We start from the raw sequence: 72,089 nt of genomic DNA, 5'->3' as shown, positions 1-72,089 counted from the left end.
CATTTGAAGAAATGGCTCGGGTCACAGCAGTTTGATGACGACGAAGAGCTCAAAGATGCGGTCACAGGCTGGCTCCAGGCACAAGCGGGTGATTTTTATGCAGAAGGAATTTCAAATCTTGTGAAGAGATACGATAAGTGCCTCAATCGCTATGGAGACTATGTAGAAAAAGAGTGCAAAGATGTAGTTGTAAGATGTATATATTAAAATATTTTTATTTAACTTGGTGTATTTTTTTAAATCAACCGGAGGTTACTTTCTGAACGGCCCTCGTATTAACAATAATGTCTTCTCTCAGTCTAGACCATGACTGTTTTATCCACTGGCACACTTGTTTGATTGTATGTAATTTTAAAGCTCCCTCCAGCATGAACTCATGTTGGGTTTCATCCATCATCCATATGTTCCGTTGCTCTCTAATACACACTTTAAATGGTTTATTTATCGAGACATAAAGAGGTTGCAATGGTGAAGTATGTTCTACCAGAATAACAGTGAGCTCTTTATTTCCCTGTCTCATTTTCTCTTTCAATAAAGCATCTTTCCTTCTCTCCCACGCTCTGTTAATCCAGGATTTCATACCAGCATCGTCCGCCCCCGGTAGATGCGTGGTCAGTGCAACAGAATGTCAATCCTAAGGGCCCGGGTTTGATTCCCAGCTGGGTCGGAGATTTTCTGGGTGTTGTGTTGTCCTAGTCATCCGCATTTGATCCCCACTGATGCACAAGTCGCCGAAGTGGCGCCAAATCAAAAGATTTGCACCCAGTGAACAGTCTGCTCAACAGGAGGCCCTAGTCACACGACATTTCAATACCAGCATCGTCCACCCAACCCTTGTCATGTACATGAACCACAACACCTGGCAGTATTACAGAAGGTTTGGGTATTGTTTTGCACTTGGAAATGATCATTGGGCCACCACAACATGAAAGGACAACACTGTGGTGCATTTTTTGGTGTCCTACAGTTTTTATAGTAACAGTTTTAACACCTTTCATGGCAACAGTTCTGTTACCTGGCACATCAGATATTCAGAGGAGTTTCGTCCATATTTGCTATTTGACTTTTTTTCACACTGGTTTTCTTTTGAAGTTGAATAATAAAGTGATGGAGAGAGAACATTTCCAATTCATACTCTTGTGGTATTTTCCAAGATATTTTGATTTTGGTTTGCATACTAGGTCCATGTGGTTCATAAACCTGTAGCACCAACCAGCTCCACCCTTAAAGTCATTTAAGTTCCACTGTGGCACTAGCTTATGAGCATGTATTTAAATCATTTTTTTATTAATTCCAATGCCATTTTGATGGCGTCCTCAAGTCCATTTCAATACGACGTATTCTAGTTTTGGCCATTTTGCATTCAGATCTTTATTTGCACATTTAGTCTTCCTCATTTTTTCAGTTCCTCTTTACCAGCCCGCCATTTGGAAATGGTTTTATCTGTTGGTGGAGGGTCAAAATGCCACTCAGCTGCTCTGTTTCCATGTTCTTCTGCATATGCTGTTACTTTCGATTTATAGCATGCATCATATGAATACCTTTTATTTTTTTCCATTATGAAACTAGCTACTAATAAAAATATTGTACTGTTACCAATAACACAAATCACTTTCACATGAAGTTCACTGGTGCCGTTAACTGCAATGATGCATCATTCGCTAGACAGTGTTCTTGGTTTGTGATGGCAGGGTGGGAGGGAGAAAGTGTTAGCAGGCTTGTGAATTGCCACAACTCATTTTCGTGACATTGATGCACTGCTGCTGGTAGTTGAATCCACTGTTGCCAGACAGACAGACAGACAGATCAAACACTAGACATTTCTATGTTAATTTTGAGTATAAGAAGCACCTCAATTTTGGAGACAGTTTTTCAAAGAAAAAAGTGTGTCTTGTAATGCATTAAATACAGTAATGTTTTAAATGCCCTACTATCGTAGTTAAAACGGAGTGTGAGAAAGAAAACAAACCACACATTTTCACAGCAGAGTACAGCACAACGTTTTATTTCTCACAGTCACTTTTAGCAGAAAACATCTAACTTTTGTTAAAAAAAAAGTAGGCTATGTTTATCTGAGTATTCATTAGAGTACTGTGTAAAAATTTGAGGTAAATCAGTCAAGAAATTTTCCTTATTGTAGACTACATATATATATTAAAATTATATAGCCATTGTGTGTCTGAATGTTCATTAGAGTACCATGTAAAAATTTGAAATAAATCAGTCAGTAACTTTCCGAGATTTTTGGTAACAAGATTTTCCATTTATACATTACATATTCATACATTATTTGTGTATTAAAATATATAATCCACATCAACCTGAACATTTATTAGAGTAACAAATTAAAATTTGAAGTCTGTCCCCTCCAACAGGTATACAAATAAACCACATGAATATTCAAATGCAATGTTGTGTCAAAATTTGAAAGCACTCAATTCAGAACTTTCGTAGATTTAAGATTTTGAATGAAAAAACATTAACATTTTTATTTATAGAGATTATTGATGTTTTTTGAAAGACTACATCTGTGTTGTTAATAATTTAAATAATGAAATACTACACCAGTTGTGCTTTTATTTTTACTGGTTCAGAATTTTATATTTAATTCATTAACACCTGGTGAGATATGACAAAATTTGAGTCTGGTGCAACGACTGGCAATAAGCCCTTAATGCAGAGAAATGTAATGTCGTGTACCTCATAAACAGCAAAAAAACTAGTGGCCTTTGATTACAGGATTAATTAGTACAATTGTGACTTGTATAGTTTGATTGTGTGTTGTACAATTTCAGCAAGGTTTCAATAAACCTAGTTACTTATTGTTATTGTAACATGAGATTTTATTTAATCACTGCTTTTCCTGGCTGATGATCGCTATTTTGTTAAAGAAATCTCCACCTGGGAACGTGTAGCAATGTTGTATATCAAGCAGTGTAAATGACACTAATGTCATGTACAAAAGTAATCATACGTAGCCAGCAAACAAGCTAGATGTATGATAAGTGATCTGACCTAAACAAGAGTAATAATTTTTAGTAATTTTCACTGCTGTTGTATAATAGTCTCTTTACTAGTTGCAGATTGTTTATCGAATTTAAAGCTACTGTTATTTGAGGTGGCAACACTTTTCCTTAAGCAAAATGAACAGTTTTGTCACGCAGTACCACACGCACACAACACTAATGTATTTTTTCCTGTCAAAACATTTCATAAAAGTTGTTGCAAAATAACCAGGCTTCATACATCAGCGGATAAGAATTTATGTCATGGAAGATACTGTTTGCATTCATAGATGTTCACTGTACTCACAATCTAACTGGAATTTTATTATCTCAGAGTGGGTTCTGGGCCACCAATACACAATTATTATAGCAGTTATGACCAACAACATTTATGTTTGAATAGAAAAGCAACTTAAAACTGCCGCTGCAATATTATACTAAGATGGCAGCTGACATAAGAAAATCACTTATCGACTCTGCTGCAGGTCCTGTTTTTACTACTAACAAATAATATACATTAAATCTTTTTGTACCTTCACGATATGCATTAACATTTGAAAATATTTCTTAATGTTAATCGCTTCTTTTTCAGCATTTGCCAATAAACATCACCATAGACCAATAGCTCTAACGGCTGTGCTCTTTTGTAGCTGAGCAGAAAACAACATTTATATAGGATGAGAATTACAATGAAATAAAACTCCAAACAAAGAAGATTCATTTCAATAGCACATAAACTCCATTTTTTTAATATTCAATTGGCAACATAATACTGTTTTTTTACAGACCTCTGTGTTATGAGACATCATTCACAGCCTATCAGTATAACACTTAGAACAAGAAGAAGGACTTTTCTAGAAGAATCCTAGATAACAACAGATTGAGATTTTCATTATCTTTTTCCATGGGTATTGTCTGGGATATAATTTTTTACAAAATGTTAAATTATGTCACTGACAATAATTATTTATTATTTTATTAACGATGAAGTCCTTTTTTATTAATATAACGAGAATGCGATTAATGTTCATTCACATTCCACACATAATGCTGTCTCGAATATTATTCTGAATAAAATATAGGTGTGGATATTACAACATGTGGCATGGATCTCAAATAAACTCAGTTCTGCACAATGCAAGTGGCAGAGTTTATTGGTAAAATACTGATATACTGCAGTTTGTGTATGAAGGAAACACACAAATGTGATATCAGTACGAGGTCAAACAAAAAGGACATCAAAAACTGTAATGCAGATGATGACAAGCTTCTTTACAGGAAAGAGTAAAGGAAAGCCTGAAAAAATTGCAGCTGTGAAATATCTCACAAATACTATTTAGAAAATCCCTGAACCCATTTTGAGGGTGGAGTTTATGCACATTCTTCATCCCTCAACCAGTTGATTCTGTTGAGAACACAAAGTGACAAAGCTGTACTAATAACAGCAAGAATAAGATTCACATAAGTAATTATTTTTCCTGTATATGTTCCATGAACAGAACTGAAAGATATCTGAATATATGATACAGGAAAGTATCCCCAGTCTACAGTTCTTATTGATTTTGCACTACAGACGACCTAATTTCAGCTCTATCTTAAAGCACCTTAAAATTCATTGCTGCATTGTCCTATGCATATGGTAAATATACAGGATGTTTCACAGTTCCTATTACAGGCTTCTAGGGGTCGTAGAGGGGACACAGTAGATAAAGTTTTGATAAGGAGTCCATGTTCCTAAATGAACTGTTTGGACATAAAATAACTTTGAAGACTGGATCACTTTCAACTCTCCCATTTCACAGCACACCTACAGACTGATGAGAATTCCCCCCCCCCCCCCCCCCCCCTCCCTACATAGAAGAGCAACAGGTCAGAAAGTGATCTAATATTCAGAATAATTATACGTCCAAGCAGTACACTTCCAGACACAGTTTCTTCATCAAACTTCATCTACATACCCCTCTGTAATCCCTAAAAGCCTGTAATATGAATTGTGAAACATCCTGTATAATTGACCAAACACAGGATAAGATTATTTGGTATCTCGCTCAGTGTTCTTCTTGACTTGGTATTAATGGAATGTGGAATTCAGGCAAAACACCCACATAGAAGATAACCAAAGACACATCCAGTGCCTCATTGGTAATATTTTATGTTATACAAAGTCATTGTCACTCCAAAAAATACTGCCCTCATACCAATAATGTGGCTGCATTGAGCAAAAACTTATTCTCTTGACATAGAGATGTTAATTTTCCAGAATAAGTATCAAACTTTTTATGATCCCATTACACATTGCCAAAATCAGTTCAGATGTGAAGAATAGGATAATCATTATACATTGTTGCAAACTAGTGATTTGTGGATTACCAAATGCATAATTATTATGGGATGGTTAAAAAGTCTTTTGAACTCAAAAACTGTCAAAACACATATTTGCACTTGTCAAGACAATGTTATGGTAATCTTAGTAACTGGATACTTGGAAAGAGAAGCATAATACATCTTTAATGTATTATACAAGCACAAAGTGTTACTTTCTCTCTCTCATGATGTATTTACATTAATTTTCCCACATTGTTTTGGCACATCTTTAAAAATACACTGCCTCACAAAAAAAGTGAAGCACCCAGAACACACATCTACATCTACATCTCTACTCTGCAAGTCACACTGTCACTTTGCTCTTTCCCTGTTCCAGTCACATATTGTTTGCAGAAAGACCAACAACTGATAAGTTTCCACATAGGCTCGAAACTCTCCAATTTTATCTTCATGGTCTTTTCAAGGAATTCATGAAATGGGACTACCTTCCCATCCCTATCTGAAATTCCTTCCTCATGTCAACATTCTCTGAAGAGGTCATTTTTGGCTTGAATTGTTAACTCTCTGGATTTTATACTGTTATATGTATACCCAGTTCCAGAAGCAAACTGCCCTTTAAAATGAGTTTATTATCTCAGATTAAATTTCACGTTAATATACTACACAATTTATATTAGCAACTAAGGGGAATAACCCATTTGTTAATAATCCAAGTTTGAAATTTTGTGATATCAATTATGCAGTCATGCTGCACCAGCCATTCTTGAAAATTTACCTCTCCCTTATTTCTGAAAAGCTATGATGTTTAGTTATTATGATCACTTAAACTGACAGCTCTACTTGATAGAAAATCAAAATACTGTTAGTAATTTTTATTCAAAGTAATTTGTTTATAATTAACTAAAATGTAACTTAAATTGTTGTACTGTAAATTCACTGAAATTATATATGAATTTTAGTAACCTTTTCCAAATTTAATATCGGAACATGTAGCGCAATAGTGACCCATTTTTTGATCCAAGTAACTAAAATTATCTCGTGACTTTTGTCACACAGGTGCATTAAGCTGTGCGGCCTCAATCAGCTAGAAACTGTGGAACGTGGACAGTAATTGACTGGCATACTTGTAATGTGGTCTGACATATCAAGTTTTTGCCTATATTCAAGTGATGCGCATCGTTGAGTGCACAGAAGGCCAAATGAAACATTTCACCCCAAATGTAAGGTCAGATTCAAGCCAGAGGTGGGACTGTGATATTTTGGGGGTGTTTTTCTTATGAATTGGGGCTACTCACTGAAATTACCGGTAACATGAACCAGCACATTTATTTAAACATTCTGACTGACCAGGTGTTGCCTTTCAATCCACACCTGCTTGTCAATTACACTATTTATATCCCAGTTTTTCAAGACAATAACAGCAGAATTCATTGAGCTGGAAGAATATGTGACTGGTTTCCTCACAATATAATCTAATTGGATAGATAAGAACACTAACTCACTGAGTGTTGGCAGGAGAACACACGTAAAAAAGGTTTTACTTGTGCAAGTTTTCGGAGCCCGTTGCTGCTTCTCTTCTGGCAGAAGTGGTGAAGGGGAAGGAAGAGGGGGCAAAGGAAAAGGAACTGGAGAGGTTTAGGACGAAGGGTAGAATTTGGAAAAGTCACCCAGACCTCTGGGTCATGGGAGACTTAGCATACAGGATGAGAAAGAAAGACTGGTTTTCTGATCATTCCCCACTCTATTACATCTTGACGGGCCAATAAAATCACCTGACTTGAACCCCATAGAAACTCTGTGGAATATGTTGGAACAGTGAGTAAAGTGCCAGCATCAACAACCCTGCAGTTTAGTGGAATTGTGTGATCAAACTCTTAGTGAATGGCTTACCCTGGATACAGCATACCTGCACAATGTTACGGACACACTTCCTATCCTAATCCAGGCAGGTATCACGTCCATGGGTGGAATTACATGGTATTAATGGTGTAATGATTTCTTTAGGGATGACTTAATTTTTTGTATGGCAAGCTTACTTTGTTTCATACAAAACTGTACTGAACTTCTGTCATGCAAAGACTTTAGCATCTGCACAACTGGCTAGCTTTATATGAAGTGCACTGTTGAATGGAAATGTAATAGTTGTATGCTACTTCACTTATCATATATAATGCTTGAAGTGGTGTATGCAGATTATATTGTGCTAATAAACTGCATATACTACGCACACTGACATACAGCCACTTTATCTTGACACTGCCACCTAATTCTTAATTCTATGTTTTGTTTTTCTCTCTCATGTCACAACACACAGTTTCTCACTATTAGTTTATGAAACAAACAATACACATAATCCATCTAATCTAATGTAAAGCTTGGCTACAGTAGTTTTTAGTTGTTTGTGGCAATGAAGCCGAGAAGGACCTCAATTTAAAAATTTGGCTGCATAACTTGTGGCATCATCTTACTCCATATTCACTTTCATTGATTTATGTTTTAAATTTTCCCATTAATTAATTTATGGGTTAACAAGTCACGGCTGCAAAATACTAACATGAATTCTTTACAGACGAATGGAAAAGCCGCCAGAAGCCGACCTCGGTGAAGATCAGTTTGGATTCCGTAGAAATGTTGGGAACACATGAGGGAATACTGACCCTATGACTTATCTTAGAAGAAAGATTAAGAAAAGGCAAAACTGTGTTTCTAGCATTTGTAGACTTAGAGAAAGCTTTTGACAATGTTGACCGGAATACTCCCTTTCACATTTTGAGGGTGGCAGGGGTCAAATACTGGGAGCGAAAGGCTATTTACACTTTGTACAGAAATCAGATGGCAGTTATAAGAGCCAAGTAGCATGAAAAAGAAGTAGTGGTTGGGAAGGGAGTGAGACAGGGTTGTAGCCTACCCCAATGTTATTCAATCTGTATATTGAGCAAGCAGCAAAGGAAACAAAAGGAAAATTTGGAGTAGGAATTAAATCCAGGAAGAAGAAATAAAAACTTTGAGGTTTGTCAGTGACATTGCAATTTTGTCAGAGACAGCAAAGGACCTGGAAGAGCAGCTGAGCAGAATGGACAGTATCTTGAAAGGAGGACACGAGATGAACATCAACAAAAGCAAAACGAGGATAATGGAATATAGTCGAATTAAATCAGGTGATGCTGAGGGAATTAGATTAGGAAACGAGAGACTTAAAGTAGTAGATGAGTTTTGCTATTTGGGAAGCAAAATAACAAATGATGGTCAAAGTAGGGAGGATAAAAAATGCAGACTGGCGATGGCAAGGAAAACGTTTCTGAAGAAGAGAAATTTGCTAACACTGAGTAGAGATTTAAGTGTCAGAAAGTCTTTTCTGAAACATGGCTGATAAATAGTTTAGACAGGAAGAGAATAGAAGCTTTCGAAATGTGGTGCAACAGAAGAATGCTGAAGATTAGATGGGTAGATCATGTAGCTAATAAGGAGGTACAGAATAAAATTGGGGAGAAGAGGAATTTGTGGCACAACTTGACTAGAAGAAGGGATCGGTTGGTAGGACATGTTCTGAGGCATCAAGGGATCACCAATTTAGTACTGGAGGGCAGTGTGGAGGGTAAAAATTGTAGAGGGAGACCAAGAGCTGAATACACTTAGCAGATTCAGAAGTATGTAGGTTGCATAGGTATTTGGAGATGAAGAAGCTTGCACAGGATAGAGTAGCATGGAGAGCTGCATTAAACCAGTCTCTGGACTGAAGCCCACCACCACCACCACCAACAACAACAATTGGCTAATTAGACTAAATCTTTGAGGGAGTGACTGTCGCACACTACTAAACTAATTTGGACAAACCTTCAAGTTTTGTTAATAAATTGGATAGCTCTTAGTGTTCTGGTTTATTCTTCTTTAGAAGTGTTTATTCATTAAAATGACCTTTTGCGATACTGCCATATTTTTCAAGCAGACAATAGAATAGAATCTTCAGCTGTGAAACCACTGACATCACCAGCCTGAATACACCGTACAAAACATATCTTTGTTCATTGGTTTGACTGGTGCTTTGAAGTCTTTTTTGTTGTGCCTGTCTGTAACTCAAAATCTCCACTGTATGGTGAGTTGCATTCTATACTTTTCACAAGACTGTCATTATTCCATCCTGGATTTTCCATTGCTTGATTCTTTTAATCCTTTTTTTCTCATCCCATTAGCATGTGTCAGGGATTCAGTCTTTCTCAAGTGCAGCTTGTGACTTTTGTATTGGGGAAGGCTATGACATTTATTGAATGGAACTAAATGGGACCTTGGATTCCGCTATATATCCGCGTCACCACAATTGATTTCAGGGTATCATGTTCCCTCACACTATCACAACAAATCATACTAAATGTCATGTTTTAGAAATATCTTTAATGCGTTATATGTTAACTTTACTGCATGCTCAATGTTTGCATCTTTAGCTCTAAGCTTTAGACATTTAATGTTTTGTGCATGTTCAGGCTGCAGTTTTAGTTCGCATGATTAAACAGTGATGTTTCCATGGTGTCATGGATCTTGTGCTGTGAATGACTGACAAAAGCATACTCAGCAGGTGCCATGTTGATCTAAGCATCTATGAAACTACCATACAGTATTTGTTGGTTTTCAAATTTATGCTTGTGTACTATGAAAATGCGCAGTTTGAATGATACACCACATTAATGAATTCTCCAAAACACAATTTTTTGTACAGTTTGCAGTGGTAAAATGTTAGAAAATGTGACATTGGTGGATAAACTTGTTACAACCCTTTTTTATGCACTTCATTTAGTAGGCTAAATAGGTAGTAACAACAAAGGAATTACTTCTATCACCTATTAATGCATGTTTTTCTTACATTAATTCATTTCTTCACAGATGAAATCAGTTCATCTCCACTTCTGTGCTGCAAAATCATCTGACCGTTTCACCAAAATTTGTATGGTTCAATAGAGCTTTTTGAAGTTAAAAAACACATCACAAATGCACAAAGTCTGTCCTCATTCATGGTGTTTTGTATGAATGTTTTCACCAATTCTAATGTAATGACGCAGTGTTTTGCTTCTCCAATCATCACTGGGAAGGTCAAAATTATACGCATTTGTCTAACACTTTCAAGAGAAGCATTAGTCAAGTTGCATCTATAAAAAATGTTTAATAAGATCAAAGCCCCTGATGCTTTCATGAAGTCCCTCATCTTTTAATATCTTTAGGATGCAAGTCTGAAGACTTCACGTGAAATAAATTAACAGCTACTTTCAGTTCTTTTTCTGGGGAAAAAAATTGTTTCAAAAATGGCAGTCAAAACAGCTGTGCATCTGACAAGTGATCATTAAAACTGTATCACTCACTGATCAAAGTCACAATGTGGCTACAGACATCTCATACACACACCTTTCTTGATTCTGTGAAATGTCTCTGTTATGAAGGTTGTCCTTCTTGCTCCCAGCGGTGGACTATGTCACGCGAGGCCCTGAAATGCTGGACAGATGCTTGTAAAGTAGCAGGATGGGATGACCCTCGATGAAAATTGCAATTCTGATTGTGTTAAGTACCCAATACTATACCACGATGTTTACACATACTAGTGCATGCACTAAACAATACAAATTCTATATACTAATGTGATTAGAATACCTGGAACGTAATTATCATAAAATACAACGAAAATGTGACAAAACAGAGCTACTACTCAAAAATCAGTACAATAGATGTAAACAAACGTTAAAACCTGTACTTACAAAATTTGTACACACAAACTTCATTATAATTATTGTTCAACTACATGTAAGGGTGCAGGATTCATGTTAGTATCAAATTCAAACCTGTACTTAAAAAGTTATTAAGAATTCTACATAAAACATTACTGTAAGAAGATATTTCAAGTACAGGGTGTTTCAAAAATAACCGGTATATTTGAAACGGCAATAAAAACTAAACGAGCAGCGATAGAAATACACCGTTTGTTGCAATATGCTTGGGACAACAGTACATTTTCAGGCAGACAAACTTTCGAAATTACAGTAGTTACAATTTTCAACAACAGATGGCGCTGCAAGTGATGTGAAAGATATAGAAGACAACACAGTCTGTGGGTGCGCCATTCTGTACGTCATCTTTCTGCTGAAAGCGTGTGCTGTTCACAACGTGCAAGTGTGCTGTAGACAACATGGTTTATTCCTTAGAACAGAGGATTTTTCTGGTGTTGGAATTCCACCGCCTAGAACACAGTGTTGTTGCAACAAGACGAAGTTTTCAACGGAGGTTTAATGTAACCAAAGGACCGAAAAGCAATACAATAAGGGATCTGTTTGAAAAATTTCAACGGACTGGGAACGTGACGGATGAACGTGCTGGACAGGTAGGGCGACCGCGTACGGCAACCACAGAGGGCAACGCGCAGCTAGTGCAGCAGGTGATCCAACAGCGGCCTCGGGTTTCCGTTCGCCGTGTTGCAGCTGCGGTCCAAATGACGCCAACGTCCACGTATCGTCTCATGCGCCAGAGTTTACACCTCTATCCATACAAAATTCAAACGCGGCAACCCCTCAGCGCCGGTACCATTGCTGCACGAGAGACATTCGCTAACGATATAGTGCACGGGATTGATGACGGCGATATGCATGTGGGCAGCATTTGGTTTACTGACGAAGCTTATTTTTACCTGGACGGCTTCGTCAATAAACAGAACTGGCGCATATGGGGAACCAAAAAGCCCCATGTTGCAGTCCCATCGTCCCTGCATCCTCAAAAAGTACTGGTCTGGGCCGCCATTTCTTCCAAAGGAATCATTGGCCCATTTTTCAGATCTGAAACGATTAATGCATCACGCTATCTGGACATTCTTCGTGAATTTGTGGCGGTACAAACTGCCTTAGACGACACTGCGAACACCTCGTGGTTTATGCAAGATGGTGCCCGGCCACATCGCACGGCCGACGTCTCTAATTTCCTGCATGAATATTTCGATGATCGTGTGATTGCTTTGGGCTATCCGAAACATACAGGAGGCGGTGTGGGTTGGCCTCCCTATTCGCCAGACATGAACCCCTGTGACTTCTTTCTGGGGGGCCACTTGAAAGACCAGGTGTACCGCCAGAATCCAGAAACAATTGAACAGCTGAAGCAGTACATCTCATCTGCATGTGAAGCCATTCCGCCAGACACGTTGTCAAAGGTTTCGGGTAATTTCATTCAGAGACTACGCCATATTATTGCTATGCATGGTGGATATGTGGAAAATATCGTACTATAGAGTTTCCCAGACCGCAGCGCCATCTGTTGTTGAAAATTGTAACTACTGTAATTTCGAAAGTTTGTCTGCCTGAAAATGTACTGTTGTCCCAAGCATATTGCAACAAACGGTGTATTTCTATCGCTGCTCGTTTAGTTTTTATTGCCATTTCAAATATACCGGTCATTTTTGGAACACCCTGTACTTTGGTCATGACAACTGTATTATTTTGGCATGCTAACCATTTTAAGAGGATTACGAAAAATTATAAATCTAAATTCAGAAAATAGTTTCAGAAAACCAATCAATTTTTAATTGTACACTTAAAAATTACTGTTTGAAACAATGGATGCTTTCATATTTGATTGTTAAAACATTTATAAGGACCAGAGGCAACAGCTGTGATATGGCTAGTAGTCTTAGATTTTGTATGGGCTATTTTATGTCATCTTTGTGGTGCAAATAATTTTTTTAAAAGCAAGCCATTATTTCTATTTGTTCAATTTGACTTTATATCAGGTGGAGACAATTTGCATTGAAGAGAGAGACACCTCAAATTACGAACTTAAAAAAAAAAATGGAGTGTCCAGTTCCGGTACCCTGAAAGGTCGTTATGCTTTATGTTGCAAAGGGAGACACACATTCAATAGTTTTCACTGCATCAGCATTCCTTTTCTGTAGTTCATCACACAAAATTCCACAATTAGGCATGACTTTATTTTTATAAAATTGTTACCAGAAGAGGAAATCTTTGTCTTGGAGCATACCCTTCAGCCTCACTTAATTGTGTCATCTTAATATGGCAGTCAGTAATTTTTTCCATGGACAACAAATCCCTTTTGGTATTTGTATATACAGGTTACATTCTGAGATTTCAAATTCCATCTGATAGACTGAGAACAGGTAGGAATACATTTCTTCACTATCTTGTCAAGAACTGCTGAGGAGTTAGGCAACTGGGGGAGAAAAGAGAAATTTCTTTCTAGTTGCTGAGGGAGATCCATATTTGACTATTGCCTGTTACACAACATTCAACAACTAAATTATCTGGTGTGCCTAGAGATCAATAAGTGAGCATTTTGATACACCACTTCAACCTAAACTTTTAACTCTACTTGTGACCAATCACAAGAAAAGTAATGTCATACCACTGCGCTGCCAGTTTTTTAGGTGTTTCATTTTGTCCACCTCACTGAGAACAGCTGTAGTTACACTGTCTACAGTGCAATTTTTTGGTCATACAAAGGAAATAATCTCAACTATTTTCCCGAGTACCATCTTTTGGAGTTATTTTTAATACTTACTCTGAAGCCATTCTGCATCACAACAATAACTGGAAACACAATAAAATGTATTCCAAAATTTGAGGAATGTTCCTAATGGAGTTTTTCTATAGGTAATAAAATTGTAGGTCAATGTTTTATGTTACAAAAACATGAAAATATGGGTGTTGCAAGTTACACCTTGGTAGGGGGTTTCTTGAAGCACTTCTCTTTCTGACATTGGATCACATGTTAAAAACATCAGGTGTTAGTGGTAACAATGAAGGAACATTTACAAAAAAAATTTAACTGTAAAATTATTAATTACTGTAGTAGAAGACATGAGGAATCTAACAATGTAACAACTGGACACTTGACTAATGACTTCAATTGTGAAGAAATTTGTCACCTGGTGCTTTACATTGCTCCACACACTTGACAGCTAAAGAAAGCAACTAGCTACCAAATTTGTTTCTTTTTTAAATTTGAGAAACAAATCTGTCTGTAGTTTCCTTCTGTAAGCCTTCACTGCACTTTAGGGACATTACAATATCATCAGTCACATTTGGATTACGAAATTCTTAAAAATTATATTTTCTGACTTTTTCTCAGTTATCTTCAAATTCAGCACTAGATTATTACTGAACTGTAGTCAGCAACGCAAACGTGATCATGATGATCATGACCATCATCATCATGTCTCATGACTGAAGATGAAATGCAGTATTTATAGTTGTTCCAAATTACCTCACTTTATATAAGCCTGGTGAGATAAAGAATTGTTAATGTGACATCAGCACCAACAAGGTAGGCTATGTTTATATTTTCATGAAACTAACAAGGATTTTCATATGGTGGCTTTTAGAAAGGAAGTTTTCAAAGGTAAATTTTCACATCTAAAATTGTCAACAGGATATTAACATCATTCACTTACCACAACTTCTTGTTCAAACTACTGGTCATCATATGGTTGTTCAGAATCAGACACAAACTATTATAGCACCCACACCATCATGTCAACATTAAAAATAAGATGGTTGAAAATCACATCAAGTTATCCTGCAGTTTCAAGTAACCCCATTTTACGATAGCTCATACGAAATTATTAAGACCAGTTGAGACAAAGTGGCACATTCAGTGGTTTCATCAACTTCAATTGTGAGGAAATTTGTCAGTTCACTCCTGATGTGGTTGAGACACACTGCAAAGACTCATCCCAGGAGTTCATTTTGGGCAGACCAATTAGCCCCCAAAAAAATTCTGGGTTCTTGGAATTTTCTGTTTTGTTCTGGCCCCATAAGGCAAGCTTGAATTTTCACCCGTTCTCTGATACATTTTTATTACATGTTCTTATATGAAGGTGGCCTGCATCTGTGGTCTAGGAGCAGCATCTTTGATTAGTAATCAAAACATCCTAGGTTCCGCATTCAAAACCCGCCATTGCTTGAATTTTGATTAACAAATCAGCATAGTGGCTGAAGACTTCCAGCATAAGAAGTCACCCTCATTCTGCCAACGGGCATGCCAAAGAGGGCGGAGGAGTGGACCGGAGTTCAGGGCACTCTTGTGTCCTTGGGATGGGAAATTGCCCCTAAAGGTGGGAGAATCAGCAATGGTCAATGGCATGAGGATGCAGAAAGCAATGGAAACCATTGCATTAGAGACACATAATATGTATCTACAGGACACGTGGCCTCAAATTGATCTCTCCATTGGCAAAAGATTCCGCAGTAGTCCCTCATTTGGATCTCCCAGAGGGGCAGCCAAGGGTAAGGTGACCATGAGAAAAAGACTGAACAGTCAAGAAAAGGATAACATCCTATGAGTCAAAGTGTGGAATGTCAGAAGCATGAATGTGGTATGGAAGCTAGAAAATCTGAAAATGGAAATGCAAAGTCTCAATCGACATATAGTAGGGATCAGTGAAGTGAAATGGAAAGAAGATAAGGATTTCTGGTCAGATGAGTACAGGGTACTATCAACAGCAGCAGAAAAGGGTATAACAGGTGTTTGGGCTTGGCAACTCACTCCAACTGCCATCTAGCAGCAGCTTCCAAACTGGGTAGGTAGATTGTCCAGTATAGTCTGCTCCCTGTCGGAAGACCTTGTAACCTGCGGCAGAAGTGGATCCCCCGTGTCCTTTGGGGGCGCAGGTAACATTGGCGCCATTGTAACAGCCAAGCAGGTAGCTTTGAGACCCCGTAACGGATGGGCGTGTATGTCTCTCAGCTAAGACAGGAGCCGCATATGGTGTGCTGCCTCTGCACATTGTAAATGCCATTACAATAAAAATTTATACTATATACTGTGTTCCGTCTAATTATTGTTATTGGGAATAGGGGGAGGACAGTGAGTCCTCTCGCACTACATGATCAAACTGAAATGCGCCACCATGGGAGGAAGAACCCATGTGTACATTTTTTGGTCCTCCATGTTGCATACAATGACCATGTGAACTTTAAAAAAACCACGTGTGAGCTGCGCACATTATCAGTTTCATTGGTGACCGCTATCGAGTGTCCCAAGGACTGTTCGGGACTTCGACAATAACAGCCTTAACAACAGTGACAGGGGACATATTTATGAACGTTTAATGTGTCTCGAACTCAAACGCGAGACACACAGAAACGTGTCAGTGCCAGCATCATTGGTGGTGTCACCTCCTGTTCCCGCCAAAACTTCGTGCCATCGGAGACAGCAACGCCTGCCACGCCAGCTGCCACTGCCTGTGACGCCCCTGCTATTCCAGTCTGTACTGCCTCATATTGCCACTGCAGCCTAGTAAGTCCAGCTGTTGGCTTCCTGCTAACATCTTCCCAGTCCTAAAATGGAGGGTTGGGTTGGGTTGTTTGGGGGAAGAGACCAAACAGCGAGGTCATCGGTCTCATCAGATTAGGGAAGGAAGGGGAAGGAAGTCGGCCGTGCCCTTTCAAAGGAACCATCCCGGCATTTGCCTGGAGCGATTTAGGGTAATCACGGAAAACCTAAATCAGGATGGCCGGACGCGGGATTAACCGTCGTCCTCCTGAATGTGAGTCCAGTGAGTTAACCACTGCACCACCTCGCTCGGTCCTAAAATGGAGTCCTCAGAGAAAATGAAATTAGTCAAGCAGAGAGGTGTAGCAAAGGCCACTCTTGCGTGCTTAGCAAGCTTTGTGTAGTCTGCAGACAGTAGTCAAAATGCTGGAATCAAAATTAAGTCGACTGACTTGGATTCAGACTGATTTTGAGTTGTCTCAAACATGGCTGGAAACTGAAGACAAATCAACAGATCATGGTAAGGACAGGGCAGAATTCAAGGATTTGTGGGGCTTTGTTGAATCCACTATCAAGGTTTCAATGAAGATGTGCACCCAGCTTTCACAGCCTTTGAGCTATAATCCATCAGGCAGTGTCAGTTCTTTGAAACTACCTGCTATTAACTTGCCAAATTTTGAAGGCGACAACCTTAAGTGGTCATCATACAGGAATGCATTTTTCAGTCTCATTACTAATAATAATTCAATTGATGACATTCAAAAACTTCATTAACTTAATTTTTCTTTGTGACATGAAGCTAAATACCTATTGAGACATATACCTGCCACAGCAGGAAACCTATCTATAGTCTGGGGCCTTATTATGCAGAGGTATAACAACTCAAAAATAATAGCAGCCAGACATTCTAAGGCTTTGTTGGCCTTACCTATGGTTGGCCATAGCACAGCGAGCAATTATAGGCAACTAATTAATCACGTTTGTAGCCATTTGAAGGCCTTTGAAGCTCTTAAAACATGATGTTCCTCTTCATGAAGTTATTCTTTTGGAAGCAGTTCTGTCTAGTACGTGACCCATGGATCGTCATCAGTGGAAGGCAAAAATGTCTGGGTTGACATTCACTACATTAAATCAACTGATAGATTTTTTGGAAACAAACTGTCAGGCCTTCGAATTGATAATTTTTAGGGATAACACCTCAACAGATCTGCAAGGAAATGCCAATAATTCAAATCAAATGAGACGTGAGGAGGGCTCATATGGCTGATACTGATGAGTCATGCAATTTTTGTAGTGAACCTCATGTTATCACCAAATGCAAGGGATTTCAATCACCAAATATTGATGAGGGGTGGGCATATATGACAAAAAATAAGCTTTGTTTTTTGTGCATCCGCTCTGGTCATTTCTTGACTAAATGAAAGATTTCTCCTTGTAAGACCTGTAAGGGAAGGCACAACATACTGCTCCTCAAGCCTGCTGATCCAAGGAATAGGCAGAATAGTGACTCCAGAGACCATTCCTTGGCCCATCAAGCTACGAAGGGGAACGCAAACATCCACTGTAATGTTTTGCTGGCAACAGCTGTTGTCAACATTAAGGACAGCACGGGCAGACAGCAGGTTTGCAGAGTTCTGCTAGATAGTGCAAGCCAGCCATCCTTTATATATAAGGGCATGGCAGAGAAATTAAAACTGAAACTAAGTAAACATTCGTTTCCTGTGAAGGGCATAAACACCTTTGGACCTCAGTGTCTTAAACATGTAATGTTGAACTGTCATCTAGGCTCAACGACTTTCATGTTAGAACTACCTGTGCTATCATAGACAATGTCACCAGTAACCTACCAGCGAGCCCTGGAGTGTCCCATGTAATCTTCCGCTCGCTGATCCAGAATTCAACGAGCCTACCACAGCAGATTTAATTCTTGGTGCTGGGGTTTTCTTTGATGTTGTACAAGGAAAGGCTGTGAAATCAATTCATCTTTCAATGATGAAAACAAAATTTGGCTGGATTTTGTCTGGTAGGATGCCTTCAGCTGCATGCTCCGAGCACTATCAGCACCACACAACACAAGATGAAGGGAGATCTGTGTTCGACTGCAAAACCTGACTGTAAATCTTTCGATGAATCATGACAAGCCTCTTAAATCCTTAGATGAATCATGACAACAAGCCTCTCAGAGACTGGAGCATCTTGAGAGGAAATTCAAAAGGCAACCGAATCTGCAGAAGGAATACACTGCATTCATGCATAAATATGTTGAACTGGGGCACATGGAGGTCTCCAATTCTCAAGGTATTGTCGGTCCAAGGCATTACCTTCCACATCACCCTGTCTTCAAGGAATGCAGCTACACTAAGTTGAGGGTCATTTTTGATGGCTCTGCTGCCACTTCTAATGGAGTACCTCTCAATGATATTTTGTCTCACAGTCCAGTCAGATTTATTTTCATTATTATAAAATGTCACTCCTTTAATGTGGCTCTGACAGCTGACATAGCAAAAATGTATCGTCAAGTGTCTCTCCGTCCTGATAAGAATTTCCAGAGAATTCTGTGGAGGGTGTTCCAACAGTCACAAGCTCATGGAAAAAATACCTGTGCAGGACAGAGAAGTGCCTTTCGTTGTCATCTTTCTGGTGAACAAGCCATAAAAAAGTTAGGAATATTATGGCACCCTGGCTCTGACACATTCCAGTGCCATGTGCAGCTGAAGTCATCGGCTCTCTTAAGTTACCAAGCGCAATGTCCTGTCTACAAATCAATCTATGACCCACTGCAGCTTCTAAGTCCAGCAGTCATAAGATGTAAATTGTTCTTGCAGAACTTGTGGCAACTAAGCATTGATTGAGATGAAATTCTTCCATTCAACCTGACTGACAAATGGAATCCGATTTGTGTGAACCGGCTTCCCTTAATGGTATTTTGGTTAGCAGGAAGATCACTCCTTGCTCACAGTATGTTAAATTAGAAATTCATGGTTTTTGTTATGGTTCACAGTTGGCACATGGTGCGTGTGTATACATCAGATGTGTTCTTCCCAATAACAATGTGTTAGTCTCATTGGCTGCAGACAAATCTCGGGTTGCCTCAGTAACCCAAGTCTCTTCTACAACTGGAACTATGTGGTGCTCTGCTTCTTGCTCAACTCATTCACAAGCTGGCCAATGCCTTAGACATCACAGATAGTGGTGACAATCATTTGTGGATGGAATCCACAATAGTTCTCTGTTGGCTGCAGTGTAGTCCTGGTCATTAGAAAACTTTTGTTGCTAACAGAGTCTCTGAAATTCAGAAACTGAGTTCAGTAGCCAAGTGGAGACAAGTCAAATCAGAGGATAATCCTGCTGATCACTTAGCACATGGTATTAATACAGCTGCTTTGAGTTCACTTGTTCATTGGTGGTGTGGCCCATCACGGCTATCCATTTGTGATCTTGACTGCAACACCTGTACTTCAGTTAGTGTAGGAGATGCACCCAACAGAAGGTGTACACAAGTATCCTTGATGTCGGTCATTAAACTTGATGATTAACTGCTATGTAAATATTCATCATTCAAGAAACTTACAGAGTTTTGGCCTATGCACTGGGGTTTGCTAATAATACTAGGCTTCAGCAATGACATGATAACAGGGCCACTCACTCCACAGGAATGCCAAAAGCACTATCAAAAGGGCCATAGGCACAGCTCAACACAGTGGATATGGTAGTGAGATCGCTTTGTTGAAGGCCAGTTCCGCTATTCCGTGTAATAGCAAATTAAGGGATTTGCACCCATTTGTTGACGCCGAAGGTATTTTACAAGTGGGAGGGAGGTTAATGAATGCTGATGTACAATATGATGAGCACCATCCTACTATCGTACCATCTAAGCATCATTTGACAAAAATTCTCTTAATATATGAACATGAAAATCTGTTGCACACTGGGCCACAACTTTGTTGGCTATATTGCATAGGAGGTTTTGGATCTCCAATGGACGTAACAAAGTCAAAGGAGTTATCAGGAAACGTTTAAAATGCTTTAGGCTTAAGTCTAAGACAGCAGTCCACCTCATGGGTCAGCTAGGGTAAACCGGTCTCGTCAATTCCAACACTGGAGTAGACTATGCAGGTCCTATTGCTGTAAAGCATGGTGGAAGACAGTGAGGTTATCACCAAGGCTTATATTGCCTTATTCATTCGCATGGCAACCAAGGCCATCCACTAGAATTAGTTACTTGGTAACAAGTTCATTTTTGGCCACCCTCAGGAGATAAATTGCAAGGAGAGGGAAACTTTCTCAAATGTACAGTGACAATGGCACCACATTTGTAGGTGCAAACAATGAACTTAAAGGTGTTTTTCTCTAATGATGCTACTGTGAAGGTGTGGTGAATTTTTCGACCTCTGAGGCAATCAGTTGGAGGTTCACTCCACCTAATGCCCCTCTTTGGTGGACTCCGGGAGGCAGAAAAAAAAATGTATGAATTCACATCTCAAAGACGTCATCAGCAATGCGGTACTGACATTTGAAGAACTTCATACTGAAGCAGGCTTGAATTCAAGGCCCTCCTGCCGCTGTCACTCCTGGTCATTTCCTAATTGGACAGGCCCTTTGTGCTCATCCTGAACCGCCTGTCCTTGAGGTTCCCGCCAACAGGTTGCACAGATGGCAACTTGTACAGCATTTGCATCAGTGCTTTTGGAAGAGGTGGTCCACAGAGTATATGCATGATCTGCAGCCATGCAGGAAACGGATGTGCAAGGATAACTTGCCTCCTCCTGGTGTGGAAGCTGAGTGTCACTGACCAGCTGTTTCCTGGTCCTGATAGGTGTGTGCGAGTGGTGGTGATGAAAACTGCTAATGAGCAGATTAAGAGGCCTATAGCAAAATTGTGTCCTCTGCCTAAGCAGTGAAACAGTTCAAGTGTTCCTCAGATCTGTGTAATGGTAAATGATACAGACCCACTGCCAAATTGCCATTTACAGGAATAACCGATCAATTCATAAGATCAGCTTATCAGCTTGAGAAGCTGTGGATGTTTTCTTGTGGACTAACTGCTGTTAGTACTGAGTTTTATGTCTCTATGCATTACGATATTAATACTTTATTGTTTTGAGTCCTACATGTTAGTATCCATCATGTTTCACGTGCAGTGTGACAGTGGTGTTGGCATCCCAGATGTTAGTGTATTAATGTTTTAAGTCATTGATATTGTGTTTAGTTATATTTTTGTTTTTCCTTGTTTTGGATTTGTTGCTTGTTAAAATTATGGTTATTTGTAAAATTAGAAGACTCATTTTAGACTGGGAGTATGTTTGGCCTCTGCAACTCACTCCAACTGCCATCTAGTGGCAGCTTCCTAACTGGGTAGGTAGACTGTCCAGTATAATCTGCTCCCTGTTGGGAGACCTTGTAATCCACACGCGGAAGTGGATCTCCTGTGTCCTTTGTGTGGAAAGGTAAAATTAGCACCATTGTAATACCCGAGCAGGTAGCTTCAAGACCCCGTAGCGGACGGGTGTGTATGTCTCACAGCTAAGCCAGGAGCCGCAGATGGCATGCTGCCTGTGCACATTGTAAAGGTTAACATTTATACTAAATTTTGTGTTCCATCTAATTATTGTGAGTGGAAATAAGGGGAGGACAGTGAGTCCTCTTGCACTATACACTCAAACTCAAATGTACCAACATGGGAGGAAGATTCCATGTGTAGAACGGGAGTAGGATTTGTTATGAATAGGAAGGTAGGGAAGAAAGTCTGTTACTGTGAACAGTTCAGTGATCCGGTTGCTCTTGTAAGAATTAACAGCAAACAAATACCGAGAATGATAGTTCAGGTGTATATGCCGATGCCACATGCTGAAGATGAAGTGATAGGCTAAGTATATGAGGATATTGAAAGGGTAATACAGTATGTAAAGAAAGACGAAAATCTAACAGTCATGGGGAACTGGAATGCAGTTGCAAGGGAAAGAGTAGAAGTGGGACAAGGAATGAGAGAGGAGAAAGATAATCGAGTTCTGTAATAAATTTCAGCTGGTAATAGCGAATACTCTGTTGAAGAATACAAAAGGAGGAGGTGTACTTGGAAAAGACCGGGTGATATGTGAAGCTTTCAGCTGGATTATGTCATGGTCAGACAGAGATTCTGAAATCAGATACTGGATTGTAAGGCATATCCAGGAGCAGATATAGACTCAGATTACAATGTGGTGGTGATGATGATGAGTAGGCTAACGTTCAAGAGGCTAGCCAAGAAGAATCAATACACAAAGAAGTGTCATAAAGAAGTACTAAGGGATGATGAGACACCCTTGAAGTACTCTACGGCTATAGATACAGCAATAAGAAATAGCTCAGTAGGCAGTACGTTTGAAGAGGTATGCACACCTCTAAAAAGGGCAATCATAGAAGCTGGAAAGAAAAACATAGGTATAAAGAAGGCAACTGCAAAGAAACCATGAGTAACAGAAGAAATGCTTCAGTTGATCGACGAAAGAAGGAAGTACAAAAATGTTAACAGAAATTCAGAAATACAAGTTGCTGAGGAATGAAATAAATTGGGAGTGCAGGGAAGCTAAGACGAAATGGCTCCATGAAAAATGTGAAGAAATTGAAAAAGAAATTCTCAGAAAGTCTGACTCAGCATATAGGAATGTCAAAGTAACCTTCAGTGAAATTGAAAGCAAGGGTGGTAATATTGAGAGCACAATGGGAATTCCACAGTTAAATGCAGAAGCGAGAGTGGATACATGGAAAGGGTACACTGAAGGCCTCTACAAGGGGGAAGATTTGTCTGATGGGACAGAAGAAGAGGCAGGAGTAGATTTAGAAGAGATAGGGGATCCAGTATTAGAATCAGAATTTATGAGAGCTTTGGAGGACTTAAGATCAAATACGGCAGAAGGGGCAGGTAACATTCCATCAGAATTTCTAAAATTATTGGGGGAAGTGGCAACAAAACAATTGTACCCATTGGTGTGTAGAATACCTGCACCATCTGACTTTCAGAAAAATATCATCCGCACAATTCTGCAGGCTGCAAGAGCTAACAAGTGCAAGAATTATCGCACACTAACAAGTGCGAGAATTATCGCACAATCAGCTTACCAGCTCATGCATCCCAGTTGCTGACAAGAAAAATATACAGAAGAATGGAAAAGAAAATTGAAGATGTACTAGATGTACTAGATGACTAGATGATTTTGGCTTTAGAAGAGGCAAAGGCACCAGAAAGGCAATTCTGACATTGCAGTTGATAATGGAAGAAAAAAAAAACAAGACACACTCATAGGTTTTGTTGAAACGGAAAAAGCATACGACAATGTAAAATGTTGTAATATGTTCAAAATTGTGGAAAAAACAGGGGTAAGCTATAGTGAGAGATGGGTAACATACTATATGTACAAAAGCCAAGAGGGAATAATAAGAGTGCACGGATTAGAAAGGGTGTAAGACAGGAACGTAGTCTTTCGTCCCTACTGTTCAATCTGTACATTGAAGAAGCAATGATGAAAATAAAAGAAAGGTTCAAGAGTGGAATTAAAATTCAATATAAAAGCATATCAATGAACGATTTGCTGATGACATTGCTATCCTGAGTGAAAGTGAAGAAGGATTACATGATATGCTGAATGGAATGGAGTACGGAATATGGACTGAGAGTAAATCTAAGAAAATGTAATGAGAAGCAGCAGAAATGAGAACAGCAAGAAACTTAACATCAGTATTGATAGTCACAAAGTAGATGAAGTTAAGGAATTTTACCGCCTAGGCAGCAAAATAACCAATAACGGACAGAGCAAGGAGGACATCAAAAAGCAGACTAACATTGGCAAAAAGGGCATTCCTGGCCAAGCGAAGTGTGCTAGTACCAAACATAGGCCTTAATTTGCAGAACAAATTTTTGAGAGTATACACCTGGAGCACAGCACTGTATGGGTATGAAACATGGAGTGTGGGAAAACCGGAACAGAAGAGAATCAAAGCATTTGATATGATGTGCTACAGGTGAATGTTGAAAATTAGGTGGACTGTAAAGGTAAGAAATGAGGAGGTTCTGTGCAGAATCGGAGAGGAAAGGACTATGCGGAAAACACTGACAAAGAGAAGGGACAGGGTGTTATGACATTTGTTAAGACATCAGGTAATTACTTTCATGGTACTAGTGGGAGCTGTAGAGGGCAAAAACTGTTGAGGAAGACAGGGATTGGAATACATCCAGCAAATAATTGAGGACATGGGTTGGAAGTGCTACACTGACATAAAGAGGTTGGCACAGGAGACGAATTCGTTGTTGGCTGCATCAAACCAGTCAGAAGGCTGATGGAAAAACATGAAGGTGGTAAGCACTATCTTTGTGACACGTCTACTTTCCCTAGCATTGAAAATTTCACAGAACAATTTAAATGTACCTCCATGTAAAAATTATTTATGTCTGTGATATCATTTGCACAAGGAGAGATCCCAGGGATGAGATCAATTTGCACAGTGGTGTCGGTTAGGGCCCTTGTATCACACCCTACAACCGTTCATCGAAATGGATCCTCTTGGCCAGTAATCAATAACAGAGTTTAAAATATTTCTTGAGAGCTTTATAATAAATATATTTATTACAAGCAGTAGTGAAGCATATGGGTTAAAGTACGTCTTGTGCTTTGCCCATGTGATTTTAATAAATTTTATGCATTAACTGATTTAATTTCTTCCTCCTTATCATTTTTATATTTTTGTCCACATTATTTCAATCACTATCATCCGTGTCAGTCATGTGACATATTTCCAATGTATGTGAAAAATACGATAAGCTTCAGGGCACACATTAATTACTTAAAAATAAATACAAAACTGCTAAACGTGAAGCTGCATTACAAATCCATTCAATTATTTATATTCTGTGTGCACCACTGTTAGGAATAATATATGGTGTGCCTGATTTGGATCGAAGTGACGAAATGAAAATACAAAATTTTTTATGTTAAAAAGTGTGCTCCCCTCTGAATTTGATAAAAAGAAAACAATGTGAATGTAGAAAGATGGCATTTATATTTTGTCCGTGGTGTGAGAATAATTTATGCCAAGTGTTTGTAGGACAATTACCATCTGAATAAACAGACCTCACAATGAAAAATAAACTTTTGTGGCTGTCGCACAGCCATTATAAATACTGGTATATTATTTCATCTTTCATTGCTACTTTTATACTATTAAATATTACAACAGATAAATATACGAAATCACATGGACATAGATTCCAAATGAAGACAGAATTATAGAGAAAAAATTAGAGCTATTAAAAAAATTAATATAATTAAAATGACACAGCAATGGATTTAAAGAGAGAGAGAGAGAGAGAGAGAGAGAGAGAGAGAGAGAGAGAGAGAGAGAGTGTAAAACTACCAAATGCAACAGGTCATTCTGTACTACTTCCTTTTATTAATTCACTCTTGATTATATGCATCAGAGGATCTTATGGTCCAAATCTTACGAATATATAAATGTAAAAATTCAAAAAAATGTTCAGGTTGGAACAAACTGACACACAAACTACTCTTACACTCAAGATTTAAACAAAGTGGTTAAACAGAAATAAAAAATTAGTTACAAGTATCACAGTACGTATTTATTCAGTCCAAATGAGGCAAAGTGCTATAGCTCAATATAATGAAGTGCTAAATGTACTTTCACAGCCATGGGAGCTGTCTGGCGTATCTCGTCTCTACAAATTACAAATCTTCCAATGTTATGCATAAGCCCTATGCAAAAGGATACTCCACTGTTTTTAAATGTTTTAAATGACATACTGAAGAATGATTAAACTAAAGGTGAATATACTATTAAAAATTACTAAGCAGATATCTGAAGCTACAAACAAATAACTTCCCCAAAATATTAAAATGGTTGAGAATGATATTTACAGTATAAAAACACAACAGAAAGCACTTCGTCTTTTTTTTTTTAATTTGAGGATTGAATACAGTAACACAGTCTCTTAATTTCTGAACACAAAAAAGTGAAAAATAAAGGCTGGGTCCAATTAAGTTTCAGAGTGTCATTAAGCACAATTTATATTTAAAACTTGCGGATTACAAACTTACGTGTTGCATACAATCTTTATCAATTAACATGAGTTACACAGAAAATTTCAACGTTAATGAAATTAACAGACTGAGGAAAACAAAGCGGATAACCATGTGGTTCCGGACACAGTTAAGCTGCAAAAGCATGACTCGCTGAAGTAAACTTAACAATGTTTCTCATAAATTTTTAACGGCCGAGTAACAGGTGACACGTAACTTATTCGAAACCACGTGGTCAATGTCCAGATACAAATGTCTGTATCACACCCCATACCGGCAGTGCGGCACAGGTTTGGCATGTTGCTGTGCCACATTTGGCAGTGTCCATCAGGCGCTGTCATGGATGCTCAGACGGAATATATCATGTTGGCAGTAAAAAGAATTTCCCACTGGCTTCAGCACAAACACTTGTGAATAGGCGTGAGGCGGGTCTTCGTCACACTGGTTACAAAGGGAAGAAAGAGTCAGGAAAGTTGTGTGTAACAAGATTTGTTTATTTGCATACAAATTCCATCAAAATAAATGCTTAAACAATATAGTGAGAATCTGCAATGGCCTTAAAGGGGTATCACATAAAAATGAAGTTAGTTCTTTCACTTGGTTATTAATGAAGTAAATCTTTCTTGCAACGAATCAGTAACTAATGAAGTGCTAATGAGAACACAACTATGCCTGTCTATGAACAACATGCTTATGTAGAAGTTGAAAGTGCTCTACCTATTTTTTGTTTTAATTATTTGGCCAAGACATATGCTTAAGTGTTATTTAACACTATAATCTTAAAATCGCTCAACACTTCTGAATTATTGAATTTTTAGGCTGACGGCTCTTAAGTACAGAGGTTGAGATAGTGTAACAGAGACAAAAGTTATTTACAGATGTCAATCGTTAGTAATTTGATAATATCCCGTATCTTCTCCTGCCTTCTGCTTATCTTTTCAGCTCTATGTGTATACAGAACAAAACACCGTCAATAATCCATAATGTGTTTGTACATCTTTGCCTATCATTTCTCCATTTACTCCTTCCAATGACATGTCACTTACACACACTAGAACTACAAGCTGAAAGGGAGAAAAAAATGTTTAGAGGGTTTAACACTGCATGAAAATTGAGATCATTACAGCCTGGTATTTGACAGCTAGCAGAATGGACCACCAACATAACAATGACAGTCTAGCAATGTCGGGTTCCACTGTGTTGGCCCTTTCGTTGTGCAAAGCATAGTACCTGCCAATTCTCTGTAAGCCGATGCAATAGCAGATTTGTATGTTTGGTTTCATGTGCTTTATAATGGGTAATGAAATGACAAAGAGGCATGTACAGTACATGAAAGTCCTTTTAACCAAATCTTGTTAATCCCTACCGGCAACATAATACCACAGGTGTGGAGAGGGAGAGACCTCAAAAATAAAATTCCAAGAGGTTACTGGAAATATAAATGTCAGTTTAATCCTGACATATGTTTGATCCTCATGGTTTCGCAACTTAATGATTTCCTTTTTCCAGTTGATGTTTCACGTGTAAGTATTTTAATCACATATGTTTCAGTTCACTACCGAATATTATATATAACTGAAACATACACTTATATTCACACACACTTCAGTTTTATCTCTGGAATCTACAGTGATAAACCTATGTCCTTTTTTCTTGGTTCCCAAGTGATCAAATTCCCTCTCTGAAATTTAAGGATCAATACTATCTGACATTGCTGCTGGGCCAATCAAAGCATAGCTTCCCTAGGAATGGTTATTTTATGAACATCTATGAAAAATGTAGCTTACATTTTTACTGTTCTTTCCAAAAAAAACATGTAGGTGTGCATACACATAAGAGCAATTACATGGTACAATTTTAGAGGCAGTTTGTTTGTGAGGTGACCCAAGGGTGCACAACTGTCCACAACTGGAGATTTGCAGGAACTAGGTCCAATGAGCACACTTTCACAGTTACATCCTTACATCAGAATAATTTGCCTGAAAGATGCCCTGTTTGCATGCCAGGTTGCATTTTATCATGTAGCTTTTGAAGTCTCGCACTGTGTGTACCAATGTATATAATGACACACTAGTACAAACACACAGAGTGCCCAATAGTGGTGTTCCTGCACGCATGCTGGTCTCTGTACCCCGTGACATGCAGTGAACAGCAATACGCAGGTGAGACAGTAACTTCTCTACCCTGTACTGAGGAGGTGACTGAGTGATACGGCTGTTCACTAGTTGTTGGTTCCAGCACTGAACTGAAAAACGACTTCCCCACCTGAAGCCTGGCTACATGCTGTGACAATAAATGCTAATTAATGGCAACAGTATCGTGAACATATTGTTGGCCACAAAAGTTGTATAGTGGTAGCAATTTCATCCAAACAAAGCTGCTCATAGCAGATCCTTGCTGGAATGGCATGTGGAAAGCCCAGTGCTTGCATGACTAGGAGATAAGTGTCTCCTGTAATGAACACACATCAACTGGCTATCAATTTAGACATTACTGCCTGTCCTACAATATCATGCTAACTGCCAGTACAAGGTCCGAAGACATTAAAGTAGTATAATACACACATGTACTCCATTAACGCTGTAGGGGTTTCAAAAAAATTAGAATATACAGCACAATTTTCACACAGCTACACAATTCACTTCAAGGTACCATCTCTGCTATGGCCATCTTTTGAGACAAATATGACACTGAGTGCACAATCAGGGGGGAAAAAAAACTCACTTCAATTTTACACAAATTGAACAACAGTATATTAATTTTTGAAATTGCATATATTTATTCTCAGTTTTTGTTTATCTTCATTATTTATTTTATCCAATTGCTTGTTGAAATTCAAAGCCGGATATTGCTCTGTCATACACATCACTATGCATGGAAAAATGTGGAAATAATAATTTTATTCATTTCAGCAGAGGCAACTCAAATAATGTGTTTGATGGAATAACAGCAGAGTATATAATAGACTGCAGACATTGTGTGCTTCACACTTTTGCCCATTTAATATTATCTTATGACTTCCCCTAACTCCAAACACCTTTTATATCCTTACATTATTAAGAAGGAAAATGCAGTTGCAAAAATTAATGTAATGTCATTTCATTTCTATAATGTCAAGTTTAAGTTTATCTCACTGAAAGGAAGCTATATTAAGAGAGTTCAAAAAATCAATAATTTTGTCTTGATTAGCAGGAAGGTTATAGCAAATACAACAACTGTTGATAGTTAATAACATTAGAATTCAAAGTGATTAAAGAAGTATTACACTACCCTGAATGTATTTATTTCAAATTTAGAGTAACACAAAACATACTATCACTCTGTCAAGTACTGATGTCTGGACTATTGGTAGATAAAAAGCTGGGCAAACAGAAAAAGGCATACCATTAATTACAGCATCCATGCAACTGTCAAACACCATTCTTTTTTAAATTTAACTGCAAATATGGCATACTGCAACTCCAAAAACCACAAAATAAGTAAAGCTTTTCACAGGAATAATATACCAACCAACTGTTGAAACTACATGCTGCACAATAACATGCAACTGCTGTGTGAACATTACATGCTCTGGCAAATCATTCAGAAAAGTGTAACAAGCATGTGCCAGAAACACACTGAGCATTTTCTGCTGTTGCTCTTACATGAAGTACCAACAGAACCTGTCAAAATATGTATCCATATACTAAACCCTCCACTTAAAACAGTTTCCCTAGACAGGCAGTTGGTCAAATTTAAAACCCTGTAAGTTTTATTTCTTTATATTTACACTGAGACAATCACTCAGATCCCTCCTAAAATAACTATTTTTGTATTGTGAAAACTGCAACACTGAAGGACTCAACATAAAAAATGTATTAATGGCACATACTCATAACAGTGAAATAATGTACTTAAATGTAATATTAACAAAAATCCCCTATCAGCATAAAGTAATCTGCAGTAAGCATAAACACCTTGTATCAATGTATAACAAAAGAAAATGGCTTTAGCATTGTAGTAGTAACAAAAAGTTTATACTTCAGATGGGTGTGGCCAAATGAATTCAAAATGCTACCTGCTTTGCCTTGGACACTGGTGTCATACATACACATTAGCTGAATATGTTTCAGACATGACACACTAGCTGGTCTCTCAGCTAACCAGTAACCATGAAGCACTGCAGTGTCAGGTACCATACCACATTCAGTAACCACGATTATTGGATGCTATCAGTGGGCACTATTAGTTCAGAGAAAATGTGTATTTTCCTAGAGCTCACATAATTCTATGATGAGAATGACCACACACCACTCAAAATTTTCAAGCTACCCTCACAGCACAAACTCTTTTTTGGTCCAAATGCTAAGCATTAAATACCAAATGATCAAATGATCAGAAATATAAGGTAAATCATAAATGTGGAAAAACTTTCACAGATATACAATAATAGTATGTCAATAAATGGCACAGTAACCAACTTTCATATAACCGAGAAATGTGAAGGGTGCTTTTGAGGGTTCCTGTGCACCTGCAGAAGACAGGAGGAAGGAGCACTATGACTCCGCAACCTGTGTATGTTGCCGTAAATTATAAGGCAAAGCGTATAGCGTCATGCAGCTGAGCAACTAAATGTGAGCAAAGACAGTGTCCACTATGTTTTCTTCTGATAGCACTAAGCATCATGGTTAGTTGGTATGGGGGAAGCATGTATATATATAAAAAAAACAAAGATGATGATACTTACCAAACAAAAGCGCTGGCAGGTCGATAGACACACAAACAAACACAAACATACGCACAAAATTCTAGCTTTCGCAACCAACGGTTGCTTCGTCAGGAAAGAGGAAAGGAGAGGGAAAGACGAAAGGAAGTGGGTTTTAAGGGAGAGGCTAAGGAGTCATTCCAATCCCGGGAGCGGAAAGACTTACCTTAGGGGGAAAAAAGGACAGGTATACACTCGCACACACACACATATCCATCCGCACATACACAGACACAAGCAGACATTTGTAAAGGCAAAGAGTTTGGGCAGAGATATCAGTCGAGGCGGAAGTAAAGAGGCAAAGATGTTGAAAGACAGGTGAGGTATGAGTGGCGGCAACTTGAAATTAGCGGAGGTTCAGGCCTGGCGGATAACGAGAAGAGAGGATATACTGAAGGGCAAGTTCCCATCTCCGGAGTTCTGACAGGTTGGTGTTAGTGGGAAGTATCCAGATAACCCGGACGGTGTAACACTGTGCCAAGATGTGCTGGCTGTGCACCAAGGCATGTTTAGCCACAGGGTGATCCTCATTACCAACAAACACTGTCTGCCTGTGTCCATTCATGCGAATGGACAGTTTGTTGCTGGTCATTCCCACATAGAAAGCTTCACAGAGTAGGCAGGTCAGTTGGTAAATCACGTGGGTGCTTTCACACATGGCTCTGCCTTTGATCGTGTACACCTTCCGAGTTACAGGACTGGAGTAGGTGGTGGTGGTGGGAGGGTGCATTGGACAGGTTTTACACCGGGGGCGGTTACAAGGGTAGGAGCCAGAGGGTAAGGAAGGTGGTTTGGGGATTTCATAGGGATGAACTAAGAGGTTACGAAGGTTAGGTGGACGGCGGAAAGACACTCTTGGTGGAGTGGGGAGGATTTCATGTAACCGCCCCCGGTGTAAAACCTGTCCAATGCATCCTCCCACCACCACCTACTCCAGTCCTGTAACCTGGAAGGTGTACACGATCAAAGGCAGAGCCACGTGTGAAAGCACCCACGTGATTTACCAACTGACCTGCCTACACTGTGAAGCTTTCTATGTGGGAGTGACCAGCAACAAACTGTCCATTCACATGAATGGACACAGGCAGACAGTGATTGTTGGTAATGAGGATCACCCTGTGACTAAACATGCCTTGGTGCACGGCCAGCACATCTTGGCACAGTGTTACACCGTCCGGATTATCTGGATACTTCCCACTAACACCAACCTGTCAGAACTCCGGAGATGGGAACTTGCCCTTCAGTATATCCTCTCTTCTCGTTATCCGCCAGGCCTCAACCTCCGCTAATTTCAAGTTGCCGCCACTCATACCTCACCTGTCTTTCAACAACATCTTTGCCTCTTTACTTCCGCCTCGACTGACATCTCTGCCCAAACTCTTTGCCTTTACAAATGTCTGTGTCTGTGTGTGTGTGTGTGTGTGTGTGTGTGTGTGTGTGTGTGTGTGTGTGTGTGTGGGCGCGCGCGCGCGTGGTGCGAGTGTATACCTGTCCTTTTTTCCCCCTAAGGTAAGTCTTTCCGCTTCCGGGATTGGAATGACTCCTTACCCTCTCCCTTAAAACCCATGTCCTTTCGTCTTTCCCTCTTTCCTGATGAAGCAACTGTTTGTTGCGAAAGCTTGAATTCTGTGTGTATGTATGTGTTTGTGTTTCTATCAACCTGCCAGCGCTTTCGTATGGTAAGTCACATCATCTTTGTTTTTAAATATATTTTTCCCGCGTGGAATTAACAAGTAGACCTACAAGTACTCAGAATACCATAAATATTGACTTAGGTCCAAGCAACAGGCCCGGCCATATCTTCCAATAATTCTGACAAAGAAGCATTCATTCAAGTGATGCTAACATTGCTCTCCTGTCAGTCTTGGTTGTAGTATATGTGGTTCTATGAGATAATGGTAAAGGTTTAACATATCACCAGATCTACACACCCAATACTTGTTGACAGCCTCTTACTTGTGTGCTGGGGAGGTTTTTTTCTGTCCGCTCGTATATACTATATATGAGGTGGGTGTGTGTGTGTGTGTGTGTGTGTGTGTGTGTGTGTGTGTGTGTGTGTGTGTGTGTATTTGCTGACTTACTATGAAGTTGCCAAAGGGGAAAATTTGTCTATCAGCAACAATACCTGCACCTTCTGGAAGTAAAAAAGAAATGGAAGAGTAACTGTAGAGTTAGCACACAATGGGGCTTTGTGACATTTCTAGTGAAGTGCTGCAAGATCTTGTGCTTATTCTTTGGTTCCATACAACTGTTTGTAGCAAATTCTCTGTCATCACAACATACTCTTGTCAGTCAGCTCTGGTCACTAAATGCTAGAGATGGCAAAAATGCACTTAACACCTCAATTTTCACTCACTGAGTTACATTTTTTTCCCTGATTGGAGGTAAACCCTGGGAACTTTTTCTTCATACAATTGTCTTACAATCCCTGATCTTTCTTATGCAAGCTCATAGGCCAGGTGCTTGCTGTTCTACTGCAAATTTGTGAAAGTTGCCACAGAAGCATCACTGTGAGGGATTCATCTTCAGCTGCTGGGTTGGAGCACGTATGGTAGAAAAAACAGCACAATGCTATAGTAAACAGAATTCTTTCTTGAGCCAATTGTCGCTCTTTCCATTTCCAGTTCAACCTTCATGAAACAAAGACTGTTGATCTTTCATGTTGGCAGCATATGGTTAATAATGCTGTAAATGACTACTTATACTCTATGATCAATTGAGCTTTCTCCAGTTTCTTTCCAATTATGGATGACTTTGGTATGTCCTGTGAAAAATATGGGATAGAAAATACATGGTAAATAAGTCCACAATATAAGAAGTGGCAACTGCTCTTGACTTCTTGCACCACATGACACCATGAGGTCTTCTGAATATTTTTCATTATTTATGACTCATCAGATATATATCACTGCCAACACCTTTCCCTCGCAATACTTTTAAATGAATGAAAACTAGGAAGTAAGCAGAAGTTTATGGGGTTTTGAATAAATGAACAGTGCATAATTATTTTTTATGTTATTAAACTAACTCATTCCGAGTATGCACAAATCTAAGAGAACTGCACATTAGATATGACAGACTGAAATGGTGCGTTTGTTAAAACAAGAACCCCAGACTTGGGTGTGTGAAAGCTCATGTTCTGTCCAGTTACCCTGATTTAGGTTTCACGTGGTTTTACTTAATCACTTCATACAAATGCTGGAATGGTTCAATCAACAAGGCTAGTTCTTGGCCATATACGAGATAAAGGGGAGGCTTACCAACAACGAAGTGCAAAACTAATGGCACAGACAAACATTAAACAAAGCGGGTCATTTCTCCAGCTATCACAAGTTCTGAGTGGGAGAATCAATACCAGAACATAGATATACCCTTCTGTATGAAATTCAGCACTCTGGACTGAGACAATATCCAAAACATGAAGTTACTTACAATTTTTTCTTTCGCCTGATGTCTAATTTTCAAGAATCTGGTGCACGTTTCCCTTGTTTTCTCTCTTCCTGCTGTAAATGGAAATGCTTAGCAGATCAAAAACCTAGACATTTGTTTCCAGTTTGTGTATCAACTATGCATACACTGTGTGATTTGACACTGCACTAAAATTACCTGGATAGTGTTAGCACAGGGTGTACACGTGGACAAGGAAAAAAAATTCCCGGATTTTTGCCCGGTTTCCAAGTTAAAAATACACTTTCTTCCAGGTGAAAACACACTTTTTCCACGCTAAATGACTGTATACTTTTCCTCGGAACTGTAAAACTTATCGATCCATTGAATTGTTATTGTTTTATATGCTGCATAGAATTTACCAGCACTTTACAAAACGAAACTTAGGTGGGAGGGGAGGGGGGGGGGGGGGCGCATGTTTTGGAAAGATCTATGATGTGCAGCAACATGTACGCTGCATGTTTTCGTATTATGAAAGTATATAAATTCGAATTCCACCAAACACCGCATGCTACTTTCTGAAGCATTGAAATAGAGATTGCGATGCGCTTTTGTAAGCCAGTCATAGCTCATGTCACGTGATATAGCTAGCCGATGACGGCAGATATTCAGAGTATAGGACATGTGATGTAGTCAGCCAATAGCAACATCACTGTCAAGTAGCGTGACCAAGCAAATAGGAAAAGTTAATGGTTTAAATTAATATACATAGTGTTGCTACAAGAAAAGAAAAGCTTTCACACATAATGCTGATCTTTTTTAAGTGTGTTACCCTTTAAGATACATCACACAAATGTGCCAGTAAAGTTTTTGATGACGACATAAATGTCTGATCATCTAGGCTTTAAATTCTTCTAAAGGTCGTCTGAAAGAGTTGATTTTTAAATGAGAGTCAAACACTCTGTGATTTAAGAAATTGATCGTACATTCTCGCACATAGTTCATCTTGCACAAAAGGAAATTTACTTTGAAAGCAACACTTTTCAAAGCACCATTCACAATATTTTCCCTTGACCTGTTAGAAATAGCTTCGTTTCAGCAGTTGCCAGAGAGCGCCAGTTGACAGGTGTCACTGTGCCTGTGCAGTTATGATGATGCAGGAAGCCCGTATGTTTGTACGTGTAAAACATTAAAAGATCTTACATTATTTCATAAAAGAAACAAGACATCAGAGGACACTCCAAGAGCATCAGAATCTCATGAACCATACAAAAAATGCACGATTCAGCTTAAAGTGCACACTCGTATGTCCAGATTCAGATGTAAATTTTCTCGGGGGTACCAGTACTGTATTATCTCATGTTTGGTTCTTTATTATGGTATAATGCCATACATGCTAGAAGATGAAAACATGCACTTTAAATGCAGCGAACAGTTTAAACTAGCCAGTAGTGAGAAATTAAACACTTCGTTTTAAATAAATGGACAGCCCTCAGCAGAAAAGGTTAATAAAAGCCAAATTTCTTTTGCAAACTGACAAAAATAACTTCATTGTTCTGCAAGGCGATTAATGCTTGACTGTCAGTATGCTGGAAATAAAATAAAATCTGAAATTAATAACATATTTTAACCTTTCGTAATTATGTGAATCTATTTTAATTCACTTGATAGCTGCCGGCTACAGAAAGCCTTGTTTTCATTTGACACGAGAGCAATAAACAAAGAGGAAACAGCAAAATCACTAAACTTAAGCATGGGTCATGTGGAGACTACCCAACTCCCCACTACAACTCGGACTGCTCTGTGTATCAATCCCGGATCTATGATATTTCGAAACCGAGGCAATACTAGATAGTGACACCCCCCCTCCCCCTAGTGTTTGAGGTAGGACGCCAAAAATTAAATGGACTTTTCAAAAAATGATCATTGTAGTGCACATCTTTCTGAAGAGTCTCATACATAAAATGTATAGCTTCCAGGAAAATGTAAGCCACATTATTTGGTCTTTAAGTGTTCCAAAGTGCAGTCCCACGCCTCTTCACACAGCTCTGTTCTATCACATGTCACTGTATTTCACTCTGTCGAAATCAAATGTGTTTGTTTTGTATTGGATGCCATCAAACTACACTCAGGACAGTGGACATTAGAATGTCCCATGGAGCCTCTCCTCCTCCCAGTCGGCCGGTTTGAGATCCTGCCCCTCTTAAAACAAACTCGCAATTATTACTGGATGGGATTATTTGTAACCGAGAGAACAAGAAATCCTCAGAAAATTAGCACTATTTATTGCCTATTAGCTAATAACTTTCTCTTTTGTGTGACATATTAAATATAGGATACATAAAACCAGTAAAGGCAAGAGACAAGCGAGACAATGCACATTTCTCCAAACCTCAAGTCCTAGCATTTTTCCTCTCTAAACTTGCTACGGCTTTTCAGGAGTGCTTCCCTTCCTGCGAAAGAATCTATTACCTCATCAAAGTTCGTCAAATGTTTTGCTACATGGAAACACGAAATGTCATTGTCTAATACTGAAAAAGCTGTTAATACAAGTAGTACCCACGACTGGTTTGATTTCTTGAGCTTATTATGTGTATTTTGTCACTGTCTGCTAGATAAAACAAAATAGGCCGGTCTGATATTGCAGTAATTGTAATACACACCAAATAAACGAGACGGTTTTGGAACAAATGGTCATATAATTCATGAAGTATGAATGTCAAATGCCGAGGCCTACTACAAGCAAAAAGCTTTATGTTAGGAAATAGTTTCACATTTCATTCATAGGCAGTAGCTTCTCAAGCACAAGATCGAAAAGCAGTGGTACGAAATTTTTGTATAAATTTGAAATTGTCATATTCTTCCACAATTTGTGTGATACCCTCATTCCTTCTCCTTCCTCGTTCGTGTCGAAACTTATTCTCCAGTTAACTTCACTAACCCTGCCACAATCACCCGTTTAGTTATCCTACGTTTATTCACCGGTTAGGCATTATTATGTGTTCCTACAACGCGTTTTCCGTGCTACTCCCACAATAAAACTTACGTGCATGTTAGCTGGAGACTGTACAACTGGCCCTTACTAGTGTAGTGATCTGGCCAAATATTTGTGAAAATTTCATTTTCTCGGATACACAGGGAAGATAACACGTAATTTTTCTTATCTGTTATTCCTGTTAGTCATTTATTTCCACTCTGGTTGTCTGAATCTATGGCTTTCGCTAGTAATTATAACAACACTGATCATTCACAAACCCAGTCAACCACTTAAATCAACTGCGATTGGCATTTACCCGTTCAGCTTTATTCCACTCAGCTTGTACAGCCCCGTCCCCTTTTGTTTGCAGGAAAGTTTCTTTCTAGGTGCGACGGTGATGCTCCTGGCAGAGACATCATGTACAGTATGCATGCATTCAAATATCAACTTATGATATATTCAGAAATCAACTTAGAATGCATTCAAAAACCAACAGGGATGCGTTTCAAAATCATGAGAATAATCAATAGATCAACGTGCACTGGATGCTCAGCACTTTGTGAAAAAAGGTTTTTCCTCAAGAATATGAATTTGGCAGTGGGAATCTAAAGTTCCACTGCTTTACTCTCCTGTCCTGTGAGAATTAATCAAGTTTTCAATGTGTTGAACATTCCTTGCTTCTACTGGTGTAAGGATATGAGATTAACAGCCATTTGAATTATTTGTACCCCACTGAATCTGAACACATTCGCAAAGGGATAGTACTGAACCCAAATGAAAAATTAGGTGTTAGGTACATATGCGTTTCAGAACCTGGAGAAGCTGGAGAGCTAAATTAAGACTTCATTAATGTGATATTTTGTATTAAAAACTAAATCAGGATTTATCGATTTCCAAGACCATGAAACCCACCTCCAATCAACACAAATCTGTGCATGCCAGTAATGTGGAACAAATTCTGAAGGTAATGTCCACATGATTCACATTTTACCTAGAAAGCACGTTGGACATAAAGGATATTAATTAACAAGTGATGCACGAAATAGGGCTGCTTGGATGTTAATAGTTTGTAAATTATTTCATCATACTGCTTTTATTACAAGCAGGGCATTGCACAATGCAGTAGCAAACTTATGTTACTGTTGTGAAGAAATTACAGAACAAAAGCTAAAGAACTGATTCCAAGCTAAATGTCAGTAATGTCTTGCCTGCAACATGAGGGATGTGCTGCCACATTCACGTCTACACAGTGTCGTGCAGAGCAAGTCGGAACAAGTCATGTTGCACGAAAAAACTTGTTCCTATAGGCTTCAGTACAAATGTCTGGAGATAAGCATGTGGCGGATCTTCATCTGTCTGCACAGAATACAATATTCCTCCATCTTAAATTTAACAAAAATGTACGAATAATACATTTCCAATGATAGTGACAATTCTGAATGATTATAACAGTGGCTGAAATTACAGACCATCTCTCACTCTTCAAATATTGTACTGATAGCAGATGGGTACATAAAACACATTAAGAGTGACTGCTAAGCTAACATTCAGTCTTCACAGCAGGAATTTTAGACACATGCTACTGTCAAAACAGTGTGTTTAAGTTTCTTGCTGTTAAGAAAAATGAAAAAAACTGTAGTTCAACAATTATTCACCTCTAAATTTTATCTGCCTGCTCATCATCTAACAGTGTCTTATCATAGAAAAACCAGTAACCCATCCTCTGAAAACTTCATACAACTCATGTTGTCATATGAACCTCTGCATCAACAATCTCTCTCTCTCTCTCTCTCTCTCTCTCTATCTCTCGTACACATACAGACAGAAGACGTTGCAGAAAAATATTTGACGGAGGAGCAGAATCTTAATATCTTACCTGCAATCTTCCCAAGACATTTATTAATACACCACCATCAAACATTGGTTGAGAGTCAACAGCTGTAATAATTCGGTTTATCTTTTGGAATGCCAAACTCTGAAACACACAAAAAATAATGTAAAATTTATTCTCAGTACAAGGTCCATCCATATATTCATACTTTATAACATTATTTTAAAAAAATACTAATATACTGTCACTAACATTACAGTTACCAATATTAGTAGCAGCTGCTGCTACCACCATCACCACAATTAAACAAGTAAAGGGATTCATTAACGAGCTGGAAACAACCAAAGGTTCATTACTAGTGACCTGAAAGTATGACCTGAAAGTACACTGTCCAGCTTCATAATACTCCAACTGAACCTCAATCAAATTAATGAAATTAGGGAAGGGGACGGTGATGTCAGTTCCTGTTTGTCTACAAACACACAATATGGCCGTGACAGCAGCAGCTGTATGTCCCTGTTCTGGATATACTCACATGCTGTTCATAAACATGCAGTACTGGGTTTGCTTGGTAGGGTGGTAACTCATCACATTTCTGTGTACTTTTACAACTAGTTAAGGACATAAACAAGATGAACTGAAGAACACTGCAAATGAAAGTGAATCACAAATGTTAAAATAACGGCCACAAGCATCATCTGCAACTGAGTGTGGTAACTGGCACCAGAGGTAGAGTAATGTGCGACAGAGTAACAAGTGTGACCACGATAATTTGTGACTGGTTGCATAGCTGTCCAGTAGAAAACTACCTCTCAACCATCTTGTTAGTCTGATCCAAGTCTGCATCCATTAACTAGAAAAACCCAATCTCACCATATTGCTCTCCTTCCCTTCTTGCCAACTTTACCTGACTCATGTCACTTAATGCTGTCACAGCCTCCAAATACAAATTTTTATTTTTCCATCATTTACTTCTACTCCACTTCATTACTATACTTTCCATTTCATATCTAAATGTGCATCAACTTCATTGTACCTGCAGATGCCTTTTGATTACTCAGCTCTCATCTACTACCTAACCATTGTCTGATTGCCATCATTAATACACTATACTCTTGCTAAACCAGTCATTCCTCGCACATATGGGTACCGGATTAGCGGAAGTGCTGAGAGCGTCTACAATTTAGTATAAACACATAGGGATTTTACTTTATCAAATCAAACAATATGTTCATTTCTAAAAAAAATTGTCCTCGAGTTATATATTTATCTACTGTGGTGTGTGTATAGATTATATTGACTCGGGAATCTCAATGTTTCCCTATTACAGCTGATCTGTGTTTCCCTTTCTATTACTCTTACTTCTTTTATAGCTCATACAGTTATGCTGCAGGAAAGTAGAGTTCTGTTTGGGGAGAAAATAAGATGCACCTTAAAACCTTCAGACACACACTAGCAATAAAACAAGGGAAATACAATAGATAGGAACAAGGTACAGTTAATAATTACAAAAAAATAATGAAACACAGAATCTACAACTTGAATTGAGCTATGCAGCTAAAGTAGACAGATCAATACCAAAAGGATAAATCTTAAATGAAGTCTTATCACATTCTGGAGGAGTGGAGGGGGCAAATATTTGTGACAACCACAAATATTAATATGATTGCTGCTTGTTTCACTCATTTTCCAATGTGCTCTTATGTTCCTGCCTAACCACATCCTTTGGAAATTGTGACAAATTCAGATTAAATAGCATAGTTTACACAAGTTACCAAGAAAATCACAGATAATAACAGGCTGCTCACAGCTAAAACTCATGACGTCACACATGATATCATGGCTCAAAGCCAAGAACTGAAATCACAGACTAGATTTGACCCAAAAATACTGTTCCACCTCTAACAGTTCCCAAAAAATATTTTTCTTTTATCTTTTAATTTTTTAATCAAATCTTAGAATCTCTTCTCTAGCTGGGATTTCAAGAGTCACTATCTTTTATTATTCTGAACTAAATAATTATTTTAACCATGACATTATAAACCATTTACCTGTTGAGTTGCCGACGGGCACAAAGAAAAGACTGTTGCACAATATAGCTTTTGATCAAAGCTTTCTTCAGCAAATAAAACACACACATTCACACAAGCAAGCACACCTCATGCACACATGATCAGTATCACCAGCAATTTCAATCATAATGAGACTACTATGTGAATAGCAATCTGGAGTGGGACAGGGAAGAGAGAGGGTAGCATGGTGTGGATTCGGGGGGGGGGGGGGGGGGGGGGGGGGGGAGGCGGGTGAGAAGAATACTGTCTAATGAGGCATGAATGGACTAGAGACTGCTCGGCACAGTGTTGGGATGGGGACATGGAGGGGGGGGAATGGGGACTGGAAAAGGAGAGGAACTGGGAAGGAGAAAGGACAGGTAAGTACATCAGCAGATGGCAGCACACAGAAAGGGTGTAAATGTGAAAAGGAAGGAGGTGATAAGATGAGGAGGCAGAAACTGTTGGGCAGATGGTGTGGGGACAGTAGGTTATCGCAGGACCAGACTGGGACAATTTCAGGAGTGGAGAATTTGTTGTAAAGTTAACTCCCATCTGTGCAGTACGGAAAAGCTGGTGGTGAAGGGGATGATCCACATGACTCAGGTTGTGAAGCGGCCACTGAAATCAAGCGTGTTGTGCTCAGCTGCACCTTATGCCACAGCATTGTCTACTTTGCTCTTGGTCACAGTTTGACGGTGGTTGGTTGTTTGGGAAAGGAGACCAGACAGCGTGGTCATCGGTCTCATCGGATTAGGGAAGGATGGGGAAGGAAGTCGGCCGTGCCCTTTTAGAGGAACCAGTGATTTAGGGAAATCACGGAAAACCTAAATCAGGATGGCCGGACCCAGTTTGACGGTGGCCATTCATCTTGGTGGACAGCTGATTGGTAGTCACATCAATATAAGAGCTATACAATGGTTGCAGCAGAGCTGATATACACAGCATGGCTGCCTTCACAGGTGGAAGACCAAGGCCCGAGACATCCACCCACCTAGCACTTCCCATTCCAGACCTGTCACAGACTTATATCTTATCCCATCAAAGGTCTAACCACCTGTGAAAGCAGCCATGTTGTATACCAGTTCAGCTGCAATCACTGCACAGCTTTTTATATTGGTGCAATTACCAACCACCTGTCCACCAAGACAAATGGCGACCACCAAACTGCGGCCAAAACAAAGTAAAACACCCTGTGGCACAAAATGCAGCTGAACACAATATGCTTGAAACCAATGGCTGCTTCACAAACCAGGCCATCTGGATCTTCCCTTCCACCACCAGCTTTTCTGAACTGTACAGATGGAAGTTATACTTACAACACATTCTCCACTCCCAAAAGCACCCTGGCCTCAGCCTATGGTAACCTCCTGTCCATGCACCCTCCCACCCAACAGTTTCAGCCCCCTCGTCCTATTACCTCCTCCCTTCGAAATTCCCTCACCCTCTTTATGTGCTGCTCTCTGATAATATACCTGCTCATCCTCTCCCCTTCCCTCCTCCTCTCCTCTTGACACTGCACCTGACAGTCTTTAGTCCTTGCACATCCTTCCAGACAGCACTCTTCTCTCCCACCACCTGTACCCTGTTATCCGCACTCTTCCCCAACCCACTGCAGATTGCTATTCACACAATAGTCACATTCTGGCAAGAGCTGCTTGTGGTAGCAGTCCTGTGTGCTTCCTTGTGTGTGAATGCGTGTGTTTTCTTCTGCTGAAGAAGGCTTTGGCCAAACACTATAATGTTGAACAGTCTCTTAGTTGTGCCTGTCCACAACTCAACAGGTCATCTTTATGGTGAATACCGATTTATCCTTCTCCTAATATTATTTATATTCCAACCTGGTGTTTCCACTGTTTTATTTTAACACTATATTTTACGAACGACATTTTGGACCCTATTACTGTCATACAACATCTCAGATATACTAATATTACTCTCAATTATAACTGAAATATATATTTACTTGTGTGCCCACACAACTTAACTAATAACCGTGTAGCAGCAAAGATTACACTGGTCATTGGATATTGCCGTAGTGGACTTCAGTCCGAAGACTTTTCATGCAATTCTCCACCCATGACTGTCATCTGCAAGCCTTTTTTCTCTGCATAATTACTATAACCTGCATCACTTTGAACACACTTATTGTTGTCAAGATTTGTCTCCTATTATGTTTATCCATCAGCCTTCTCTCCACACAATGACAATGCCTTGCTGCTTCAGGACATGCCCTTTCAATCAGTCCCTTCTTTTAGAGAAATTGCACCATCAATTTTTCTCTCCAATTCAAACCAGTACTTCTATACTAGATATCTAATCTATCCATCCAGTCTTCAAGGAGTACCATGTTTCAAAACTTTTATTCTCTTCCTGTCTGAACATAGCCTACTGGGCAACACTCCTGACAAATAACTGCAGAAGAGACTTCCTAACACTTAAATTTATATTCAAAGTATTTTAAGAGTTGAACTTACTGTTAGCTTTTCCATTATTTTGACAGCACCTTGTATTTGCAGCCCTTCGAAAGTCATGAAAGATGTCTCAGTCTGTGAAACAGTATAGATATTTATCAACATTAAACATACTGCATATGTCTGCATTATTTATCTTTCCTATTACTTCAAGTGATACTAATACTATGCAATAACAGTGTGACAAACCAGGCGAGAAAATTATTTACAAACTGACAGACTTCCTTGAACATCTGACATTAAAACATGAAATCACAAGAGTTAAAACAAATGAACAAAATGTATACAAATACAAAAACAAAAGAAAACCATGGACGAAAGATATGATAATGCACATAATACATTAGCAGAAAGAAAAAAATTACTACTATGATAAAATGCCAAATATCTGCTTGCAGTGTCTGGTTTGGATCACAAATATATGATTAATATCTCTTGACGTGCTCGCTCCCACCTTTTCTACCAGCATAGGCTATTTACTACAGCTGACATTTAAAACAACTTGCTGCAGTCTTTCTTTCTATAAATATTATCTTCTTCTTGCTCACTCCTTTGCCAAACCAATTCTCCAAATTTCTTGAAAGCTGTTCCATCATCTCATACACGTAGCAGTATTTTGCCATAGACATTTGATGCAGAATTTACATATTGCCTCCCCCTTGCATTTAATTCAGTGTTGATAAATGGTGCATATACATAATAAGTAACAATATTTTAGATTTATGCATTACATAATATGACATTTCTGAATTTACTTTCGAGTTTGAGTCATTTACAAAGAGAAGTGCATTAAATATTGAGCAATGTTGGCTATGATGGAATCATACTGAAATTAGAAAAACCAATCACAAGAGACTTCACATTTTTCTCTCATTTCACGAATCGGCAACCTATAAATTTGTGCGATTTATTGTGCAACCCAAATTTAACAGTGTTTTTAATACTCTCGCAGAGAACCTAACTTTTTTTTGTTCAGGGACAACTGTGGCTTTTTTTACACCGTGAAATTATCTTGTCTAAACCTCTGCAATTTGTTTTGCTCCTCTAATGACTTTAATAGATGCATCATCTACAAACAATCTAAGAGAGCTATTCACACTGTCTCATTTAAAGATTCAAAATATAGCAACTGTTCTATGTGAATAACAACTCTGCTTAATCTTCTTCACTCTAACAGTTGACAAACATGATATTCCAACTTACCACTTGCTTAGGTTCCTCCATTTTTGTTATAACCTGATTAAAATAACTTAGTCACTGACAGATTGCTGTGGCAGGGGGGACAGCATTGCCAGTGTGCAGTCCATCACATTAGACAAGGCTCTGCATATATCTACAAAAACAGGCAACACTGCAAACACATGTCACTCAAGAGAAAGTTATAACTGGTTGGTGGCTGGGCCAAATCATTCAACTAGCTGAAATATCAATCACAAAGTTATTTTAATGAGAATATAACTTGTACAATATGTTTCTCTGGTTTGTAATCACTATCAACGCAGCCTCCTTTTTACCTTGCTAGACATTACTTGCTTACAAAACCTGCAAACAGCTTTGGTATCAGTTAACTCTTTTTCCCTTGTTTCACCCTTCCAGCTCTGTCACCTTGCTTTACAAGTTGTTTTCTGATACTCCTTAATAAAAGACAAGAGAACATTCTTTTACAGAAACTTTCCTTTGCTTGCCACTATTTCTCAAATGCTAAAACACATTCCTTTACTAGAATGATATTTTAAAACTGACAGTTTAGCACCATCCACTTCAACAGTACACTATGCTACTAAAGTCCAAAATGTGGCTTGTTCAACTAAATGTAATGAAAGTCCAAAAAGCTTTACATCTCGGCCAATCTACACAACAGGCAATCTTATTTCTGTATTCCACAATACTTCTCATTATTTATAATTTCATTCAGGCATGTTTTGCTTCTTAGCCACTGTAGCTGTTAAGCATCCTTCTACATCTATTGTGTACAACATTGGTATTGGCAAGACATGACAGTAATATTAAACTACTTACAGTTATTGAAAGATTATGCTCCTTAACTTTAATAACCGATTTATCTGGGGATATGTACCATTCTTTTATTACAAATTACAGAACGCCCTCTTGCAGAAGTTTCTGAAATAAGTTTCATAATTTGCAGTCTTTATTTGTAGAATATATTGTTGCTGTCTTCAGTCCAAACACTGGTTGGATTCAGCTCTCCATGCTACTCCATCCTGTGCAAACCTCTTCAACTCCGAGTAACTACCTACCCCCTGAAACTGCTTACTATATTCATCCCTTGGTCTCCCTTTACAATTTTTAGCCCCATGTTTCTCTCCAGTGCTAAACTGGTGACCCCTTAACACCTCAGAACATGTCTTATCAACTAATCCCTTCTTTTAGTCACATTGTACCACAAATTTCTCTTCTCCCCAGTTCTACTAAATATCTCCTCGTTAGCTACATTATCTACCCATCTAATCTTCAGAATTCTTCTGTAGGGGTCGACAGAAGCGTCCGATCCCACGCGTCGGCTTTGACCCATGACGTAAGGGTGTTGTCGTGTGTGACGTCATGACGACGCGGAGTTTGGGTTGTGAGTGTGGCATGTTTGTAGATATCATTGTGTTGCGGTTTGTTGTGCTCTCTGGTGGTATGTTCAGGGTTTTCGTTTATGTGGTGTAAAGGGCTCAGTTCGCTTTTGCTCATTATTCAGAATTGTTCGAGTGTCGGCTGTGTTTGTAGTTGAATTCGTTTCAGTGAGTTAACGATTTTGTGTGAAGGTTAATTTAGTGTTTTTCGCTGTACATCGTGTGGTAATTTTAGTAAAATTAATTGGTTGTTGTTTTTGTTCAGGAATGGATATGACGGATAAAATTAACAGTGCGCAGGTCAAGGGAAGTGTTCGTTCCCAATGTGTGGCTGTGTATGTTGACATTGGTATCAGGAGATGTTTTTGAGCTCTATAGCCCAAGGGAAATGTTTGATCCTAATTTATGGGATCGGGAGCTGCTGTTGAGCTATGTAGGTCAAGGGAAGTGTCCAATTCCAGATGATATTGTGTTTAGTGGTATTTGGGGAGTTTTGTGATATCGGTTTTTTTCGTGTCATTTTGTGTGGTTTTGTATGGGGGTGGGTGTCTAAATTTGATTATATTTAGTTTGCCCCCACCCAAAAACACCCCATTTCCCGCGCTTGTCCCGTTAGTGTCATTAGGTTTTTTGTGGAAAGTGTGTGTGTTTGTTTTTCGATGTATTTTCGTCCTCATAATGTGTACGTACTGACTTTATGTGCGCCATATTGGAATCGTGGTTTATGGTCGTTTCCACCATATTTGTGACGTCATGGGTCAAAGCAGACGGGCAGGATCGGACGCTTCCGTATTTCCACAGTTCGAAAGCAGCTGCTTCTCTCTTCTTCTCTAAACTGTTTATCGTCCACATTTCACTTCCATACAAATACTTTCAGAAAGGACTTCGCCATATTTAAATCTGTACTAGACATGAACAAATTTCTCTTCTTCTGAAGCACTTTTCTTGCCATAGCCAGTTTACATTTTATATCCTCCCTACTTCGACCATCATCCATTCTTTTGCTTCCCAAACAGCAAAACTTGTTTACTACTTTGTCTCATTTCCTAATCTAACTTCCTCAGCATCACCCAATTTAATTTAACAAAATTCCAGTAACCACATTTTGCTTTTATTTAGATACAACTTATCCTCCTTTCAGGACACTGTCTATTCTGTTCAACTGTTCTTCCAATTCCTTTGCTGTCTCTGATAGAATTACAACAACATTGAGAACTGGCTACAACCCTGTCTCACTCCCTTCTCAATCACTACATCCCTTTTGTGCCCCACGACTCTTATGACTGCTATCTAATTTGTGTACAAATTGTATGTAGCCTTTCGCTCTCTGTACTTTATCCCTGCCACTTTCAGAATTTGAAAAAGTTTCCAGTCGACACTGTCAAAAGCTTTCTCTAAGTCTACAAATGCTACGAACATAGGTTTGCCTTTCCTTAACCTATCTTCTATGAGAAGTCGTGGGGTCAGTATTGCCTCGCGTGTTCCTAAATTTCTCTGGAATCCACAAAGATCTTCCTCAAGGTCGGCTGCTACTTTTTTCATTCTTCTGTAAAGGATTTGTGTCAGTATTTTGCGGCCATGACTTATTAAACTGATAGTTCGGTAATGTTTCCATCTGTCAGCACCTGCTTTCTTTGGAATCGTGATTATTATATTCTTCTTGAAGTCTGAGGGTTATACAAGACAAGACAGATACCCTGGCGCACCAAATGGAAGAGTTTTGTCGTGGCTGGCTCTCCCAAGGCTATAAGCAGCTGGGGACTAGTGTAGCAGGGGATACAACCCGTTGGCTTTGGACAATGACGTCACAAGTCGCCAAACGAGAAGCGATTCTTCTTAGTGTTGTAGCTCCCTTCAGTAGCTGATAAGTGTTTTTTGGCTTTTTTTTAAAAAAATCTCACGAGATAGAATAAACAGATCCACTTTATTAAGCAATCAGTAAAAAAACGAAACTGAAACATAACAGCAAAAGCGAAAATGGTAAACTGCTCTCTGGCGACTTGTGACGTCATTGTCCAAAGCCGACGGGTTGTATCCCCTGCTACACTAGACCCAGCAGCTGTAACACAATGCTGCCTACTGCAGGGGCCTATTTTTACTTAGGTCCTTCAGTGCTCTGTCAAATTCTTCACACAATATCACATCTCCCATCTCATCTTCATCTACGCCCTCTTCCATTTCCATAATTTTGCCCTCAAGTAGACGCTCTATATTCTCCTTCCACCTTCCTGCTTTCCCTCCTTTGCTTAGGACTTTTTTACCATCTGAGTTCTTGATATTCATACGGTATCTATCTTACAGCTAGTGATGCTTCAACATTCTTACATTTCTCATCTCGCCATTCCTGCTTAGTCATTTTGCACTTTCTGCCGATCTCATTCTTTTGTATTCCCTTTCACCCACTTCATTTACTGCATTTTTATATTTTCTCATCATTGATTTCCTGCGCACCTGCGGAGCCAGTTGGCATATAACCTTGTACTATTGTGGTGGGTGTGGGCTTTGTGTCTATCTTGGCTACAATAATGCGTTCACTATGCTGTTCAAAGTAGATCATCCATCTTCCTATGTTTTTACTCATTATTAAACCTACTCCAGCATTACCCCTATTCGATTTTGTATTTATAGTCTTTTATTCACCTGACCAGAGGTCCTGTTTCTCCTGCCACTGAATTTCACTAATTCCCACTATAGGCTATCTCAGTTTAATCTATCCACTTCAGTTTTTAAATTTTCTGACCTACCTGCCTGATTAATGGATCTGACATTCCACACCCCGATCCATAGAACATCAGTTTTGTTTCTCCTGATAACAATGTCCTCCTGACTAGTTCCCACCCAGAGGTCTGAATGGGGGATTATTTAACCTCCGGAATATTTTACCCAAGAGAATGCCATCATCATTTAACCACACTATACAGCTGCATACCCTCGGGAAAAATTGTGGCTGTAGTTTCCCCTTTCTTTCAGCCATTCGCAATACCAGCACAGCAATGCCACTTTGGTTAATGTTACAAGGCCAGATCATTCAATCATCCAGACTATTGCCCTGCAACTACTGAAAAGGCTGCTGCCCCTCTTCAGGAACCACACATCTGGCTGGTCTCTTAACAGATACCCATCCATTGTGGTTGCACCAATGGTTTGGCTATGTGTATTGCTCAGACATGAAAGCCTCCCCATCAGTGGCAAGGTTCATCGTTTGTAGGGAGGGGAGCCGGGGGTTTGTAGCATGCCTAATGAGTGTGAAATAATTTCTTATTCATGTTGTGAAATGCACTACCAATATTTCAATTATAATCTTTCACAAAACGTAGGATGGTCAGGTGATGGTATTTGGGAATGAAAGCAGTACTCCTTGGGCAAAATGAAAATACAACAGACTCAACTACTTTTTCTCCCTGATTGGGATAGTAGTTGCTCAATTGTCAAAATGTTGGAGATATGTTACTGTGTTTAATTTTCAACATTCAAGTATCAGCAGACACTCTGCACACAAGATTATTTTTCTTATCACACTAGGAAGGCCCTTGTAGGTGACTCACTGAAGATATAAACAAGGGCATAAATGTTACAACTTAATTACTCAGCCAGATGTTATTGCATGGTGGTCACCATATTTGCTATAACAGTTTGACCGAATGATGAAATAAAGGTACATTATTTGATCACCCTCAAACATAGGTGACAAGAGTGCACCAGATACAAAAAAAAACCAACTACTTGGTGATTTTTTTTTTTTTTTTTTTTTTTTACTAGTATGTATTTTCAAAGACTATCCTATCCAGAATGTTCCAAACCAGACTTAAGCAACCTTCTGATCACGGCTCATTTACCTTGTTTCGAACTGTCAGGTAAACATCACAATACACAATGATTTTTACTTTCGTACACGACAAAAATGGTCCAATTTATATCTTCACATTACCACAGCAAGAAGTGTTCACAACGTCTGTATCAATATTATCACATGCGACTTTGTACGTTTTGAAATATGCTTTTATTTGGACGAGCAAAGAGATCATAAGATTTGAACAGTTGTTGCTCAATAACTTATAAATATTGCAGTTTTTGTAATAGTGTGTGTACTAACATAGTACTTCGGCAATGTAAACGAAAGCCAGAATGATTATTAACAATGTATCCGTTCCGTTAAGCCCACTAAGATAAAATGAATCATCGTTTTCCAGTTAAGTTTGTATAAGTACGACCTCAAATATGCAGAAAGTACCGGCTTGTTGCTATGAATAACAAGTTCTGGTATTCGTCAATTAACGTTTTCAAATTGTGCTGCACAAAACATCAAGTCCTTCTCAAACTACAGATCCGATACATCAATGTTTAAAAACAACTTTACACACATATCAAGGATTTTCTCTGTATACGTACGTTGTACATGTTAATCAGATTGGGCCGCTGAGCTGGATCATCGAAAAGAGCATAGTACTGGGCAACAAAACCCTTCCCGATCGCTTCGTATGCAGGATTTAATGCCATTTTGATCACAGCAATTAACCACACACAAAAAAAGACGATCAAGAAAACTGAACGTAAACGCACAGAGTCTCTACACGAAGATAGCTTTTTAGTTATTCCTTAACTTTCTGAAACACTACACAAACATGTGTGCCATTAGATGGCAGCAGCAGTTGTGAAACTCAAAGATTTTCTTTTCAAATATTAGTTCAAAGATTTCCGTTACTAGAGCGCACTCGATAACACAAACCCCCCAAAACAATATACTATGAGGTCGTATCTCGTCGTAGAGATTGTGAAGATACGATAGTATGTCAGAGATTTCTTGTGTTATTTCATAATTTCACTGTCGCAGCGCACTGACAGCAGTAAAGGTGTCAGCTCTGCTCTTCAGTCGTACAGATATTGGAAGTTGGAAATAAGAGTATAGATAGGTCATTTACATTTTTTCCCCTAACCTAGTAATCGAACAGATATATAAATCATGTATAGAACACTTGCACTGAAAGTCGTAAGGGCTGATTCACATTTGACGGAACGGAACGTTACGTCCAAACTTTCGACAATGCATTTCAAATGGCGACATTCCCACAGGCCGTCAACGACGCGGAACAGCAATTTACGTCAACGTTTCTGAGGAAAAAAGTTTTGTCGTTGGTGCGGTAAAATATGTCGTCCTTTGCTAAAATCGGAAGCCAACCTATTATCGCCGCCCTCACCCATAGTATAGCAATATATGTTATACAAGAGGTTTTTGAGCATTTGCCTTTTCTTTGTCTTTATTTTGTTGTCTTGTTTTCGTGACAAATTTCAAATTCTGTGACGACTTGGAAACTTTCTTCATTGAGTGATTTTTCACAAAGCCAGGTTCACACACGCAACAAAAGAGTCGCCCCAGATAGTGGTACAATGCACTTGCATGTGTGAGCATCAAATTTTTAGCGCCACAACTTACGAGACGCAACTTACGTCATGCCAGAAAAAGTTCAGCTCGGTTGTACTTTGTTGCAAAACTTTCTTTTCACCACTCCTCCATGAGGGCTGTATATCGAAAAACTAGCATTCCGTTATATTTATTGTGGAGCAACTGCTACTGTGCTCCATTTGATTTCAGTGTGTTTTCATTTAATTACAGAAAAAAGTGAAACAGCTATCTTCAGGTACTCTTTCGCAGATTCTGGTACTATAAGACATAGGAGTGCGAGACACTTGCTGCCCAATGATGTAACTCACAATACTAAAAGGTTTTTGAATAAATAGATGGTTAAACTTAATGTGTAACTAAAAAAGCGAGTCATATAAACTTTGTGATTTTTGTGGCCAAGCACCATATAAATTGTGAATTATATGTGCCAAATAACCCCCCAATTGTCTATTGCCAGCTGTTAATCTAAAGATTAGTTATTAGAAATGCCTTCATGAATGACTACAATAACATTCTAAAATCTTGCAAATGTGAAAAGTTTGCAGATAATATTTACATGCTAGCCGTTGGTTGGTTTGCCATAGCAAACAGCAGTTTCATCTCCAAGTGCTATTTCTTTTTGTTGCTGCTGATTTATCCTGTGGGAAATCTATTTTCGGATCCAACGTTTGGGTTTCGTCTTCCTTATATTTAACTCATTCACAGCTCTAATGCTGTAGCCTGTACTATAACAATGACTATTTGAAGTGACGTCATGTTGAAACATGGGGTAAGTAGAGTCTGTGGCGTCATGTGTGAATGGTAGCTCACTACAGTAAGCCAAAGCTGTAGGGTCACATTAGTTGTGTGTGTGAACCTATCTTAAGAGAACCAAATATCTGAATGTGAAAACTTATTCACATTCTAGAATACTTGGACGGAACTGGCAGCTACACTGTGTAAAATAAGAACAGAATTTAAGAAGCAAGTTTCATTACATAATCTTTTATTAAGTGAAAATGCCAGCACTACTGAATGAGAACCGGCAGCTGTGGCCAAGTGGTTCTAGGCGTTTTAGTCCAGAACCGTGCTGCTGCTGCTGCTGCTACGGTCGCAGGTTCGAATCCTGCTTCAGGCATGGATGTCCTTAGGTTAGTTAGGTTTTAAGCAGTTCTAAGTCTAGGGGACTAATGACCTCAGATGGTAAGTCTTATAGTGCTTAGAGCCATTTGAGCTGAAGGAGAAAAGTCATGTTTTCTATGAAGTTAGTTGCTACATAGGTAAAAAAACCATAATGCATTAATAAACTGAAATCCACTGGATACCTGAGGTGCACAGTGACCGCCAAATATTCAAATGTAAAGACAGACAGCAGTTGGTTGCAGAATCCATAATTTATTGCAGATCTAGGTTACGACTGTATCATAGTTATCGTAAGTGCATTACCAGAAGAGTCATGTAGGCACAAGTATGTCAGAGCATAAACAGGTAACAAATGATGCTACCATATGCATGACATGGCATGTTAGTTATCACACATTTATGCTCTGACCCAGTAGCGCCTAGAGGACTGTTCTGGTAATACATCAACTATAAAACTGTTAGTGTCATGTGACTAGGGCCTCCCGTTGGGTAGACCGTTCGCTGGGTGCAAGTCTTTCGATTTGACACCACTTCGGCGACTCGGGTGTCGATGGGGATGAAATAATGATGATTAGGACAACACAACACCCAGTCCCTGAGCAGAGAATATCTCCAACTGAGCTGGGAATCGAACCCAGGCCCTTAGGATTGACATTCTGTCCCACTGACAACTTTTTTTTTAGAATGATTCTGAGTGAACTGAAACATTAATGTAATCCTAGTAATACAGATGCAAAACTAAACTTGAACTATACTAATAAGAAACTGCACTTGTGAGAAAACAAATACAGTATTTATATGCTGAAAAGTTCAAGTGACTAACTGTTCAATAGGATCATAAGTTTCTACATTATAGTGTTCAGATGTGATTCTGATATGTGTTCTTGATCGCTTTTTCTTGAGCATTAAATGTGATGGAAACTTAAGTTATAATGGCACTACTTCTGGTATGAGATGTCTTCTCGAAGTTCCAGGCATCTTTCTAAGACGAGATGTCCACACAAAAAAATTGCCCCTTATAGGAATATAATCTTTTCATTTAGGTGCAGTGACCTTTCGCTTTAACAAGTGATATTGTTTGCTGAGGAAACCTGTTTGAAACATAACAAACATTATAACTTGCAAGAAAATATGTTTTTTTGAGATTCTTGCCACTTATTGAAAATGTGGAAAGTTAAATCACTTTCATTGCTCCACTGATTCGTACAGTTGTACGTAGAGGAGGAAATATACCAGTTTACACTCACAACATACCAACACTTCATTAACAGCAGGTAGATTTTCTACTACACATTTTTGCTTGTGTATAAAGCTATTAGTTATCTACATATAATTTGTGATAACCTTCCTGATTTATCTTAAAAACACATTATAGGTAAAGCTTATTCATAAAATCATACTACAATATCTATTTGTCATTTCAGCTTACAGAGTTTTATTTGAACAGATGACATGAATGAGACTGCCCCTGAAGATTCGAGGATTTTCCGGTTTTTTTGTCAAGAGTATCCATCTTGCTGCAAATTTTTCGGCATCAGAGCAATGCAATGAACATCTATTTCTCGTAATAAAAAGTTTGTAAGTGCTACAATTTGGGAATGAATTCTTTGATTAGTCAGTGTTATATTCATTGCAGTAAATCCATGTTCACATTCAGCCATAGGTACAGGTATAGTTTCGACTGCTTTCAGAAATTCTTTCACAGAAGTGAGATGTGTTGAGGATTTTTTCATACATACAAAAATCTTTAACTGGTGATGCACACATGCTTTTACATAATTTAAAACTGACCTTGTTACATAAATGAGGAATTGACAAGTCACTGTAAAACACACATTCAATTTTGTCTGAAGGGCATGTGTCTGAATTTAATATAACAGCATCCAAAAAGAAACCCAAGTCTTCTAAGTAGTTTTTTTTATCATCTACCAAAGACTGAAGAAATTCGTCCAATATTAGTTATGTTCATCACAAGATGGTACTTTAATTACAACTCCTTTGAATGTGCATTTTTCCTCAAATTCTTGTACTATCAACCTAATTCGTGTTGTCATTTGTTTTCAGTGTTCCAACAGTTTTTACAGCCATGTCAGTTTCTTGTTTTGCTTTAAGGACTGAAAATTTCTGTTTTGCATAAAGAATTATTACTTGCAGAACTTCTACAATTTCAGAAATCAACCAGTTTCATTAAATCAGCCACTTCATGAGATATTTTAGCAACCCTTCAAATTTAGATCTCTCACGAGTTGATCAGGAACCAATGTGTCTCAGTTTTCAAAAAGATGGTCAAGAAAACTGTGACTTTCAAGAAGAGTTTGAATAGCATTAAATGCAGAAGTAACCCAACATACATGAAAAATAAGGCCTAATGTAACAGTTGAGAGGATAACTCTTGTGAAACGCTCTGTAATAGTCTTTAAGTTCTGGTACTTCGAGAAAACACAATATATAAGGAATCTAAAGAAGTCTACATATGGTACACAACTGCCACATCATTCCTAACATCATAGACACTTAGTAACAGTTTGCAATTCATACAATGTATGACAATTAAGTCCTTTTGTAAATGATTATGCACTAGAGCAGCTATGTCTTTGTAAGGTGCAAGCATTGTTGATACACCATCTGTTGCAATACTTGAAGTTTATTTTTTTTTGGTAGATCATATTCAGTGCTATACCTTTCAAGGGCTGTTAGCAATGTACTGAAAATACCTTCAACCATCCCATGTTCTAGTTCAACAATATCGAAAAAATAGCTGCAAGCAACTTCCTCAAAGGAAAAACATACATATATTATTAAACAGGTTTTATTGGAAATCATAGCACTTTGATCCATTATGATACTAAACCTTGTATATGATTCTATAAAGAAGTAAGCTAGATTCTTTTTCATTTTTTTCTCTTATAAACATTATGTTATTTCGATATTAATGGTTATTATGACACACATTGCCAACTGACAATCGTTAGACCTCTGTAGTTCAATTACTGTGGGATATGATTTGAATAATAATTTCTGTTGAGCTATAACACATGTAGGTCTGAACACCTGTTGTGATTAATTTTTCTTGATGTTGCTTTTCCCACAACTTTTCACTTTCATCCATGCATTTATCTACACTTTGTTTTTCTTTGCTACATATAATTTTTACAGATTTCATGTGTGATATGCACTTTGCATGATCATCAATATTATTATTTTGTTTTTTGGTGTGCACAAATTCCACGCATTCCACTGAAGTTCACAAACTTTTTAACACACTATGCATATCAGCACATTTTTTTCTTTTACAGACAACCAAAGTTTAGTCTTTCGCCAATTCTGAAAACGTGATGAGCCAACACAATTTCCCACTTTAATTTCGAGCCTACAGTTACTCTTATTCCTACCTTGGCTGTCAATGCTTGCAAATGTTTTCAGTAATGCAAATTGCTGAAGAGATGAAGAAATTTTGCTTTGTCTGAAAGACACACTGAAATTCCATAGTACTTACAATCTGCAAGCACCTAACTCACTAATAATGCTACTTGCTTCGCAAGCTACCAAGTAATGGATTTCAGAGTTTAGCTTAAAGCAACAATGACTGCACGAGAATTCCTATTCAGTCTGAAATGTTCCTAATTGTTAAACTATGTAATCCTTTTTCCAAAATTATTGAGAAAACACATTAAGTTTAAAATAATAGTACTGTATTAATACTTTCTGTGTATGGCTCCATACATTTAAATTAAATGTTAGGTTCTACATCTCCAATGATTGGGAAATAAATGTCCCTGGTTGTGATAGGTAATTTAAAATCAGAGGATGAGATAGGTTGGTACAGAGGAGGAGATATCCCCCCATCCCCACTTGCAAACTGCACACTGACTGGAAGATGGCACACTACATGGACAAACAGTCAAAGGTGGCACTCAAAAACGCTATGGTCTAAGACAGTAGATGTATATCCAGATAATATACAGACCACTGTATGAATCGTCTATCATAACAAACTTTCATTGTTAGGTACTGAGTAAAGCAAATTGACATGTTAGTGTCCTATCTAATATGAACCAAATTTCTTTGCAGTTTACACTGAAGAGGGAATTAGTGACCAAACAGTTGTTGCTGGCTGCTTCAGACACTTCAGACATTAAAAAAATAGCCTTTGCCACTACAATATATTTCAATAAATAAAGGGTAAAAAGTTGTAAAAACGCGAAATCCACTTGCACAATATGAGTGAGTGCAGCGAAAATCGGTTCACTTCCAGAGTTAACAGATGATGACACTATTTCCCCCATCAATGTCAATATCAAATCTTCTTACCAAAAAAACCTTGACATTAACATTCCATTCCATTTCAACTAAATAATCGTTTTTAGCTGTGAAACTGTAGGGCCTGTTGAAGGATCAAATACAGTAATTTTTGCCATTATTTGGGCTTAGAAAAAGAAAACATAATGAATAAAGTAAATTGGCCCTATGTGTCGCTTTATGAGTATCATTTCATAAATTTGTCTGTAAATTTTTCGCTAGCAAATAAACGCTAGAGTTTCTAAGTGTTTGAACATTGCATTCCCTGTTTTTCCACTTCTCAGAAGTTTACGACAGAAAGTTAATAAAAAAACAGCCGCTTTGAAATGTGCTTTGGCCATTAATAAATGTTTGTCATTGCTAGTTCTTTAATTTCAATAATATAATCTACATTTTTTATCATTGAAGGCATCTCATAGTCTCATTTCTATCATCAGTACTGGGCTAAGTATAAGAAATTGTGTTGACACTCCATTTATTGTGGACACACCATCATTATGTGGCAACATAGCCTACTGTTCCATTTCGTTCTGTTGATCCACCCTTCCTATTGCAGGTAGTTTTCATCATCAGAGTTACTACTTGTTGTGTGTGTTTCAATTCCCATTCCTCCAGCTGATTATGGCTAGCTGGAGGTGTTGAGATCTGTTAGTGCTTCCTGTTTCCTTCAACATAGTGGTTGTAGGTGTGTAGTATGTCATCTGTTCAACAACATTTGGTCCACCCAATTTAAGTAACTGGCAACCGAGAAAGTGGGAGCCTGTGTCTCTCTTTGGGGGTTCATTTTAGACAGCCATTTTGCTATCTTTATGGCTTCTCTGACTTATGTCGTAGTCATTGCTTTATAACACCACTATGCTGGCACCTAGAAGAATCTTATTGATATGCTAAAAAATTAGGAAAATATTTTTACTTTGGAAGTGTGACAGAAAACCGATTCCTGTGTATATGAATATTCAACTTGAAATATTCACCTTTGGGGACAAATATGTAGAGTATCAAAGAATAAAATTTAGAAATAGTATACAGTATACATTAAACGCTTATTTGCCTTACAAGCTTGTGAGAGATGAGATTGACACTCTGTGATTCAACAGCCATGTTACAACTTTCTTATTGACAGAGCTTCATCACAGATTTTGACCAAGTGAGTGCCTCGTTAACATACAAAAGCTGAACATAGCCAGAGTCAGTGGTAAAGACAGGAATGTGGGAATCTTTAAATCAATATGAAAGCAAACCTATACTTACCAATCGAAGGAAAAATTTCAATAAGTTTTGGTCTCACATACAACTGGTAAATTGCACAAAATCAGATACATAGTAAATTAGTCATACACTTGCACCAAAATGGTGCACTACACAAAAAAGTGCGAATTATTGAATTTGGTGTTCAGAAATAGTTTTACTGTGGTAGGTTCCAGTACAGCTCATTCCTTCAGTAGTTATATACTGAGATAAATAATCACGGAGAGCAAAACCATTTAAAATCACTAAATACTGAAAAAGTGACTGGACATGATGAGAAACATATACAAGTCTATGAAACTCATATATACGTACTTACTCGCCACACAACAGCCGCTTATCGGCAGTCACTGGAACTATGAAGCATTACAAGCCTTTTGAAAAACGCATACCTCATTGAAGTTTTGAGAAGGAGTCTTTGGACAGAAGCACCTAAATACAAGCCAGTGCCGCTGACGACATACAGTTGCAGAATTGTGTAGGGCAAAAATCTTTTCTGTAGTAACCAAAGAAACACAAACAGCGATCTTATGAAACTTAGCTGCACTGTTCGTTGACTAGATGTATAAGACCGTTGGCAATGGTGGCCAGGTTAATAATGATGTATTCCAATTCATTTGGAAGACATTTTAAACAGGCCTGTAACCTGACTGACGCTGCACAACGGAAGAAAGTCACTCACCAGGATGCTAGAAGATCAGAAGAAGACAGTTCTCCGAAATATCGCACAATATGGACGATGCCATAGGGTTGAATAGCCATGGGGATATCAAAAAGATCTTCACTGTTCCCTAGTAAACAAAATACTTGCATACAGCATATCTGATCAAATATGAGACTGGAGTGAAGACTTACTTGTCAGTTGTTATCAATATGTTATTCTTTATCAGAAGGTATCTTCAGAAATGACTGTAGCATCAGCCGCACCTCATGACACTATGATAGAGGCATTTCAGCCCAAAATATACACAGATGATCTGGCACATAATGTCATAGCACTCTGAGTCTTAGATTGAATTAAATTCATTATTCATTACATAGATCCACAAAAGAGGGGATCATCCTGTGTGTGGAACATGTCAGATAAACACATTACAAAAATGTAATTAGAAATACTTGGGTTCCATTAATTTGAATGATACTCAGTCAATAAACAGTAAAATTATGTACATGAATTAAAATTAAACTTCCAATAATTACAGGTTTAATACTTATATCTGCTTTCATTAAATCCATCATTCAAACAGTAGCTAGTTACTTGGCTATTATAACCAAGTATTGTCAAAAATTAAAGTAAATTATTCATTTCAATGATCCTCAGTTAAGAACAGTCAAATTATGTACAAGATTTAAAATTAAACTCCCACTATTTACAGACTTAAGACTTACATCTGTTTTCCATACATCCACCATTCACACAGTAGATAGTTACTTGGCTGTTACGACCAAGTATTGTCAAAAATTAAAGTATAATACATTTTCATTAAAATGGTCCACTGCACTTGTTGAGTAATTCATGTGCGGAATAAAAGGAGTTGGCCACCAAAAATTCTTTTAAATTATGTTTAAATTCTTCCTTGTCTGAAACTTAACTCTTAATGGTAGCTGGTAACTTACTGAAAATATGCATTGCTGAATACTGGACTGCTTTCTGGGCAAGAGTAAGTGATTTTAAATCTTTATGTATATTGTTCTTATTCCTAGTGTTGGTACTGTGTACGAAGCAGTAAGTTGGAAAAAGAGATGTATTATTTACAACAAACTTCAATAAGGAATAGATACACTGAGAGCTGTGGTTAGTATGCCCAATTTTTTGAATAGGTTTCGACATGATGGTCTTGGATTTACACTACACATTACTCTTATTATACACTTCTGTACTCTAAAAATTTTTTCTCTGTTTGTGAAGTTACCCCAAAATATGATACCATATGACATAATGGAGAGGAAATAAGCAAAATATGTAAGTTTCCTGTATTTATATCTCCTATGTCTGACATCATTCACATTGCAAACACAGACTTGTTTAGGCACTTTAGCAGTTCGTTAGTATGTCACTCCCAACTGAATTTATTATCAAGTTGTAATCCCAAGAATTTTACACTCTTCACTTCTCCTATTTCCATGTCATCATATTTTATACACACACTAGCAGGAAATCTCTTGGAAGTTCTGAACTACGTATGGTGGGTCTTTTCAAAGTTTAATGAAAGTGAATTGGCTACAAACCACTTATTAATGCCAGTAAAAATTTGATTAGCTGCCCTTCCTAAATTTATATTTGATTTGCTATTTATTGCAATGTTTGTATCATCTGCAAATAAGACAATCTCAGTGTCTGGTAATGTAACAATGACAGGTCATTAATATACACAAGAAAAAGTAGTGGACCTAGTATGAAACCTTGGGGAACACTACATGTAATTTCTTCACAGTCAGATGATGTCTGATTGCTTACTGCTGAAGTGTTACACAATGACTGCCTTTGTTTTCTATCAGTGAGATATGACTGAAACCACTTTGCAGCACTACCTGTGATGCCATAATATTGTAATTTACTGAAAAGAATGCTGTGATTCACACAGTCAAAAGCCTTTGACAAGTCACAGAATATGCAAGTTACCTCTAATTTGTTGTCTAGTGAATTAAGGACATTTTCACTGTAAGTGCAAATAGCCTTCTCAATATCGGAACCCTTAAGAAACCCAAACTGTGACCTTGACAGTATGTTATTTTCATTAAGGTGCTTAAGTAGACACTTGAACATTACCTTTTCAAAGATTTTTGAAATAGCTTGCAAAAGTGAGATCGGTCAGTAATTTGACAGCATTTCTTTGTCCCCTTTCTTGTGGAGAGGTATAACTTCAGCATATTTAAGCCAGTCCAGGAATGTTCCTGTAGGAAATGATTGATTAGACAAATAACTTAAGATATGACTAAGTTCACATGAACATTCTTTTATTAACTTTGTTGATATGTTATCATAACCACTAGAATGCTTCAATTTCAAGGAATTTATGATGGATTCGATTTCTTTGGGTGAAGTAAGTGTCAATTCCATTTTACTGAGATTGCTCGTGTGCACTGGTCTCAGATATTCCATTGCATTATTTACTGAACCTGAGAACCCCATGCTATCAGAAACAGAGACAAAATACTTGTTTAAATGGTTTGCAACACAACATGCGTTTGTTACCAGGGTTTCATTTATTTTTATAGCTATTTGTTCCTCCTCATTTCTGGTCCTGCCTGTCTCTGACTTAACTATAGCTCATATTGTTTTTATTTTATTGCTAGATGTATTTATCTTCTTCTCACAATGCAGGTGTTAAGATTTCTGGATAGCCTTCTTGAATATTTTGCAGTAATTTTTGTAATGAGCTATAATGCTAGTATCACAGGTGTCCCTACATGTCAGATGGAGTTTCCTTTTTGTCTCACATGATATCTTTATCCCTTGTGTGATCCATGGTTTCTTATTCTGCTTAATTTGAGTTATCTTCAGGGGAAAACAATTTTCAAATAAGGTGCTAACTTTATTAATGACTGTTTTGTATTTTTCATTTGTGTCTTGGATGCTTTAAACATCCATATAATTAATTTCTTTGAGCAATCTCCTAAATTTCTGAGTTTTTGACTGTTTTATTGGTCTTCTGTACTCAGTTCTGATAGATGTTTTACCTTGACAATTTTCATGGTCAGATAGCCCATTTACTACTGGTTTTGTAATGTGGCTTAGTTCCCTAGAATTGTCTATAAAGATATTAGCAATGGCAGTCTTAGAACATTTGTATACTTTAGTTGGGAAATTTACAGTAGAAATTAAAAAGAATGACATGTAACTGATTTCAGTAACTGTTCACTGACAGTGTTTTTGAGGACATCTATATTAAAATCACCAGCAGCCACTAGTTGTTTGTCTTTAAATTTTAATGAGACACTAAATCTTCAAGACCGTTTATAAACAGGCTGAAATTTCCTGAAGGTGCTCTGTATAAGGCTACTATTATAAAGGACATATTATGAAATTCTATCTCTCTTGCACATGCTTCTAAGTGCTGCTCTAAGCAAAATTTATTAATGTCAGTATTCTTAAATTTAAAACTGTTTTTAACAAATGTGGCAACTCCGGATTTGTCCATATTTTGTCTACAGAAGTAAGAGGCTAAATTCTGTAAGGTTTAACATATCTATGCCAGTAGTCAAATGATGTTCAGAGGGGCAGATTACATCAACTGGGTTTGATGACACTAATTCATCAATGCACATAAGTAATTCATTGATTTTACTTCTAAGCCTTCGAATATTTTGGCGCACTCAAGATATTTGGCATTTCACAGCTGTTGGCAAGCGATTCACCTGCATACAGGGAAGTGATGTTAGAGTTCATGGAACATGAGATGTTGTGATTGGATCCACCATTTCCTAGCTGATAGAACTCAATACATACTTAAGCGAAAAAAGTCGTCAGAGATGAAAGTACCAGTACGCCTTCGATTCTTTAAAGAATCGAACTCCCATATATAAAAAAGCTTCAAGCGTCTTATTACTTTACAAACGATGTAATGTATTAAATACTTGTTTTTAAGCATGTAAGCGAGGAGAAGTTTAGGAAAGGTTTGAAATTACCCGTAAAGTTTGTTGAAAACCCCTAAGCCATCTCATTATGAAACACTGGATGAATATAAACTGGGATTTTGCTCTCCATTTTAAGCAAAAGCTATTTTTTTACGTATCTCAATGTTCATTACATCTTGCACCGTGTGTTTTACAATGATAAAATATTGCAGATACATTCAATGATATACGCAAATACTCTACGCAAAGTCTGTCGCCAGTAGAATTTGTAGTAAAGAAGAAATAAATTAAAACATCAAGCCTGAAGTTGAAGTTGCAGTGCACACCATTTTAAGCAAAAGCTAGTTTTTCACATGTCTAAATGTTTACAACTTCATATCTCTTGAATTATGAATCACAGAACGATATAATTTTGCATGTACATTTGGCAGTATATGTGGATACTGTTTTGGCGAATAGAGTTAGTGATACAGAAGTAATAAATTAAAATGTCATGTTTGATGCTGAAGTTCAACTGCATGATTAGCGAAAATGAAGTAAGCAAGAATCTTTTTTTCCCTCATAATATTGTGGGGGAAGTCAGCGAGAAGAAGTTCCTTAATGGTATGAATTTAAGGTTTGTTGGAAGTCGCTACGTGCTCTTATTCCCTAACAATGAATGAATAAAGTAAGGGTACTTGCACACCATCAATTACGCAGTCTACAGACAAACCCACAGTTTCTAACTGTAACACTTATATTGATTTCTAAACTTTTAATGTAAGATAATGCCTGTTAATTATGACAAAAATTATTATGACAAAATTTAAAAAATTTAAATTTGGCCAATAATTACATGAAATATTAAAAATAAAATTTTTGTGCCCTAAGCTGCAACTGGACTGGGTTCCTAATTCCGACATAGTGTTTTAGTAGTATACATTTTGAGCATATCCAAATAAAGTGTTGTAGGACCACTATGTTTAAGGATATACGTGAATGTTAGTAGTGAGGCAAAGAGATTCTGGTACATTTTGTATATGCAGGTTACATACATCAGGGGCAAGCATACATCCAGAGTAAAATTGTCCCTTAACTTATTATTATGCTAATTGATTTATGAATCCTTGGGTACAATCCATCCTTCTAAGAAACCCCTCAACCCATCTCTCTCCCCCTCCTCATCTCCCACCAGTCTGGGAAAGCCCCAACACGTTTCCATCCCAGTCACTGATTCAATTTGATATCAAATTAATTGATTTGTTAATTATATTGGTCAGTTAATTAACCTTTCCCCTTTGGGAAATTCCCCAGCCCCCCTCTCCTGCCCCACCTGGAAATGGGGGGAAAAGACTGAGTCTGTGGTGGAGATGAAGGATTTCATGGCACAAAATTGAAATCAATGTCAATTGACATAATAAAACCCAATCTTCCTTCCTTCACACTCCTCCTACTCCCCTCCCGGATACCTTGTGCCACTTTTGATATAAAAATATTGCTGGGAAATAGTTCAATTGTGGTAACTCCACCTTATGGGATCGCCTCACATGCTACTGACGAATACTGGTGCAGTAAGGTCAAAACCTATACTGCATAGATCCCACAACCCATGGGTTCCCTGGATATCTTGAGGCACTTTTGATTGATCACTACACCTCATTTAAACATTTGCCAGGAAATATCTCATCAAATTGATTAACTGTGTGCAATATCACAATCTGATGAGAAAAAGCTCACTTAAAACACTCATTGCAACAAATATCTGGTGAAAAATATCTTCTGATCATGTCGTCTGCCGACTTCAGGCATATTGAGAACCACACTGGCTGGTGCATTGTGCCTTCATGTGTGCCATACTGCACCACACGTGTTGGACCACTGGTAACCATTTGTGTCTTGAGCACTGGACTGGGAGGTGCCAGTTGCCTCTTATGGAATGCATAATACCAGTTGTTGGCTTCTTTTGAATTTAGATACCAGACTCAGTTCCTGTTTCGTTCCCAAAAGCACACCTTCTGCACCAGGTCAGTGGAAGCAGCTACTCTGTGTGTTCACTCAGCTGTGCAGATACTGACTGAGTTAGCTCACAATACCACCAACAGAGGATGCTGGGATAAGCAACCTCCCAACACCCTACACCCTTTCAGTTACTCCCTGTCAGACAAAGCATCCGGTGACAACAACTCTTTGGTACACTATGTGATCAAAAGTATCCAGCCATCTGTCTGAAAATGACTTACAAGTTCGTGGCGCCCTTCATTGGTAATGCTGGAATTCAATATGATGTTGGCCCACCCTTAGCCCTGATGACAGCTTCCAACCTCGCAGGCTTACATTCAAACGGGTGTTGGATGGTTTCTTGGGAAATGGCAGCTCATTCTTCATGGAGTGCTGCACTGAAGAGAGGTATTCTACAGAATTCAGGTCAGGAATCTGTGCAGGCCAGTCCCTTACAGGGATGTTATTGTCGTGTAACCACTCCGCCAAAGGCCAAGCCTTATTAACAGGTGCTCAATCATGTTGAAAGATGCAATTGCCATCCCCTAATTGCTCTTCAACAGTAAGGAGCAAGAAGGTGCTTAAAACATCAATGTAGGCCTGTGTTGTGATAGTGCCATGTAAAACAACAAGGAATGAAAGCCCCTTCCATGAGAAACAGGAGAATACCATAACACAACCACCTCTGAATTTTAGTGTTGGCACTACACACACTGGCAGACGACGTTCACCAGGCATTCACCATACCCACACCCTGCCATCGGATTGCCACATTGTGAACCATGATTCGCCGCTCCACCCAACGTTTTTCCACTGTCCAATTGTCCAATGTTTATGATCCTTACAACAAGTGAGGCGTTGTTTCACATTTACCTGCGCGATGTGTGGATCATGAGCAGCTGCTCGATCATGAAATCCTAACTGTCATAGTACTTGCAGTGGATCCTGATGCAGTTTGGAATTCCTGTTTGATGGTCTGGGCAGATGTGCGCTGTTACACATTAAGACCTTCTTCAACTGTTGGCAGTCTCTGGCAGTCAACAGATAAGGTCGATCTGTACGCTTTTGCGCTGTATGTGTTCCTTCACGTTTTCACTTCATTATCACATCGGAAACAGTGGACCTAGGGATGTTTAGGAGATTGGAAGTCTCACATACAGACGTATGACACAAGTGACACCCAATCACCTGACCACAATTGAAGTCAGTGAGTTCCACGTGCACCCCATTCTGCTCTCTCACATTGTCTAATGACTCCTGAGGTCGCTGGTATGGAGTACCTGATAGTAGGTGGCAGCACAATGCACCTAATGTGAAAAACGTATGTTTTTTGGGGGTGTCAGTGGGGGGACAAAGTGGGCATGAGCGCATATTGACAGTGTGTGTTGCCTACATCAGGGGCAGGTATGCACTCAAGGGCAAACCTATTGTTCTCCTTTGATTGACAGGTCCTTAACCTATTGCTCTGCTAAAAGGATCCTTTCTTTTGATTGACAGTCACTTAACCAATTGTTCCCCCTTCCCATTCCCCCCTCAGGAAACCCCTCCCCCCCTCCCCCATCGCTGCTACAGGTGCACTTTCAGGTCTGGGTTACTGGAATAGCTCCGCTCACTCATAAATTTGACTGACTACTTAATTCAATTGATCAATTAATTAACCTTTTTTGATTACAACATGTTCCCTACACAACTTGTACCACTACTATGTGATATACATTTTATTTTCCACCTGACGTATTTCCAACATATGAGCCACACTTTAAGCAATGTGACTCGAGTGCGTGATGCCATACTGATCAGCTGCTATTAGCGTCACTTATTTCACTTTAGTTTAATTTTTACAGCAATGTGATCCTCTGTTTTCTGTGTCGTGTAGCAGTTAATTTGTGATTAGCGTGTTTGGCTGCTTCAAGTGAACTCAAAGTGTGTAAAAGGAAGTTTTCATTCCAAGCAAAAACATTCACACGAATGTTTCTTCATAAAACGAGGGAGGCGTGACTATGAAGCAGAATGAGGATGGGGAAATAGCAGATATTAAGCATCATTTAGCTGAAGTAAAGCACAAATCAAACATTGACTCTGAAAGCACTTAAAGAATTGGACAGTTACTTTGTTTTAATTTCATTCAAACAGGGGCAATTAGTAACAGCAGCGAAATTAGCAATGTGCTGTCATGCCATTAAACACCATTATGTCCTAGCAATCAGTGAACTATACTTTCATGCTAAGCTCCAAACTGTTTTATATTTCTGAAGCTGCAAAAAAAAAAAAAAAAAAGTGAAGTTAGATGTAACAAAATCGATAGCAATTGTGAAATAATTCTTAGCGCCCAACACTGTCAAACAAATTGCAGCATTTCTTCCAATCTATTTAACCTTAAGAGAAGTAGCCCGCTTTCCCCCAATTTTCAATTTGACAGAAATGTTCTGGTTTGCCAGCCAGAAATTGTGGCAGCTCTAGATACATAGGATGCTGAACGTAAAGTTATCGCGAAATCTTACGTTTGATTTTGTTGAATAGCGAAAATTCCACAACCAGCTGGACAAAGGCAGTGCTCGCAGACCGGCACAGACTTGTCCAGCGTGGTGAGACTGGCACCAACCTGTCCAGGGCGCTCAGACAAGCATTTACCTGCTGGTGGGGTAGAATGCTGCGTTCGTATTGGCCCCCTGAGGGAAGCAGAGGGTTGATGGGGCAGAGGGTATATACTTTCATCAACCACTGTAGAGTGAAGTCGATCGTCTTGTTCTTGCTTGTGCGCATCAGTTTGCTCCTTTCTTGCGTGCGTGTTACCAGTTTAGGTACAAAACTGAAACATTCAGCAGGGGCATCAAGCACCGTCGGTAGTGTCACTATCGGCGAACGGCAGAGACCGTTAGAGTATGGAGGGGAATTACCTGGTAAGTACAGATTCAAATCGGTAACTGTAACTTTCCTCTTCTCCTAAGAATTTCATAGTATTTAACTCATTTCTTCTTCTTATTGTTTCAGCAAATATCCACCATCACCAAAGCGTAGATGGTATGAATCCTATGGTGCAACAGCAGACACACTGGCACCAGCTGGTCAATCAGCAGCAGCAGCATTGGCAGCATTTTAGGTATATATACCATCTTGGTAATACTAGTGTGACCAGCGAGTCCATAGATGGTTTTGAGAGAGATAAAAATCGGCAACGGTAACTTTCTTTTTCACTGAGGATTTCGTATTGAATACATGTCTTATTGTTTCAGCATATATCTAGTGGGTAATTGATGAAGCTGAGAGGCAATAGCAGCAGCAGTGGCAGTAACAACAGGGATTGCAGCTGCACCACCAGCAGCAACTGGAACAACAACTGTGTCTTCAGCTGCAGCAGCAACAGCAACAGCAACAGCAGTGACATCAGCTGCACCAGCAGCAGCAGTGGAATGAACTGCAGCAGCATCAGTGGAATGAACTGCGGCAGCATCAGCAATATCATTATAAGCAGTATACATATCTTTCATCAAATATGTAATGTGTTGCGACCAACGAGAGTGATGTTCTTGTAGATGATTTAGAGGGACCAAAATCGATAAATCTTACTATTTCACTAATAATTTCTTATTTGTGCAGTATATGTTGTGCATATATAGTTTCTTTGTAAAAAAATTCATCGTTCACGTAATATGTTGTAGTTGGTGTTGCAGATGATTTCGAGCATCAAAAACGATAAAATGTTCCTCTTTTCACTAGGAATTTCGTGTAGTGCCGTGTATACATAATTAAACTGTATCATATATGTAATATACTGTATATTCTTTGTTGTCATAGACGATTTCCTGACATACAAAGAAGGGGGACAGGGAGGGGTATGTGCTGGAGATATCCAGGAACCATCGCAGATGTCATGTAAGTATATATTCTAAATACACACACACACACACACACACACACACACACATATATATATATATATATATATATATATATATATATATATATATATATATATATATACAGAGAGAGAGAGAGAGAGAGAGGGAGAGAGTTTCCCCATAGTTTGTGTGTGTGTGTGTATGTTTTGTTATTATTAGATCATTATGTTGCAGGTGATATAGGGGGAATGAATCGACGGGCCCTCCTCATTTCAGGTGGAGGTGAAATGGCACAGTGAGTGGAGGAGATGGAGAGAGACCTTCGTCATTGTGAGGAGATGAGGGAGACATCAAGGAGCCAGAGAGAAATAGGTAATACATATACTCACTCTTACAAATACTTACAAATAATCAGTATGCTTTCTTCCCTTGCAGCAGTAGCGACAGCTGGCGATGTCTAGAACATTGTGTTTAATTTTTTTTTTCATTATTCTAATGTGGTCGAGTCAGTGGACAATTGCAATACGCTGTGGCTCGGGGACTGGGGGCGGTGAAGACTTTAACATCTAAAGGAGATCCTGTGAGGCATGCTTCGCCAGCAAGAGCGTCGCTAGTCGCCACGCTGGAGGCGGCCGCCACTGCCACTGCTTCTGCCCCTGGCCCCGACCCTGCCCTGGCCGGGGTCGCCACAGCATCGCTCTGGCGTCCATGGGCCACCCTCCCTCAGGCTAGCGGATCAGGGCTGCAGCAACCAAGCTCCTCGCAGCGGCCAGGGTCCACAGCGTCTCCTCCTCCGCCGTCACGTCCTCGCCGATCACGTGAGGCACATTACATACCCCTGTCCACCTCGCCAATTCCATCGACCAGTTGTAGTTATATTATTAGTAATAGAGAAGATCCTATGGCTTGTGGCAGTTCCTTCTCTCATCCTTTTAGTGAAGGTCTACAGGTCAGTGACACCATACTGCAGTTAGAGTACTCGGTGATTCCAGACGCTTTTGAGGAGCGAATCTCGTTCACGAGGATCGAGAATCCGAAAATTTTTCATGGGAGGTTGATAAGCTTTACAGCTGCAACGTGCCCATGACCAAATCGAAGGAGAATGAAGATTTGTATAATAATTCAACTGATTGTCATATTTGTAGGCTGATGTTAGACAGAAAAGCGGAAACTCCTTGTAGGGACCACTGTCATCTTATGGGGAAATTCCACAGTGCAGCTCACAACGCATTCAATTTGAAGTACCAGTTACCAACACACATACCCGTTTTCTTCCACAATTTAAGTGGATATGAAGCTCATTTTCTAGTTGAGCACTTGGCTGATTTCGGTTCGTAGAAGGATCAGGTGAGTGTCCTACCTGAGAGCCTGTAGAAATACATTTCATTCTCCAAATGAATGACGCCAAGAATTACGCTCCAGTTCCTTGATACACTACATTTTATGCACGCGCCACTCCAGAAACTCGTTGAAACTCTACCTTGGGGGATATACATATCACTCGCACTGCATTTCCTGACGAGGAAAATTTTGAAATTGTTACTGGGAAGGCTTTTTTTTCCACATGAGTATGAGGATAGTATGGCGAAACTCAACAAAACCAGGCTACCCGACATAACTGCATTGTCCAGCAACCCTACAGGCGATGTTATAATGGATGCCAAGTCAGATGCATAGTATGAGCATGCCGTGAATGTCTGACGGGAATTCAATATTTGCATTTTAGGCTTTACATGAACACAGGCATGCACTTGCTTGTGAACGTTTTAGAGAAATTCCGGAGTCTATGCATGACCACATATTCTCTGGATCCCACCTTTTATTATATGGCACCTGGGTTGTCTTGGGACGCAATGTTCAAGAAAACGAAGTGCAGCATTTAATTATAGACTGATGCTGACATGCTTCTTTTATTTGAGCAAGGGATCTGTGGGGGACTTCGCCAGTGTGTCCATAGGCATGTGAAGGCAAATAGCCCGCAGATGGATGATAGGTTCAATGCATCCCTTGGTTCGAGTTACATTATGTACCTGGATGTAAATAACTTATACGGGCATGCCATCAGCAATCACTGCCGACTGGTGAGTTTTGATGGGTGCCTGAAGATGAATGGAAGGGATTAGGTGGAAAAATCATGGGGGGTGTGGCAGCTGATTCTGATGTAGCATATGTGGTAGAGGCAGAACTCAAATGCCCTATTAGTTTGCATGATGCTCACTCCGATTTGCTGCTGTGTCCAGAGCAACTAGTTCCACAAGGAGGCTTCACGCCAAAACTGATGACAACACTGGGGGATAAGTGGAGATACATCATTCATTATCGTAATCTCCAGCAGTGTCTTAGCTTAGGTATGAAGGTGGTTAGAATCACCCAAGCTATCTCCTTCAAGCAGTCCCCAAGGTTGAAGGAGTATATTGATTTGAATACGAGACAGAGAGCTTCCGTGACGTGTGACTTTGAGAAAGATTTTTATAAATTAATGAGTAACTCAATTTTCTGTAAAACAATGGAGAATTTGAGGGAACGAAGTAAAATTTTGACTAGAACCGAATGGGATGTGCATTATGGTGTAAGAAAATGCATTGCCAGACCAAATTTTAAGCGGATCACCATATTCAATAAGAATTTTGTTGCTGTGCAGATGACGAAGACTGCACTAGAGCTTACGAAACCTATTTATGTAGGGATGTGCTTACTAGACCTATCCAAACTCCATATTACCGCTTTCATTATGAGTTTATGAAAACTCATTTCGCAGATCCTAAATTACTTTATATGGATACAGATAGCTTCATCTATTGGGTGAAGAACTGTGATCCTTATGAAGTAATTAGCTGCATGGTAATGAATTCGACATGTACTTATACATGGCCGATAATCCTTATGGTATTATTCCACAGAACAAGAAGGTTATTGGTCTTATGAAGGACAAGGT

General features: G+C 38.7%; 1 protein-coding gene across 2 annotated transcripts; it reads right to left on the bottom strand.

The window, feature by feature from the left end:
- Nucleotides 1–26,168: 26,168 nt before the first annotated feature.
- Nucleotides 26,169–51,358, bottom strand: LOC126410838 (probable nuclear transport factor 2). 2 transcript variants are annotated; one of them, XM_050081319.1, is made up of 5 exons: nt 51,080–51,358; nt 44,115–44,186; nt 39,632–39,730; nt 38,964–39,111; nt 26,953–27,088 (listed from the first exon to the last, which is right to left on the bottom strand). In XM_050081319.1, exons 1-4 carry the CDS (start codon nt 51,185–51,187, stop codon nt 38,998–39,000), a joined length of 393 nt encoding a protein of 130 aa, XP_049937276.1. In that variant the 5' UTR covers nt 51,188–51,358; the 3' UTR covers nt 26,953–27,088; nt 38,964–38,997. The 2 variants fall into 2 exon arrangements, with proteins under 2 accessions (XP_049937275.1, XP_049937276.1); XM_050081318.1 differs by lacking the exon at nt 38,964–39,111 and having other exon boundaries at nt 26,169–27,088; nt 51,080–51,354.
- Between the last annotated feature and the right edge of the window lie 20,731 nt (nt 51,359–72,089).

Source organism: Schistocerca serialis, chromosome 1 (assembly GCF_023864345.2).
Source record: "Schistocerca serialis cubense isolate TAMUIC-IGC-003099 chromosome 1, iqSchSeri2.2, whole genome shotgun sequence".
Classification (NCBI taxonomy): Eukaryota; Metazoa; Arthropoda; class Insecta; order Orthoptera; family Acrididae; genus Schistocerca; species Schistocerca serialis.
The sequence above is the reverse complement of the archived record's forward strand: the minus strand, read 5'-3'. Positions and strand labels throughout refer to the sequence as shown.

Bases quoted from the DNA above. Each gene is read 5' to 3' on its own strand.
- LOC126410838 (XM_050081319.1), bottom strand. From the start codon at position 51,187: ATGGCATTAAATCCTGCATACGAAGCGATCGGGAAGGGTTTTGTTGCC. The intron at 44,187-51,079 runs GTACGTATACAG...ACTGTTTCACAG, and splicing joins ATCTGATTAACATGTACAAC to ACTGAGACATCTTTCATGAC. The intron at 39,731-44,114 runs GTAAGTTCAACT...TGTGTGTTTCAG, and splicing joins AAATAATGGAAAAGCTAACA to AGTTTGGCATTCCAAAAGAT.